We start from the raw sequence: 68,783 nt of genomic DNA on the forward strand, positions 1-68,783 counted from the left end.
CAGACATCCTTGTGGCGCCTCACTACCTCAGTGTATCTAGTTAGGTGGTTGTTAGACATCCTTGGGGCTCCTCACTACCTCGGTGTAACTAGTTAGGTGGTTGTCAGACATCCTTGTGGCTCCTCACTACCTCAGTGTATCTAGTTAGGTGGTTGTAGACATCCTTGGGGCTCCTCACTACCTCGGTGTAACTATTTAGGTGGTTGTCAGACATCCTTGTGGCGCCTCACTACCTCGGTGTAACTAGTTAGGTGGTTGTCAGACATCCTTGTGGCGCCTCACTACCTCGGTATAACTAGTTAAGTGGTTGTCAGACATCCTTGTGGCGCCTCACTACCTCGGTGTAACTAGTTAGGTGGTTGTTAGACATCCTTGGGGCTCCTCACTACCTCGGCGTAATTAGTTAGGTGGTTGTCAGACATCCTTGTGGCTCCTCACTATCTCAGTATAACTAGTCAGTTGGTGGTTAGACATCCTTGGGGCTCCTCACCACCTGGATGTGTTCTTACATTTATGGGATCGAGGTAATGGAGCGGTGTGGGTACTGCCATGAGGGCTCATATTGGGCCGGTCTCATGCATTTATGGTTGTTTTAGTCAGAAATCAGTACAAATTCCTTGCATCCAGGAAATAGAGAGTTTCCTGCAATAGGGCAAGACTCCAGTGAGGCTCTCATATTATAAGTAGGCCCGGCTCATTAAAGAAGGCTCCCGGTACGGCCTATATGTGCATGAGTTAAAGGGACTCAGCTGTGAAGGGGTTAATAAGTAAATTTCAGTTATTTATGATCCTGAGGTAGTTAAATTGCTAAGCACACAGCTGAGGGCAGAGTTGCCGGTCATTTTGATACCCCCTCCCCCTTTTTTTCAATTTGAGGTTGTCCCCTCTAAGGGTGATGCCACAGACGGAGTCTATCTCCTCCCGGTTATTTATCATCTATCTTACCCCAAGCAGTTGTCTCTGAATGCTGAGGGGCTTCTGAGCTGCTGGCAGTAAGATATGCATCATGTGACTATATTGGCTTTATTATGGCCCTTCGGTCATGTGATGCATTATTCGGATAACTTCTTATTGGTTGGGGTGGTAATTCTTTGGGTTTCCGGTTTGGCGTTACTGATGGGATCTAAGGATCCTACTATTATTTAGGACTATCCTCATTTTTAGAGTAGGTGGGAGGAAGGAATCTCCTGATGCGGGTGTAATACACTACTTAGATGATTGTTGTTTATGGGGCATCAGGGTAATGAGGGGTGCACAAGTTTTAGAGGGCATGTGGTCAGGATGGAGGATTTTGGGGTGCCGCTGGCGAACGGAAAAAATGGTATGTCCCTGTACTCGGTTGGAATTTTTAGGTATTCAATTGATAGCATTGCGATGTTTTTTCTAATTTCCAATGTCAGGGGTGTGTAATTTATAAGTTTAATTAGTCAGACATTATGTATGAAGGATGATTACATGGACTGAGTTACAGCAGTTAGCAGGCGGTCCTGTTCGGCTTCACAGGTGATTATTATTGGTCGCAGGTATTCCCGCAGGTTATGTGTGGTGATGTGCGGCTGGAAGGCCCATACATCGCATGCGCAGATGTCAAGGGAGCTAAAGCAGGATCTAGTGCTATGGTTGGTATCTGTGACTTTAATGGTCAGTCAGCTTGGTGATGGGAGTTTGTGGAAGCGGAGGAGTTATCATTAGTGGATAATGGTTATGGAGAGATTGTTGGTCAGAGCCGGGCGGCAGGAGTTAGTTCGTATACTAGTCAGATTATGTCTAACATATAACCTCTTATTGAGGGTTAGGGATGGTCGGTGTGAGATTAATGCAGCTGTTATTTCATAGTCTTATTTGCTGATGCAGCAATTCAGGGAAGAAGAGTCCAACATTTAGGATGCAGCTCATATAGCTCAGTCTGGAAGGTATTGTCGGGTATGGCTTTCTTTCAAAGATGGTATAACCTCGTACCTATTAATTCTGTTTTTCAGGTAGAGCGATTGATCAGGGGCTGTAAGGCAGTAGTGTACGCCGCTGATCAGGGGCTGTAAGGCAGTAGTGTACGCCGCTGATCAGGGGCTGTAAGGCAGTAGTGTATGCCGCTGATCAGGGGCTGTAAGGCAGTAGTGTATGCCGCTGATCAGGGGCTGTAAGGCAGTAGTGTATGCCGCTGATCAGGGGCTGTAAGGTAGTAGTGTATGCCGCTGATCAGGGGCTGTAAAGCAGTAGTGTATGCCGCTGATCAACGCTCTGCTATAGCATTTAGCTTACTAGGGAAGTTGGTAAAAGTATTGCCTGAAGTGTGTAGATCGGCATATGAGGTCCAGCTGTTTAGATGTGACTTAAGGATGTGTCCAACCATGGGAGCTTTATAATAATTAAAGACAAAATGGGTAAAGCGGCGTGGATTCGCTTGTTTGCTCATTTTCATGAGAATATATGCCTGGTTAGGAATTTGCAGGTGTTGATGTGTCTGTGCCCGCAAGCACCAGGTTCTTTGTTGATCCATGTACCCTGTTTCCCTGGAGATAAAACCTGCCCCGGAAATAAACCCTAGCAGGATTTTTCAGGATTTTGAGGATGCTTGAACTTTAAGCCCTATTCCAAAAATAAGCCCCAGTTCCAGTTAATAAAAAAAAAAAGTCAATGTAAATAGTGTCCAGGCAGCTATACATGGCAAAAGTAAGATCTTATGGAGCAATTAGTAGAAGACCCTGTCTTGTTTTCGGGGAGGCAGGGATGATGGCCAGTCATCATCTCGCTTTTAATGTATAATGGTGCTTTAAACTGTTTACAGGTGCGGTTTTATTGAAGAAAAAGGTAGACAGATGGGGCTTATATCGGTTTAAGTTGTACATGCGCCTGAATAATATGGTGTACTAATTCTTCTTTCATTCTAGGAATTAAGAAAAGTATTGTGTGGATTGTTGGACCCTCCTTTGTGTACTGGGTTTGGAGAACGGCAGCGGATCACTGCTATTCCAAAAATTTGGGATTGTACAGATCACGGTTTGACATTTTTGTGCGGTAATAGATGTATGAGGTGGAGTGGATTAATGGCTGAACTGATCTATAAAGAGTCACGTGGGCTTAGAGAGTCATGTGGGCTTGGAAAGTCACGTGGGCATAGAGGGTCACGTGGGCCCGGTCCAGATGTTTTATTTTTACACTTAAGGGTTAATGACATAGAAGAGAACACATTGATGTGTCATGGGACATTGAAAGGGAGATGTGGAGCATTAAACAAGGTTCCGGATACAGTGATAGTTTTTTCAGATATTGTTCCTCGATTCTTATGGTCATTGCCGAGGTCTGTATATAGCGAGAGAATTCAGAGAAGGGTTAACTAGGTGGTAGAGAGCTCCATGCCAGGAGTGGATTTTTATCTTTTTAGCTATGCTAATATGGAAGGTTTTGTTCCAGGCTTCCATAGGAATGATCTGGTAAACTTGGCAGAGATTGAGTTGGATATTTTTAATATGGATTTGTGTAGATGATTGAGGAGGCTGCGGGTGTTGGGGGGGGCATGTCATTAGTGGATGCCATGGCCTGGTGGGGAATTGTTGCCCGCATTAGGCGGGTGGGCAGGTAAACTTGGGGAGAGTTTGGTGGTGGTAAACTCGTGTCTGTAAGAGAGTTTACATGAACTGTTATGGTTATTGATTGGTTAATAAACTTGGGTCTGTAAAACAGGGTTTACAGGAAGTGTTATGGTTATTATTGGTTACATTTCTCCCCAATGTTTGTAACCCCGTTAATAAACACCGCGGCCTTCTTTATCCAATATTGGTGTCTGTGTCGGTTATTTATAAGAGTTTGGTAAGGTTTTAATAAAGCGTAAGATCCCATGTAAGGCTTGAGGGACAGTTAGGAGGGAAAGCCTCATGGGATCTGGGAGCTTTATGTACATGATGGATGGATGATATGTCACCATCTATGGAGCCTCATGGGATCTGGAGCTTTATGTACATGATGGATGGATGATATGTCACCTTCTATGGAGCCTCATGGGATCTGGAGCTTTATGTACATGATGGATGGATGATATGTCACCCTCTATGGAGCCTCATGGGATCTGGGAGCTTTATGTACATGATGGATGGATGATATGTCACCTTCTATGGAGAAGGTTTTCTGGTTAACTATGATATGTTACAAAGGTCATTACTGGGTCAGATGAGATGGCACAGAGTGAGTTCTGCCCAGTGATGGACTGGTTGGCAGCAGCAAATGATTGGCTGTAGAAAAATGGCGGATAATGCCTGTGGTTGTCAGGCAGAATCTGGTGGCCTGACAGTGGCTGGTGATTGGCCCAGAGGAACAAGCTGGAAGGAGCAACAGTGTGATATGGAGGTGCAGAGATGTGAGCCATCATCATCTGGAAAGGAAGCAGCATGTCGCCCTCCCTCCCTTAGGTTTGTCGCGGTGTAGTTAATGGGGGATTGTCGCCCGCATTAGGCGGGTGGGCAGGTAAACTTGGGGAGAGTTTGGTGGTGGTAAACTCATGTCTGTAAGACAGAGTTTACATGAACTGTTATGGTTATTGATTGTTTTACAGGCCCAAGTTAATTAACCAGAGTTTACAGCAAGTGTTATGGTTATTATTGGTTATATTTCTCCCCAATGTTTGTAACCCTGTTAATAAACACCGCGGCCTTCTTTATCCAATATTGGTGTCTGTGTCGGTTATTTATAAGAGTTTGGTAAGGTTTTAATAAAGCGTAAGATCGCATGAGCACCAATGGGCATGTATGTTGTGTTTTTTTTTTCTTCTCTAAACAAGGACCAAGAAGTTACTTGATGTGATCGTTCCTCTCCATAGGCAGACTGTACAACTCCCTGTACACATGGGGAGACTTATTGCCAAACAAAGAAAATATTTTCTGTGCTTGTAGAAACAAGCAAATCAGTTGACGATGGAATCTATTAGTTAATTATAAAGGAATTGTGTCTTTTGTTTGTTTTTTTCCCCTTCTTTCTAGTGGAAAAATGCTCAAATCTATTGCTGTGTGTTTCAGGTGCGCTGTTTGAGAGATTATGGTGAATTTGAAATTGATGATGGCACAACTATCCTTCTAAAGAAAAACAGCCAAGTAAGTAGTCTCAGCTTTCTTGCTTAAAGGGCTTCTGTTAGCAAAACCCCTTCTTTTTAGCTCTACTCTGCATCCCTGTACATTCTAACCTGTTGAAAGAAAACTGTTAAACAAACAAACAAAAAAAAACTAAGTTAACTTACCTAATCCTGTAGTATTTATTCCCTCCCTTGTCTACCTGCCGCGTGAGGGGTCCTCTCCCATTGGCACCTGTGCGCCGACCTGGCCGCGTCTAACCTCTGACGTCCTCGTCAAAAAACAAGTTGCTGTAAGCTAGCTCAATACGTATTAGTTCTGATTACTTTAAATTTAGGGCTTCTTCATATGAGCAGATTTGTGTGCACAATACACGGTGACTAGAACATAATGGATGCGTTCTTTCCCATTTTTGTGTGCAAAAAAATAGAACATGTTCTACTTTGTGCGCATTTGAGCATCAAAGGGCCCCATCGAAGTCTTTGGGGGGATTCACAAAGGAATGTGTGAAATACACCAGAAAGCTGTAGAGAAAGAACACATCTTGACCTCATAAATAGCTTTTTCAATCATATGAATCCTGCGTGCGCAAGAAAGTACAGTACAATGTGCCGACACGTGTGCAAATCAAACTCGTTAATGGCACAGCAAACTTGTTGTGCTGAAGCATGCGCATTTATGTATATGCTTTGTCTGAAGGAGCCCTTAATTTCGAGTTTTGGGCAAGAAGTGTGTCCTTTTGAGTTTGGTTTATGTAATTACAGACTTGGATTCAATACCTGTGAGATATGCAGTTATAGCTTTCCAACAATCAGTTCCATTGGAACGGTCTTCAGTGTAGGTGATCTGATAACTAAGTTACTGCGTGTGATCATCCTGTGCCCCATACATAGAAAGGCATTACCCTGTTGGTTATTTGGTTGCTATGAGCAGCCATGATGTTTGTATATTAGCTTTATGTATGAAGGGCTCTAGTTACAAACTGAAGCCACACTAGCGTGCTGGACTCGTAACTCGACTGATATGGGTGGTGAGAAACGGACCCCTTTGACTTATGTGGGCTGCCATTATGATGGAAAAATAGTGTTGCATGCAGTAGTCTTCCTGAGAATGGTGAATGCTGCAATGGAGGTTTGTGAAGGAACCTCCAGCGTAGCTGTGAACATAGCCGAAACTAACTTCCAACTTTTAACCTTAAACAACATCTTGGTCAGAATGAGGAGACCCCATCATGATTTGTAGCTTTGGGCTCACTGTCTTTGGTATCTGCGGCATAAATATACATGTCACATACAAAACTGTACATATTTTATGAAATAAGATGTATACAGCTGTCCAAGAAAGGAAATGGTCTATGTACAAATGACTTAGATGTTACATATACGGTGTGATATACACAACTTTTCATTATATTGTTACATGGATAAGAAATATAATGCAATCTGTTACTTCCAATGAAGGTTATACAATCTGACTTGGGGTTGGAATTATATACATAGTTTGAGCCTTGTCAGCTGGATAAAGGGAGGGCAGAAGTAAAAATGTGACTACTACACAGGGTGACATCCGCATACAGTATTACCTGTTAGGGACTAGACCAAAATAAATTTTTTATAGTTCGTTTGCAGCATTAACTTTGTAAAGGAGTTCATTATACAGAACATCTTACTGCCATAGGGAGAGGGATAACGAAGGTCACAAAGGATAGAACAATGTCCAAATCATGCCACAGCCTTGTTTTCCCTTACAGCAGACCGTGGCTCTATGAGCTGAACCTGCCTTAGCTTGTGTGATGCCACATTGCAACCCGAGAGACCTGGCTAGAGCCAGATCTTGGCCTATATCCATCCTATTGGAATTTGACATGATTGCTCTTGCCTTAAGGTGAAGCACTTCAACATGCAAAGATGTACCGCACAATTGTACAATGGTTTATGGCACCTGCTGCATATACACCATTGTAATATATACCTTGTATTTACCACACCCTGATCAAGCTGTATTTCAGCTACTACTTGGGGGGCACTCAGCATTATGTGGTTGCTGAATGTGTCTGTTGTGGGATGGCCCTTTGCTTATTAAAGATATAATACAGATTTTTTTATACCTTGGAGGGCTCCCTTATTTAATTGGGTTATTTTCTCTTTGTGCAAGCTACACAACGGGCTGACATCATAGTACTGTTGCTGGTAGAAATCGGGCACTATTTTCCAAATCTTGACAAACCCTTTAATAAAGCAATCTTAACGGAGCATTGTTTTTATACTGACACAGGACAAGATCCAGCTTCTATATACTGTGCGGCTACAACTATATTGTCCCCTATTCTATGCATGCATTGCTTTATCTTCTGTCCAAGCTGGGCTGCTTAGCAGAAACCAAAAGGACCGCATTAGTCAATAGGATCCATTTGGTTCGGCCCTGAGCCATAGGGATTCCCCTTTCCTGCTCCTGGAACAGAGCAGGCAAGCGGGATCCTGAGTGCAGATGTGAAACCACCCTAACAGAATTTTGGTGTGGCTTCTTCAACATTAATGCAATATGTAAACGATGAAGAGTAGCTCGGACCGGGGAGTCTGGTGTTTGTACTTTAAAGTAAGGTTAAAGTAAGGTTACATGCACACGAGTGTAAAGTTTGTGCCAGAGATTCATTTGATAAGTCATCCCATCTGTGTGCTGAATATGGACCATTGACGTGTGCTAATCTTGTCCAAAAATCAGACAGGACATGGTGTGATTTATTTATTTATTTTTAATTACTGCACACACCCTATTCAAATGAATGGGTACCATTTCCCTCTGATTTTTGGTCTGAAAATTGGAAAAATGTTGTGTAAATGCATGTACCCTAAGGCTGAGTTCAAACTATTGTTCAAGGGCTATGACATAAGCACAGTTAACACTTATGTAATAGCGCTAAATGCCAGGCTGCCAGTGCTTGTCTACTAGCAGTCATAGGCCTTCCAACTCCATCAGGGGCACACAAAAACTGAAATCCTTATTGTTCCAATGGTAGAAACAAGCAGCATCAGCAGGACCCTCCTTAACAGGAGATATATTATAGTACACGCACACTGCCTCAGTAAGTGGTTTCAGTGCTCAGTTAGGATTCCTGTATATAAAATACCATAAACCCCCTTTTTACCATTGCTTGGAAACTAGTCAATGTTAGACATTTCTGGGTATATTTAAAAGAAAAAAAGTACAGGCCGCTCCACCTTTGGTCTGTTATGGACAGGAGAATACAGATTTACATTTATGCCATTTCTAACAAGATGTAAAAGAAAGACCTTACACTTTGCTCCAACTACAGTGTTGCACGGGAGATGTACAGGCTCAGGCAGGGGCCATGGGGGGAGGTTGTTCCCATTAAAGCATTTTGTAGATGCAGAATCGGACACCTATTAAAATCCTATTACAACGTAGTGCAAAATAGACCCAGATCAAGGAATCCTTATGAGAAATTCATGACAGAAAATGTGTAAGTATACATCGTGAGACACCAAAATGTGTGGACGAGTCCCTAGAAGTCACAGCAAGAGTAGGATTTTGCTCTACTTGGGTATAAAACAGTGCAGAATAAAATAATCCCAACCCCATCTCAGCAGAGACAAGCCCCTATCTGTCACTACTACCCTTTTATGCAATTTGACCTCCAATGACTAGTAGATGACAGCTATTAAAGTTTCCAGGTGATCAGAAGGTGGCGACTACTACACTTTCCTGACCTCTAATAGTTTTGTGCAGGCCGCCCTTTATCAGACATGTCCTATAAGGCCTCACTCACACAAGCATGTTTATGTGCGTATGGTTTCACATGACAGTACAAACCAAGTATGCTGGGCCTATCTTGCCGTATATGAGCATGTAATACGCACCAAGATAGGACATGCTGTGTTTTTGTGCACATGTGAGCAGAACAATGATGGTATGGGATATTAGTACAGCGTATGATGCACGAGGAATGCACAATAAATATATGCTTGTGTAAGGAAGCCCTACAGTTGAAGGGACCGGCTCTGTATACCATACCTTGTCTTGTATAAGGCTGCACAGCAGCTATTAGGTAATGCACACACTGCCATAGTCCTTCGTTTCCAGTAAGCAACGGCCCAAAATGCAGGGTATTCAAAACTAGAAAAGGGCAGACATTGCCTTCCATATGAGGCCTGCTGGTGATCCAGAAAAGTCTAAGCTCTGGTAATTACCCATGTGATTGTCTCTTGGAATTCCTTTTAGTCTATGATTTATGTCTTTTTTTTTTTTTTTTTTTTACAAAATATCAACGGTGTCCATTGCTTGGTTATTTATTGCTTGAAACCCATGAAAAAAAAATGCTACAATTTTGGGCTCTGCACGCCATGGTGAGGTATAGGCAGCCTGACTAGTATCAGGAGCTCAGCCATGTCAGTCTATTAGTGCACATACAGTATCAGATGGCCAGAGAGGCAGGGCCAATCTTCTTCATGACTTTGTTTAATGCTGCAATCTTCTCCTCTAGGAGGTAGTTTTTCTTCTCTGCACTTTTCTGCCGTTGTTCTGTCACTTGCAGAGCCTTCATCAGCTGGGCGTTCTCCACATAAAGATCCTTCAGAAGTATGTCCGACTTTGCATTCTTCTCCAGCTGTGTAGAGATATAGATGTGCATGGTAAACATGTTTACAATTGGTATGAAGCATTCATTTTTATAGGCTGGTTTCACATCTGTGTTGGAACCTACGGTTGAAGGTTTGACTCCGTACCGGAAGAAAAAGTGCTGCATGCAGCGCTTTTTCTTCCATCCAAAAGCCAAAGCTGGCCAGCTGAGTGGAACCATTCCACCCTAAGGATTCCCCATTCCAGCTCCCCAAACAGAGCAAGAAAGCGGAGACCTGGGTGCAGGTGTGAAACCACCATATCATTTATTTTGCAGAAAGGTGATTTTATTACAGACAACAAAATCAAAAAAGACATCCATATAATGCTACATGTTATCGCTCTACCGTTACTACAGAAATAACGTGCATGTTAAGAAGTGGTCAGCAATCATGGTAAAGCATTTCAGGTGCAGTTTAGGTCCCAGAAACCAAATTATCTAACAAGTTAATCTTATTTAACACCAAGGAATCAACAGGTACAAGGTGCTGGTAGATCCGGTCAAGAACAACTGTTCTGCTAAAATATGACTTCTGGTTAGCTTAACACATCCAGTATGTCAGTTGGCCGAGCAAGCACTCCAATTAGGAAACAGCGAGCTGAGTAATGGATCCCTCCTGTCACCCACATTTAGTGCAATACATTCTACACCTGCATATATCAACTAAAGGCTGTGTCAGGTGCTATTGTACAACATCCCAAACCTATTGAGATATGCAGTGGGGGTTGTAATGTGGGCAGCCTTTTGTGAAGCCCATGACCATCCACAGTGCCCATAGTGTAATCCACCACTAGGGAAGAGAAAGCAGAGACAAGGCAATAACTTTAAAAGCCTCATCATGTAGCCTCTTCCAAATGCTCCCTTATTTCCTTATTCTTACCTTTCACAAAGTTGCAACTCAGCAAAGGGTTCCTTGTCTTCCCCTGATGGTGGGAGAGGAACTCTCTCCTTCAACCCTGCACAGCATCAGATCAGGGCTGTCATGACGCTTTTGCCATGGAAACCAGCACGCTCCCTCGCCAGTATTGCCCATGGGACCTGGCTGTAGTCTGGAGGGGTAAACTGCATGACCCACAATATGGAAGGATGAGGGGACACCAGAAGGTATTCCCTAAGGTTCCCCCACACACACTAGTGTATTTGGCACAGTGTGCCGTCCGTGTTAATTCAGAGCCAGCACACGGCCCCCAATATAGGGCCATAAGGCTATGCACATTGATTGTTTTTCACATAGACCAATGGTCCAATTGCACCAGTGCAATTAATCCAATACATAATGTCTGGTGAGATTTACCTTCCCTGTACCCAGGGCTCCTCTTCTGGTCCAGGTGCTGCTGCACTGGGTCAGACCCACGGCAGCAGTGCCTAGACCTGCTAAGGGAGCCTGGGAGAGAGGATAGTGAGTCTGAATTTGTGTGTTACTAAATAAGCTAGTGATGGCTGCAGATGCACAGGGCCAAATATGTTTCAGCAACCATTAGAAGTCATCATGGTGGTCTGGTTTGGATTGAAAAGGAAACAGAATTGTCTCCAATCAGAGAAGTGGATAGGGGTGCCCAACAAGCCAGAACCCATGGTCTGCCACTGGAGACATGGTGCTTCCATTTTCTTTAAATTCAGTTTCCCCTTTAACTTCCAGACTGGTTGACCACCATTATAGTACATGTAGCTACATGCACTGATGACAAGATATTGTCACACCACACAGAGGACACATAATACTGGTATGTATCCACCTCCGACCATCATACAAGCTACACTAACCTGCTCATTCAACTGGTCAACTTTTTCTTGCAACATTAGCCGGACATTTTTCAGGTTCATTTCCACATCTTGCATTCGTTCCTCCATCCTGCGCAGCAGTTTCTCATGTTCCTCCTGTATAAATATGACAACATTAAAATGGAACATTGTAGATATATGAAAGGGTTATAGAAGTTTTCTGTCCTAGAAAAATTGGAGGACTTTTCTCATTCACCAAAGTCAATGTATGTCCAATGATTTATGTTATGTTCCCTCAGTCATAAGGGCAGATTTAAAGAAACCTTATCAGCACTCATGCCATATAGGTTTTAGTAAATACTTGTATTTCCTCATGAAATAACAATTCTGGAGCTTTTTTTTTTTTTGGAACTCCATGTTGTGCAGTTACTCCATTTTTCCCCATAGACAATTTATGAGTCTTATACTCAACCTGGCCCGCAGCATCTGAGTCCTTCGCGCTGGTTTCCAGTGCTGCAGCAGGCTGCAGTGTAATCCTCAGCGTTGACAAAGCACTCTTTCTGGTGACTGGGCTCTTTGAATACCCCGCCTCCAGCAAGCAAGTGCTGTGATTAGATCATGAGCGCCGTTGCTCAGCCAATCAGAGCCGGCACTTGATGAACCAATCACAGCTATTCAGTGATGTCATTCACTGAATGGCTGTGATGGGATCACTAGCGCCGTTGCTCAGCCAATCACAGCACTCGCTTGCTGGAGGCGGGGTATTCAAAGCCCCATCACCAGAAAAAGAGTGCTTTGTCAACGTTGAGGATTACACTGCAGCCTGCTGCAGCGCTGGAGACCAGTGCGAGGGACTCCAAGGCCGCCGCTAGCTAGGTGAGTATTTATGGGGTTTTTTTTTCCTTCATGTAGTTTAGCTAGGGCTTATTTTAGTGGGCAGGACTTATATTTCAAGCCCCTTTCTCCCGATAATGGGGGTAAGGCTTATTTTCGGTGAAACAGGGTATCGGCATCTGAAAACATTTTAACAGTGGAAATTGCTGAAAGGAGAATGCTAAAAATACTTCAACAGAGGCAAGAATACCCAAAAGTTGTCAGGAAATGTCTTAGTCATGTTCAATAGAGAAAACAAAAAGTAAGCAGCCCACAGATACCTGTTGCATGGCCAGTTGGCGGTTGGTCTGTTCAGTGTGGAACCTCATCCTCTCCTGCAGCTGCTGGACTTTCTGCTGCTCTTCTAAGAGCCGGTTCTGTAACTCCGCGACCTGCTCCCTGGTCACAGAGCTGCTCACCTTCTCCTTCAGTTGTTGGACCTCTCGCATATGCTGAGACTGCACAAGAGTCAGCTTGCTGTTGGCATCTAGTAGCTGTATAGTCACAATTCAATGAGAGAGAAAAGTGAGAGGGGAAGATGTGGGCAGCTCAGCTGCATGACAAAGATTGCAAAGCTTACACTGTTTTTTTGCAGTTCTCTTTGCTGGTCATTTACCACAGTTATTAGTGTTTTATCAAACCAAATGTAAGCCCCATTACATCCGTGATTCCCCTATAAGTGGTTTTTAATTAAAAGTAGGGTCAGAAGGAAATCTTAAAGGAAATTTTCACTCTTTGTCCAAAGACGTACAGAAAACCTTTAAACTCAAGAGATCTAGATCCAGGTATGGAAATACATGCACTGGGAGTATAGTGACTGAAACTTTGGAGACGACTTATGAGGAGGTTCTTGGCAGGCAGAGCCCCTGAAGGTCCCATCTCACATGTTCTGGCTGAAAGAGTCTGGAATATCTATTTCAATCTTAAAACAGCAACAAGCAGACTAGGTCGCTCAGCTATATATAAAACACATAAATATGCACTTTGAACCCGAATACCGCCATACCGGGTCAACACAACTCTGCCATTCAGTGCCCAAATACTACAACTATAGATTTTCCATACAATACAGCCCTTCAGTGACCAAATAATACAGCCATATATTGGTTGAAGTGAAGCATTTAATGGTAAACTTTCTGGTGATCTAAGGCAGTGAACAGGTAAAGACCCTGGTGGTCTAAGGCTATGAAGGAGTAATGGTAAAGTTTAGGGTGGTCCATGGTTTTGAAGGAGTAATGGTAGAGTTCTTGGTGGTCCAGGGTTATGAAGGAGTAATGGTAGTCTTGGGGGTCTAGGGCTATGCAGGATTAACTGTAAAGTTCTTGGTGATTCATGGCAGTGAAGGTTTATATCCTTCACTACTCAGGTTGCTCATAGGAGTACAATCCTTGGAAGGACCTCTAGGAATGGGAGCCCTGGACATTTGCCCAGTTTGCCACCCATATAACCAGGTGTGAACTTTATACATGTGAAAAATTGTATTACATAGTAACATAGTTCGTAAGGCCAAATGAAGACAATGTCCATCTAGTCCAGCCTGTTTATCCTCCTGTGTTGTTGATCTAGAGGAAGGCAAAAAACTTCAAGTTCAGAAGCCAATTAGCCCTTTTGGGGAAAAAATTGCTTCCCGATTCCCTAATGGCAATCAGACTATTTCCTGGATCAACCCCTAATAGTTCCTACTATTCACTGTAGGGTTTCTCGAACCCTACAGTGAATAGTTTGAACTTATCATCAGGTGTTCGTCCTGCTACAGTGATTTTGTTTCCTAATAGTTCCTACCTGCCTGTATACCCGGATTAACAATTAACCTAAGATTTATCTACTAAACCATGACAGACAGTTCTTATCTGCCTGAACCTTTAGAATACTCATTGTATTAGATGCCTGAAACTGGCAATCTATCACACAGGAAACCTATAGCATCTTATCCATCCATGGAGATTCAGGAAGCTAACCATCTGAATTCCACAGAGAACATTATCTCTAGGCATAAGACAAAGAGTCACATTTTCTTTTATATGGTGCTGGAGGAACTTTTATAGAAACTTTCAGAAATTTTGTGCACGCTCACCCTCGTCTGCAACCCTTACAGTCTGCCTCATCCCTTGATATGGAGGGTGCCTCTTGCATTGTATGAATGAAAGATCCATACAAAAATTGAGGGAGAAGGAGACGTTCTGGATCTTTAGGATCAATACGCTGGTTCCCAACGGGCTTCATGAGATTTTAGAAAAATTATGAGTACAGTAATTTTACATGATAAATTCTTAGATAAATTTTTATATCCATAGATGTGTTTTAAAGAAGAATTTTAGGGATTACATATATGTGTCCAATATGATTATTAATGTTATGGAGATATATATATATATATATATACACACATATACACATACATATATATTTTTATTAGAGATGAGCGAACGTACTCGTCCGAGCTTGATATTCGTGCGAATATTAGGGTGTTCGGGATGCTCGTTACTTGTAACGAGTACCACGCGGTGTTCCGGTTACTTTCAGTTTCCTCTCTGAGACGTTAGCGCGCTTTTCTGGCCAATTGAAAGACAGGGAAGGCATTACAACTTCCCCCTGTGACGTTCAAGCCCTATACCACCCCCCTGCTGTGAGTGGCTGGGGAGATCTGATGTCACCCGAGTATAAAAGTCGGCCCCTCCCGCGGCTCGGCTCAGATGCCTTGTGAGTTAGCTGAGGGACAGTGGTATCGTGCTGGAGCTGCTGTAGGGAGAGCGTTAGGAGTTAGTGTAGGCTTCAAGAACCCCAACGTTCCTTCTCAGGGCCACATCTAACAGTGTGCAGTACTGTGTTAGCACAGTTTTTTTTTTTTTTTTTCCAAAATTGGATCTGCAGAGCATTGCGCCCTGCAATAGGGACAGAAGTGGTGGTTAGGCAGGGAGAGTGTTAGCAGTGAGTGTAGGCTTCAAGAACCCCAACGGTCCTTTCTAGGGCCACATCTATCCGTGTGCAGTACTGTCCAGGCTGCTGTTAGCAGTGTTGCATATTTTTTTTTTCTTCTCAAAACCGGCTGTGCAGACCATTGCACCCGGCATTAATACTACAGGGATAGAATTGTGTAGGCAGGGCCAGAAGACATACATTATTCATTGAATAGACGCAGTGTGGCTTGTCCTTTGAAAAACAAGGGAAAAAATTCTATTTCGCCTGCCTCTGACAGTCCTCAGGGCTCTGGGTACGTGTGTGCTGCGTGCAGAACGTTAAAAAAAATCAGACGCAGCCAGCTACGTTTTACTGCAGGCTTGCGCCAATTTTTTTCCTGCATGGGAAATCCCTGATCTGCTGTAGCGAATAACTTTGCATCACTGCAGTTCTCTGACACATTTGCAGGGCCACAACACAGTTATTAAACTTAGTAGTATTCATTGAATACACGCAGTGTGGCTTGTCCTTTGGAAAACAAGGGAAAAAATTCTATTTTGGCTGCAGGCTTGCGCCAATTTCTTTCCTGCATGGGAAATCCCTGATCTGCTGGAGCGAATAACTTTGCATCACTGCAGTTCTCTGACACATTTGCAGGGCCACAACACAGTTATTACACTTAGTAGTATTCATTGAATACACGCAGTGTGGCTTGTCCTTTGAAAAACAAGGGGAAAAAATTCTATTTCGCCTGCTCTGACAGTCCTCAGGGCTCTGGGTACGTGTGTGCTGCGTGCAGAACGTTAAAAAAAATCAGACGCAGCCAGCTACGTTTTACTGCAGGCTTGCGCCAATTTTTTTCCTGCATGGGAAATCCCTGATCTGCTGTAGCGAATAACTTTTCATCACTGCAGTTCTCTGACACATTTGCAGGGCCACAACACAGTTATTAAACTTAGTAGTATTCACTGAATACACGCAGTGTGGCTTGTCCTTTGGAAAACAAGGGAAAAAATTCTATTTTGGCTGCAGGCTTGCGCCAATTTCTTTCCTGCATGGGAAATCCCTGATCTGCTGGAGCGAATAACTTTGCATCACTGCAGTTCTCTGACACATTTGCAGGGCCACAACACAGTTATTACACTTAGTAGTATTCATTGAATACACGCAGTGTGGCTTGTCCTTTGAAAAACAAGGGAAAAAATTCTATTTCGCCTGCCTCTGACAGTCCTCAGGGCTCTGGGTACGTGTGTGCTGCGTGCAGAACGTTAAAAAAAATCAGACGCAGCCAGCTACGTTTTACTGCAGGCTTGCGCCAATTTTTTTCCTGCATGGGAAATCCCTGATCTGCTGTAGCGAATAACTTTGCATCACTGCAGTTCTCTGACACATTTGCAGGGCCACAACACAGTTATTAAACTTAGTAGTATTCATTGAATACACGCAGTGTGGCTTGTCCTTTGGAAAACAAGGGAAAAAATTCTATTTTGGCTGCAGGCTTGCGCCACTTTCTTTCCTGCCTGGGAAATCAAATTACTGGTAATACACCATGCTGAGGGGTAGGGGTAGGCCTATAGGACGTGGACGCGGGCGAGGACGCGGAGGCCCAAGTCAGGGTGTGGGCACAGGCCGAGCCAGTGCGGTGGCCAGGGGTAGAGGCAGGGCCAGACCGAATAATCCACCAACTGTTTCCCAAAGCGCCCCCTCGCGCCATGCCACCCTGCACAGGTCAAGGTGCTCTACGGTGTGGCAGTTTTTCACAGAGACGCCTGACGACCGACGAACTGTGGTGTGCAACCTTTGTCGCGCCAAGATCAGCTGGGGAGGCACCACCAACAGCATGCGCAGGCATATGATGGCCAAGTACCCCACAAGGTGGGACGATGCCCGTTCACCGCCTCCGGTTTGCACCACTGCCTCTCCCCCTGTGCCCCAACCTGCGACTGAGATCCAACCCCCCTCTGAGGACACAGGCACTACCGTCTCCTGGCCTGCACCCACACCCTCACCTCCGCTGTCCTCGGCCCCATCCAGCAATGTCTCTCAGCGTAGCGTCCAGACGTCGCTAGCGCCACAGTTTGAGCGCAAGCGCAAGTACGACGCCACGCACCCGCACGCTCAAGCGTTAAACGTGCACATTGCAAAATTGATCAGCCTAGAGATGCTGCCGTATAGGCTTGTGGAAACGGAGGCTTTCAAAAGCATGATGGCGGCGGCTGCCCCGCGCTACTCGGTTCCGAGTCGCCACTACTTTTCCCGATGTGCCGTCCCAGGCCTGCACGACCACGTCTCCCGCAACATTGTACGCGCCCTCACCAACGCGGTTACTGCCAAGGTCCACTTAACAACAGACACGTGGACAAGCACAGGCGGGCAGGGCCACTATATCTCCCTGACGGCACATTGGGTGAATTTAGTGGAGGCTGGGACAGAGTCAGAGCCTGGGACCGCTCACGTCCTACCCACCCCCAGAATTGCGGGCCACAGCTCGGTGGTGGTATCTGCGGCGGTGCATGCTTCCTCCACTAAAGCACCTTCCTCCTCCTCCTCCAACGCAACCTCTGTCTCGCAATCAAGATGTGTCAGCAGCACGTCGCCAGCAGTCGGTGTCACGCGGCGTGGCAGCACAGCGGTGGCCAAGCGTCAGCAGGCCGTGCTGAAACTACTCAGCTTAGGAGAGAAGAGGCACACGGCCCACGAACTGCTGCAGGGTCTGACAGAGCAGACCGACCGCTGGCTTGCGCCGCTGAGCCTCCAACCGGGCATGGTCGTGTGTGACAACGGCCGTAAGCTGGTGGCGGCTCTGCAGCTCGGCAGCCTCACGCACGTGCCATGCCTGGCCCATGTCTTTAATTTGGTGGTTCAGCGCTTTCTGAAAAGCTACCCCCACTTGTCATATCTGCTCGGAAAGGTGCGCCAGCTCTGCGCACATTTCCGCAAATCCCACACGCACGCTGCCACCCTGCGGACACTGCAACATCGGTTTAATCTGCCAGTGCACCGACTGCTGTGCGACGTGCCCACACAGTGGAACTCTACGCTCCACATGTTGGCCAGACTCTATGAGCAGCGTAGAGCTATAGTGGAATACCAACTCCAACTTGCGCGGCGCAGTGTGAGTCAGCCTCCTCAATTATTTACAGAAGAGTGGCCCTGGTTGGCAGCCATCTGCCAGGTCCTTGGAAAATTTGAGGAGTCTACCCAGGTGGTGAGCGGCGATGCTGCAATCATTAGCGTCACCATTCCTCTGCTATGCATCTTGAGAAGTTCCCTGCAAAGCATAAAGGCAGACGCTTTGCGCTCGGAAACAGAGCCGGGGGAAGACAGTATGTCGCTGGATAGTCAGAGCACCCTCCTGTCTATATCTCAGCGCGTTCAGGAGGAGGAGGAGGAGCATGAGGAGGATGAGGAGGAGGGGGAAGAGACAGCTTGGCCCACTGCTGACGGTACCCATGCTGCTTGCCTGTCATCCTTTCAGCGTGTATGGCCTGAGGAGGAGGAAGGGGAGGAGGAGGAGGAGGATCCTGAAAGTGATCTTCCTAGTGAAGACAGCCATGTGTTGCGTACAGGTACCCTGGCACACATGGCTGACTTCATGTTAGGATGCCTTCATGTTATTCTGGCCACTACGGATTACTGGGTGTACACACTGCTCGACCCACGGTATAAGGAGAGCCTTTGCACTCTCATTCCCGAAGAGGAAAGGGGTTCGAGAATGATGCTATACCACACGGCGCTGGTGGACAAACTGATGGTAAACTTCCCATCCGACAGCGCTAGTGGCAGAAGGCGCAGTTCCGAGGGCCAGGTAGCAGGGGAGGCGCAGAGATCATGCAGCATGTACAGCGCAGGCAGGGGAACATTCTCCAAGGCCTTTGCCAGCTTTATGGCTCCCCAGCAAGACTGTGTCACCGCTCCCCAGTCAAGGCTGAGTCTGCGGGAGCACTGTAAAAGGATGGTGAGGGAGTACATAGCCGATCGCACAACCGTCCTCCGTGACGCCTCTGCCACCTACAACTACTGGGTGTCGAAGCTGAACACGTGGCCTGAACTCGCGTTGTATGCCCTGGAGGTGCTTGCTTGTCCTGCGGCTAGCGTCTTGTCAGAGAGTGTGTTTAGTGTGGCTGGGGGAATCATCACGGATAAGCGTACCCACCTGTCAACCGACAGTGCCGACAGGCTAACACTCATCAAGATGAACAAAGCCTGGATTTCCCCAGACTTCTCTTCTGCACCAGCGGACAGCAGCGATACCTAAGCAATACGTATTATGCACCCGCGGATGGAAGCATCGTTCTCTCTCACCATCCAAAACGGGGACATTTCTGCTTCATCAATCTGTGTATAATATTCCTCCTCCTCCTCCTCCTGCTCCTCCTCCTGAAACCTCACGTAATCACGCCGAATGGGCAATTTTTCTTAGGGCCACAAGGCTCACTCATATAATTTTTCTAAACAATTTTTATACGTTTCAATGCTATTAAAAGCGTTGAAACTTTAACTTGAACCAATTTTTCGTTAAACTGGGCTGCCTCCAGGCCTAGTTACCACTTAAGCCACATTAACCAAAGCGATTAATAGGTTTCACCTGCCCTCTTGGTTGGCCATGGCCAATTTTTTGGATGTACATTAGTACTGTTGATACAGCAATTTTTGTGGCCCCTCGCCTACAGTGTAATCATAGCAATTTCTATGTTCTTCGCCTGCACTCATGGTACAGAAAGGTGTGTGGGGTTGGCCTACACTTTAGCTACATAAATGTAACTTGTGCCTTGTCTATACTGCAGCTACTGAAATGGAACGAAGACTGCGCTCCCACTATACTGCTGCTTCGGAATTGTTACTGGGGCCTGTCTTGAGTGCTACTATTACTGAAATGGAACGCATACTGTGCTCCCCCTATAATGCTGCTAGTGATATGTTAGTGGGGCCTGTCCTAATGCTACGGCTGAAATGTTACTAATTATGGGCTCTGCATATACCGCTGCTAATGGTATGTCTCTGGGGTGTGGAAACAGAGGCTTCCCAAAGACATGATGGCGGCGAGGCCATTTCCCACCAACGCTGTTACTGTTAAGGTGCATATAACCACGGACACGTGGAGAGGACACGTAGTGCCTCAAAAACATCCCCCGCCACAGCCCACTTAATCCTGGCCACATTCCGAAAACCAACAAAATAAAACCGCGCTACTAGGTCCGCAGTCACCAACACATTACCACCAACGCGGTTACTGTTAAGGTACATATTACCAGTCTGACTGGGGCATGCAGTGTGGGCCGAAGCCCACCTGCATTAAGCACGACATTACTACCTCAGCTGTGTTGGGCAATGCAATGGGATATTTCTATGTACCGCCGGTGGCTTCCTGGCACCCACCCATGCTGTGGGTCCACAGGGAATTATAAATGCATCTGTTTCCACTTGTAAAGAACCCCAGTCAGACTGGGGCATGCAGTGTGGGCCGAAGCCCACCTGCATTAAGCACGACATTACTACCTCAGCTGTGTTGGGCAATGCAATGGGATATTTTTGTGTATCGTCGGTGGGTTCCAGGGAGCCACCCATGCTGTAGGTGCACACGGAGTTTAACCTACATGTGTCCACTTGTAAAGAACCCCAGTCTGACTGGGGCATGCAGTGTGGGCCGAAGCCCACCTGCATTAAGCACGACATTACTACCTCAGCTGTGTTGGGCAATGCAATGGGATATTTTTGTGTATCGCCGGTGGGTTCCAGGGAGCCACCCATGCTGTCGGTCGACAGGGACTTCACAATAGGGAGTTGTACCTGCCTGTGTCTATGAATTAAAAAGCCCAGTCTGACTGGGGCATGCAGAGATACCTTGACAGAATGAATAGTGTGTGGCACATAGGTTCCCCATTGCTATGCCCACGTGTGCAGCTCCTGATGGCGGTGGCACAGGATTCTATTTCTCATTGCTTCTGTACAGCATTGTGGGCTATAGCCCCGCCCCTTTTAAAGAGGGTCACTGCCTAGCCGTGCCAACCCTCTGCAGTGTGTGCCTGCGGTTCCTCCTCATGGCAGACGCACTTCTCAATAGACATGAGGGTGGTGTGGCATGAGGGCAGCTGAAGGCTGCGCAGGGACACTTTGGTGTGCGCTGTGGGGGGGAGGGGGGGCGGTTGGGCAGCATGTAACCCAGGAGAAGTGGCAGTGGAGTGTCATGCAGGCAGTGATTGTGCTTTGTTGGAGGTAGTGTGGTGCTTAGCAAAGGTATGCCATGCTAATGAGGGCTTTTCAGAAGTAAAAGTTTTTGGGAGGGGGGGGGCCCACTCTTGCCGCTATTGTGGCTTAATAGTGGGACCTGTGAACTTGAGATGCAGCCCAACATGTAGCCCCTCGCCTGCCCTATCCGTTGCTGTGTCGTTCCCATCACTTTCTTGAATTGCCCAGATTTTCACACAAGGAAACCTTAGCGAGCATCGGCGAAATACAAAAATGCTCGGGTCGCCCATTGACTTCAATGGGGTTCGTTACTCGAAACGAACCCTCAAGCATCGCGAAAAGTTCGTCCCGAGTAACGAGCACCCGAGCATTTTGGTGCTCGCTCATCTCTAATTTTTATCCAATAATTATTTATTTATGGTTATTATATCATTTGATTTATTTATAAATGCAATTTTATGGGTGGGGTTAACAGTATATTAAATTGGACATATGGATATAAAATATGTAACATGGGTATCACATGAATCTAAACTATGCGTTATTTTTTAAACAGTTTTTTAAACATTTAATCTTGTATTTACATATATAGATATATATATTATTTAAATATTTATATATTTATGAATATTATATGGGATTATGTATATATATTTATAATAAGATAAACAATGTGCAATAATGGTATAAGAGTGATTGTTCAGTTGTGTTTTAAGCTAGAAGCACCACTGTTTAGGATTTCATAGTTTGTATATTGTATATTGGTTGCAGGATTCACGAGCCGACGGCTCCTGGCTCCACCCCGCACTAGGGGATGCGTCTAACGGGATGACGTCATCGCGCTGCGTCCTTTGCGTACGCCAGACGCAGACCGCAGGGCGGGACATCACAGGACGCCGGAGGATACGGAGGAAGCCGTGGATACTATCTATGAAAGGTAATACATTTGTTATTTAAAGTTTTATTGCTGTATATGTACTTGATAAAGTCCGATGGAACGAAACACGTTGTACGAATAAAGGGAGGTTGTGGCAAATCATTGGTGACCAGAGAGAGAATATTCCTGAAGGAGCGCGGATTTCCCCTTTTCTTTTACTTGTCTGCTGTTTGTATACGGATCCCCACCGGGATACGGAGGACCCGCTTAGCTCTCCTGATCTCTAGCCTGACAGGATTGTAGGAATCTCTGGAGGAGGATTTATGTTATAAGCTCACTTGGATATGGGGTGTTAGTGGGTCCCGCTATACACCGGGTAAGTTCATACCCCCTTATTTTGCCATTTGGTATTGGCTTTATTGCTGGATCATTTCCTGGGAGCGCTGTCCTTATTTATATATTTTTTATTGTCTTCTTATGGCAGCTCCCTTCTGCCCTTCCCTTATTTATAGTAGATAATAATACTCTACCTTATCATTGGACTCATCCAGCTCCAATCTCAGTTGATCATGGCTTTTCTTCCAATTCTGGAATTCCCCCTGGGCTTGTTTTAATTGACCCTTCAGATCTTCTATTTGACTCACCTGGACAATTTATATAAGACATGTAATGTAAAATAGAGCTGGAAGGTAACATGTTAAAAGGAACTGGTCAGCAGGTATGAGCACCATAAACTACGTTATGGTGCTCATATGGAAGATTCCCGGGAGTCTGGGGAGGTACTCCTTACTACTTACCCAGCTCCCTGATTAAAGACAGTTACCCCTAAAAGTCCAGACAGACCGTGTGCCGGACCACTGGCTGCATGCTATGCGCGAGCAATGACGTTGATTACTATGGGAGTGCACACTCACAGCGTGCAGCCAGCGGTCCAGCTGCATGGTCTGCGATGACTTTTGAGGTGACAGTGCTTGATTGGGGAGCTGGGTAAGTATAAGAAATACCTCCCCAGACTCCAGGGAACCTGTCGTATGAGCAGCATAACTTTATAAAGTTTATGGTGCTCATACCTGGTAACAGGTTCCCTTTATTATTGTTAGCATACTATCTAGCCTTCACTGCATGAGTCCTACTTATTTCGAGGAGATAACTAATCATATGTTACATGTGTTTTGCGGTATTATATAATAAACAAAGTACAGTAAAACTGAGGCCAAAATTTCCTTTGCCCTGATCAGCATGGGCCAGGAAAATAGGGCATCTTGTAGGAAATGTGGCTTGCCTATGTGTAAATATAGCTACACTGAAGTAGTAATGTATGTGATTATTACTGTGGCGTCCGGTATAAGTCCTATGTGGTTCTAACAGAGCATGGCTTCAGAAAAACGGGAAAGGGGGGGGGGGGGCGTGGCTAGCCGTTGATGGAGTAGGACACGGGTCTTTTCGGCTCCCGACCGACACACCGTCCTCAGAGGCAACACAGCCGCCGCAGACCGAAGCATACCTGTCATGGGTAGGAAGAAGGCCATTGACACCCAGGAGCAGCCCCAGAGATCCACCGCTGCCGGCATGGAGCATTTTCTCCGCTCCCCGGGAGGACCGCAGCCTCTGAGGGGAGCTTCCAAGATGGCGCCGCTCCAGGCATCGCGCAGAGGGGAAGGAGAGACAGCCGCCGGACACAGCGCAGGGGAACACTCCAGCCCGCGCCCGAATGAAGCTGTGAGACAGAAGACCTGTCAATCAGAGGCAGTGTCCAAGGGCTCCGGAGCCCAGAAAGTAACGGGCACTGCAGCAGGAGCCGGCAGGAAGCCGGAGGAGAAGGGGGAAGGGAGGCAGCCACACGCGAGGCAGGGAGGGGATCCCCCCCCCCTCCCCTGCAGAAGTCAGTGCAGTTAAGGAGACGATGAGCTCCACACAGCAATCGCCCCTAGGACTGAGGCAACACCAAGAGGGCTACCCAACACACATAAGCCACTGTCCCATAGGCAGCCCTAGTGACGCACACTCCCCCCAACCCCTCTGGGGAACTGCAGAAAAGGGGAACGGGTCACAAGAGGAAGAGGAGCAGTAGGGAGCAAGAAAGAGCCAGGGGGCTTCGCCCCTCCCCCAAAGACCCCCCCGGGGACCCCCAGTATCAACCACTGTACCCCAGGCAGAGTTGGGGAATGCCAATGCAAGCAAAAACAGCAACTTGGTAGTGAAGAAAATGCCTCAGCAGGCTGCAGTCCCGGAAAGGTCAGTAACCCAAGCCCGCAGTATGCACCGCGCGATCCCTCACCAGACAACGGGGATCTTTACCCCCAAGACAAGGAGTGGGATTGGAGGGCACATCTAAGAGCCATTCCCACGAAAATGGAGATGAACTCCCTCTTAAAAAAACTGGACACGGCTCACAAGCAAGATATCGCGGCCCTCCAAAAAGACATCAGACATGTCGGACAAAGAGTCGTAGAAATCGAAGAGACTCAAAGTACGATCCAGAACACCCTAGAGGACCAAACGCAACTCCTTGAGATGCAGGCGCATCAGATTGCTGAACTGACTAACCATCTTGATGACATCGAGAACCGCCATAGGCGGAACAACCTTCGCATCAGAGGTCTCTCCGAAGAGGTGGACAACAGTCAACTGGAAGATTGGATCGTTGCATTCTTTAACCATATCCTGGGCAGACCTCCAGAGACTACCCCGGAACTCGACAGAGTTCACCGCGCATTAGGCCCGAAATCAGCGGATCCAACTAAGCCGAGAGACGTCCTCTGCCGGGTCCATTTTTATAGAGAAAAGGACCAAATCCTGCAAAAGACACGTACAGCCGGTGACCTGACTTACAGGGGACAAACAGTGGCGGTGTACCCTGACCTTTCCAAACATACACTCCAATTGCGACGGGCCTTAAAACCGGTGCTTACGGCCCTACGTGAGAGAGATATCCCATACAGATGGGTCTTTCCGCTCCAACTGCAGGCGAGAAAAGGAGGGAAGACGGCTATATTCGAAAACCTGGGCGACTTGCCCAAGTTCCTGGGGACACTGGAACTGCCACAAATAGCGATACCAGACTGGCCTAAAATCGGAGGTTTCCCAACACCTCCACCGCGGATGGAGTGGCAGGTGGTAGGGAACAGCAGCCATAGAGCGAAAAAGAACGCTGCAAGAGAAGACAACGAAGACTGATACCAAGAAGCCCTGGAGCGGAAAAAGAAAAAGACTTATCCTACATCTTGACCTCCCGTGGTCAGGACAGTCCTGCGGCGGACCTCAGTATTGTCTTCAGAAGCAAACACCTCTTTCCCCTCCCCCCCCCCCTCTTTTTTCTTTTCCCTCCTACCTCCTGTCCATATCCCTTCTTCTCTCTCGCTCCTCTTCCTTTCTTCTTCTATTTTACTATTTTCCTTCCTTCCTCGCTCCCTTCGCTCCGCTATCCCTCTCTTCACACCCCCTTCCCTCCTCCCATTGAAAGTTTATTGGCGGTGGTGGGGTCGGGGGCGGACCTCTGTTTTTGGTCTCCTCTTCCCCCTCTTAGGGTAGGCAGCCCTGAGCTGCAATGATGCTGATTGTTAGGCAGACTACCGGATGCGGTCCGCGGAGGTTTCTCCTCCCATTAAGTTTGAAAACGTTTTGGTTTGTCCCCATCCCCTCCCCCTCCCTGCTTTTCCTAACCACCTACCCTTCCCCCCTCCTCACCCACCACAGACACCTGCTCAGAAATGCATCATGGGTCCCCCTAACTCTTTACCATGAATAACTTGAAGGTCTACACCTATAACGTCAAGGGGCTGAATATCCCATCCAAGAGAGGGAAAATTCTTTACCACATGCAAAAAAAGGGGATGAAAGTACTCTTATTCCAGGAGACGCACTTTCAGAGCGGAGAGATACCGGTGTGCTCCACCAAATTGTACCCTCTATGGTTTCATAGCCCCGACCCCTCCCGTAAAACGGGAGGCGTATCTATTGCTTTCCATAGCTCTCTACAGATTCAGCCCATTGACGTGTTATGAGATCCTGAAGGACGCTTTATATTTATCAAAGTGGAAATCTTAGGCAAAGTGTTCTCTTTTGCTAACTTATACTTCCCAAACCAGAGGCAGACATCCTTCGGAATCTCCGCCCTAGAGAAATTGACGAAGTTCGCAGAAAACACGGGCATCATACTTGGAGGGGACTTCAATCTGGCATTCGGCCCGGAACATGACACTTCCTCAGGTAAGTCCTCTGTCTCGTGGGTCGCAACATGCTCTCTGCTTAGAGAGCTAGGGAAACTTCATTTAGTGGACTTGTGGCATGTTATGCATCCGGGCGTTATGAGCAGACGAGTGGAAGGTGAAGTCCCTAACAGTTACGGCAGATTAGACTATCTCTGGGTTTCCCATACGCTTCTAGACGCACAACCATCTAGCTCCATAGGACCTTTTATCTGGTCCGATCATGCTCCAGTCTACGCAGAATTTGCGGACACCCAAGGCGACAAACGCAATAAAATTTGGATATTAAACGATAACCTGCTAATAGACCCTCTCTGCATCCTAGATGTAAAGACAACCATAACTAATTTCATGAAAGACCACCAAAAAGACGAAACACGAGCCCCACTAAAATGTGTCCTGAGGGGAATATTAATCTCTCATGGATCCAGACTGAAAAAGGAGCGCTCGCGCGAGCTAAGCGACCTCTTGTCATCCCTACACGTTTGGGAGTTGGTAAATAAGAGATCCCCGAGCAACTCACTACAGGCAGACATATCGGCCCTTCGCCAGCGAATCAGATCCATACTAGACCAGAGGTCTTTAGCATACAGAGACAGGATCCGCAGGGAGGCCTTTGAGTCCGGGGATAAATGCGGTAAATGGCTAGCCCGGTCTCTACACCCCAGAACGCCATCGACATTCATCCCAAAACTCCATAAAAACGGGGGAAATTTGGTCTTCTCAACTCGGGACATACTAAAAGAGTTCTATCTGTATTATGAGGGCCTATATAATATAGAGCGAGAGCGCGGGTCAAGCGAGGATATTAAGAAAGAGGAAGAGGAGTACCTAAAAAAATTCGGACCAGGCCCCCTGGACCCAGAGATAACCGAGACCCTGGATCGGGATCTCACTATTGAAGAAGTTCTAGAATGCATCGGGGAGCTAAAAGTAGGCAAAAGCCCAGGCCTAGATGGGTTCTCAGCACGATTTTATAAACTTTTCAAAGAAGAGCTATCTCCGCTCTTAACGCAGTCCTTCAACGAAGTGTCCCGGGGAAGTCCCTTCCCACCCTAGGCTCTTCAAGCCCATATTATAGTGATCCCAAAGGCAGGAAAAGACCCCTCCTACTGCGCAAACTTTAGACCGATCTCCCTGCTCAATATAGATGTCAAATTGTTCGCCAAACTTTTGGCAAATAGACTCAGCAAACTCATCCCCGGCTTAATCCACAAACAGGTGGGCTTTGTCCCTGGAAGAGAAGCCAAGGACAACACCATCAAGTCCATCTCTCTGATAAGCAGATCTAGAGCAAAGGGTGACCCGCTTTGCCTGCTCGCTGTTGACGCAGAGAAGGCGTTTGACAGGGTCAGGTGGAGGTTCATCGAAGGGTCACTCCAGCACCTGGGGCTGAGACGCAGGATGAAGGAGTGGATTATGGCATTGTACAGCTGCCCCTCGGCTAAAATTAGAGTAAATGGGGCCCTCTCAGACACCATAATGATCCGCAATGGTACGCGCCAGGGCTGCCCGTTATCACCCGTACTCTACATCCTATCAATGGAGTCTCTAGCCAATGCCATTAGGGAAAACACATCAATTAGAGGCATAACAGTTGGCCCCTCTGAACACAAAATGGCGCTGTTTGCAGATGACCTCCTCCTGTTCCTGTCGAACCCCAGAATAGGATTGCCAGTGGTGATGAAGGAGTTCACAAGATACGGGCGGGTGAGCAATTTCAGGGTCAACCTACAGAAATCCGAAGTTCTAAATGTAACTCTCCCCCAGAACGAAGCACAGGAACTTTCAGAAGAATTCCCATTTAAGTGGAGATCTGCTTCCATCAAATATCTGGGGGTTCATCTACCCACAGACCCCGCCCAGATTTTTGAACTCAACTTCCGGCCCTTTCTATCTAACCTTAAGACGGACCTAGAAAAATGGAGCCCTCTCTATTTGTCATGGACGGGTAGAGTTAACGCAGTAAAAATGGACTCTTTGCCAAAATTCCTGTATCTCTGCCAGACTCTACCCATCCATCTTAACCGGTATTATCTGAATAGCATTCGATCTCTGATCATTAAGTTCGTGTGGAAGGGCCGAAGACCTCGCCTTAGTTTTGCGCTCCTCACGCCCCCTAAGGAGGAGGGAGGGCTGGGTTTCCCGGATTTCGCCCTGTATTACAGGGTGAGTCTGGCTAACGTCGTGCTGACACTCCTCCAGGGTAGAGGCTCCAAGTTATGGGTCGAAATGGAACATGAGCAGGCCTCAACCACAGTACAGGGGGCCCCCTGGATTCCGAGGCGGTTACAGAAAGAGGTCCGCACCCTCTCGCCCCTACTGATGGGAGTACTTATTAAATGGGGGACATTCGCCCCAAAATTAGGTCTGATATCGGTCCCAGGCCCATTGACTCCGTTAGTGGCCAATCCTCAGTTCCCGGCCTATAGGGACAGAGGTACTGTCCTTTCCCTACCTAGCGACACAATCCCACGTGTAAGAGATGTAGTTACACAAACGGGGGTGAAGTCTTTAAGAGAGTACTACACGGGCACTAGGCTCCCCCAGGGGGCGTGGCTGAATTATTTTCAGGTGAGGGGTTTTGCGAGGTCCCTGATGCCCGAAGGATGCTGCACCGTACCACTGACACGCTTTGAAACCTTATGCATGAGGTCATCCCCTGTGGATCACGGGATCTCAATAATTTACAAACTGTTGATAACCCGCGGGACAGAGGACAGCCGTCCCGACTTCACGGGACAGTGGGAGCGTGAGTTGGGGATGGAGTGTACCAGTCTTGATTGGAAGAAGGCCTTTAGCATGTGTCACAAGAGCACCAGGTTTGGTACAATTCAGGAGCAGAATTTCAAAATCTTACCGCGCTGGTATAGGACACTGTCGAAATTGCACCAGATGGACGCCCAGAGCTCTCCAGTATGCTGGAGATGTCTGGCCAGCCCGGGGACAATGACTCACATATGGTGGGACTGTCCCCCAGTCAGAGAGCTGTAGAAAAACGTAGAACTTGTCCATAACAGCTAAGATGGTCCTCCTGCTCATGTTACCAGGGTCCTTGGCAAAGATCAAGTCAGAACTGCTTCGACTGGTGATTCTGGCGGTCAGGATGTCTGTCCCTGGTCTGTGGCACACCACGTCCCCTCCCACAAGAATTTTGTGGACGGAAAAACTTAATATGCTCATGAGATATGAAGTAGAAGGGCCACGGGAGGAGGGCGAGAGGACTAACTCTTATGAACTATGGAGACCATGGGTTGCCATGAGATCTTCAGACGCCTTCGAGAACTGGCTAAACACGGGCAGGCTCGACCCATAGGAGCTTGGAGATTTCAGAGAGCAGGGTCCCCCCCCCTCCCTCCCCTCAGTTAGGTTTGTTTTCCCTTTTTGTTGGTAATGGAAATTTATCATATTCTGCCACAATTGGTTTAGCATTGCGCAGAGACGTGATGTAGTTATGTTGCGACCGAAAAATATGGGCGGATCAATGTTGTGAATCATCACTTTGTCTTAATTGAAAAGGTTTAATAAAAACTGATTGAAACTAAAAAAGCAGGAAAGGTATTTAATAGCGTGCCCAGGTTTACCTGCTCAGTGCTTTCTTGCAGAAGTCTAGAAACAGACTGGCACTGACCCTCCAAAGATTCCTTCACTTGCTTTAATGATGATATTTCTTCTTGAAGGCTCGCCATAACTAAAAGCTGTAAATTTATAAGTCAGACAGTCACCACTAAGGTCACCAGCGCTCGTGCAGAGAGTTTAAACAGAAAGACTTGCCGCCGGCTCGCTGGCTTCTCGTCTGCTTCTCGCTCAGTTCTTCGCCTCCTGTGGGAAGTGCTGAGCAGGGAGCCAACAGGTTTTTTTTTTAAGCAAGCAACAAGTCAGCAATTTTTTCACATTCACAGTGAACAATTTTGCTCAAATTCGTTCATTTGACTGAATTTTGAGTGATAATCATTACGTGTAAAATAGCCTTTACATCTCTGGCAGATATGCAAATAATTAGGGTTGTGGTGTGATGAGATGCATGGTCTTGTCACTTGGGGCCCTAAAAGTGGTTCCCCACTTGGCCTATAAAAGGCTCTCAGTCTGTTTGTGTGTAGTGAACTCTTCTTCCACTTGTGTAGACCTTGTTGACCACTAGACGCCTCCACAGCACAGAGAAGAGACTTCACCCCGTTAACAGAGTTTGAGAGGGTGCAATATTGGAATGCGAGATAGTCTATCAACGAATTACCCACCACCAGGGCCATTCTGACCAGACTCTTAGGAGGTGTTGGGACCAGTGGATGTGTGAGGGTATGCACACAAGGTGACAGGGATCTGGGCGCCCTCGACAAACCACCAGTGGAGAAGATTGTCTGATCATCTGACAAGCACGAGCAGCTCCAACTGTTTCATTGTCCGCTATCCAAAGACCGGTGGCGCCATCGTTACACCCCTGTGTCTGTCAGAACCATTTCCAGTCGCTTGGCTGAAGTACATTTGGTCTCACAGCACCTAATACATGTACTGTCTTTGACACCCACCAATTGTTGCCTCAGTTTGCAGTGGTGTCATGAATTATTAAACTGGCCTGCTATGCAGTGGCCCCTTTGGTTTTTTTTTAGCATCAAATTTAGTTTGGGCACTGCCGGCCATGTTTGTGTTTGGAGACGTAGGCGTTAGCGCCTCATTTCACTTTTTATTCCCGACATCAAAATGGCTAGAAGCATACTTGATAACACAGAGTCATTATTTGAAGTCACATACCTTGTTTTTAGAGAACTGTAGGTCATCTTTCAGCCTCTCTCTGTCCTGTTGCCAGTTAGCTTCCTTTTGGGCCTTCTCTTGCTCTACAGAGCTGAGTTGGTTCTGGAGCTTCTCTACATTTGCTGTGACCTCTTCTATCTGTTGGGTCTTTTCCCTCAGCCGGCCTTCTAACTGATGGACAAGCTCCTGGTAGGCATTGTTCTGTGCCTTTAGATCTGATATAGTACAGTTCAGTTGCAGTAATTCATTATGGGTTTTGTCAGTCTGGAAGGAAAAACATATATACTTATTAAGTTGGATGTACAAAGCTTGACTGACTTGACATCACAAGACGCCATTTCACCAAACACTTCTGATCATAGTGGGTTGGTTCCTCATGATTTGCTCTGTCAATCACTAAAGGTCGTTTTACCCAGGATAACTGTCGGGTGCGTAAGCGCCCAACAGTTCCAATGACTATTGCCCCTGTACATTTACACAGGAGCGATAATCATTTACTACTTGAAGGCACAGCGCACCATAGATGAACGAATGCTGTTGTGCCTGCACAAACTAAACAACGAATGTAAAGCAAATAAATTCACTGTGTTATAATGGTAGATTTTCTTGTGTAAAAAATCAGTGTTCTTACCAATATTAAGGGTGCTGAATCCAAACACATCAACCAAAACTGTTCGCAAGGTAAGACAATAGAGGTATAAACATCATAAGAAGGTAGGACATTCAATATTGTACCATTTTGTTACAATATATTGACCATTAAAACCATGGGCCTCATTTATCAAAACTGTCTACCAGGACTTTCCTGAGCGACTTTCCTGTCATTCATTCGGCGAGAGTTGCCTGTGATTGGCTGAGCACCTCAGCCAATCACAATCAGCTCTTTCAGCAAGCGGAGATTTTAAATCCCCGTCTGCTCAAAGAACAGCACTACAGAGCCGGGGACAGTGTGGAGAACATGCGGCTGAGCCCCGGCAGCTGAAGGAAGGGGAGTATTTTTTTTTATTTTTTTACACTACATATAAGCCCTTCCCTGAAAAACAAGAATTTTAAAGCCTTTCCATGAAAAACAATTCAGGAGTTCCGGCAGACCACTGTCTGCAATGGAGCCGCCGGCGGCAGCCGCGGCTCCCTTGAAAACAATGCGTGCATTCACTGTGGTGCACGCATGTCCTATCTTTGCAGGCACACACCTGTAAAAAACGGACATGTGAACACACCATAGGGAATGCATTGGGGCTAATAGACACGTGTTTTTGTGCGCGAGTATGCACGCACAAAAACACGCTCGTGTGAAGCCACCCTAAGTCTGAAACGTTTGAAGCAGCACAGACCTGACTGAGCTATTCTTTTTAGTGAGGCATAGTGGGGGATATTTAGTCATTGTATCTGTATTCTTTCAGTCTTATTAGTGAAAATGATATAAGCAACACTTCACATAATTTACTAATTCTTAAAGGGGTTTGGCCATAAGAAAAAAAAAATGCAATACTTACCTATTCCTTCCCCATTAGTCTTCTTACCGCATCTTCTCCTCGCTCCTCCAGTTCCCTGGGTCACCTAACCCCCAGTCAGCCAGGATCCTCTTCTTCCTGTTTTGGAGAGTCTATTAGCTGTGGTTCACTTCCTGCAGGGCAATGAACACTACGAGTGACATAGCATTGACTGCCCAGCAGCGAATGCCAAAACATCGTCAGTCTGCTTTAGCGAGCAAGTGCTATATCTAGCCACTAGTGTTTCATATAGTATATGAAACACTAGCAGCAAGGCATGGCATATGCGCAGTTGCGCTAAAGCAGGCTGCTGAGCATTCGGCATTCTCTTCTAGGCAGTAAACACTATGTCACTAGCGACGCACCATACATTGCTCTACAGGAAGCAATATGCCGGCAATGTATGCTTCATCACAGGAAGAAAGAGGATCTGGCCGGCTGGAGGGGAGGTGATCCAGGGAACTGGGGGAGCCAAGAGAAGATCATAGAGGTGAAGATCTGGTAAGAAGGCTGCCTGGGGAGGAATAGGTAAGTATAGAAATGTTTTTTTTAATGACAGAACCCCCTTTAAATGTTAGACTTTTGTAGGATTTAACACTTTTTACAGCAATAAGGTGTAACTTAGGGTGTTGGTCAACCATGACTGGGGACTATACTTTCTTTTGCACTATTTTATACGATAAAGCTCAATGGGCTAGGCTCGTTAGAAAGAGCACAACAGTGACTTTGCACAGTTGATGTCTGTTCTTTATCTGATGATCAGCGCTAATTTGGACATATTATTATATTGCAGATTCTAAATTTAACGAAGTGCTCCAACAGTTTCTTGGTGGAAAATGTGGGCAGACTAAGAAATCTAGTGCATTGCCAAATATGTATGGAGCCGTAGCACCAATAAATTGAAAGCTGCGGTAAGAACGGTGTCACACGGACGTAAGCGCATTTATGTGTACATCTGTTCTGCCTATTTGTACAATGGATGTTGCGTATTTGCATGTGCGTGTTTTAGTATATTGAATGGGTAATTAAGTTAATTAGTTGAATATATGCTATTTTCATGCACAAATGCGCAGTAAAATAGAGGATGCTGCATACTTTTTTGCACAAAGGAAATCCATCCCATTATTTATTTTTACAGCAATGAGATGTAACTTAGGGTGTTGGTCAACCACGACTGGACACTACACTTTCTTTTGTTCTGCTTTGCACAATAAATAACGCTCAATGGGCTAGGCTCATCAGAAAGAGCACAGTGGTGACTTCACACAGTTGATGTCTCTTGTTCTTTCTTCGATGATCATCGTTAGTTTTATTTGGACATGTGAGAGAGCTCAGATCCCGGTAGCCTTTTTGCTGTTTCTAAATTTAAAGAAGTACTCCAACATTTGTTTCATGTAAAAAAAAGCCTTTACCCATCAATGCTATCTTGAAAACATGAGCAAAGGAGTCATATATCATCAAGCAAAAAAATCTAAGGGAATGATCTAGGATTCTGTGGAGATAACCTGCCTGACCAAAACACCTGGGCTTAGCTGCAATACCTGACAGAGCACATGGATAAATGTCACTATTATTGGGGGGAGGGGGGACACTGTGCATCCCTTTTAAGAGGCAGCCTATAGGATGCTTAAACAGTCTATTTCTTATACTCAGCTGGTGGTGTAGAATCATGAATAAGAGGTTTGCAATCCGCAAACAGAGTACAGATGCAAACGGCATACAATTAATGTGAAGCATCACCATGCATCTGCTAATTTGGCACATTTGCACCGTTTCCTGTCCCTACTAATTTTCCATCTGCAGTTTTGGCTGTTGGAGAGCCGGGGCAATCTGCTAAATCTGCCAATGTCCCAGATAAGATTATTCTAATAGTTGGAGAGCTGTGTCTAAACATCTACAGATAAAATAGATGGAGCAAATATCAGCTAAAAGTCAACTAGCATAAAATAGAATGCAAGACATCTTCAACTATGTTTCTTGTATACGATTCCTTCATAAACTTTGGTACATATTGTTTAATATGTAACAAACGATTTCAATTAAAATATACATGCAGTACCTCCTGGCAGAATAACTGCAGCTCACTTTGAAGCTTTTCTCTTTCTCTCTGCCATTCAGACCAGCTATGAAGTCTTTCGCCATCCATGACAGCAAACTTTGCCTCTAGTTGTTCTATATGAGTGGCTGATTCATGCTTTTCATCCGTGAGCTCCCTCAGTCTAGCATTCAGTCCTTGAATGGCCTCATAACTCACTTCTCTCTGAGCACTGAGATCGGACACTGTGCTTGTTAGTTGGAGGCTCTGAGCATTCAGCTGGCACAGCTCATCCCAGTATTTTTCATTCTAAGTATAAAAAATTTATAAAACATTATCAATCACAAAACATATTCCACAGTAATGTTTCATTTCTAGTCATTCTTCTACCCCCCCCCATCCCCGAGCGCGCATGCACGCGCATGCACGCGCATGCAAACGCATGCACACGCATGCACACGCACACACCCTGTACCCGTACCCATACCTAAACCGTGCTGCAGACAGCTGCAAAACGAATATATATACATGATCTAGCCCCTTAACATAAGACCACATGAAAAGTTGTTTGGAACCCCTTAGGCCAATTTCACACAGGCGAGTGGGATATTGGGCCACGAATCACGGCCCGATATTGCACTTGCCAATAGCTGAATTTGCCATGGATGTGAAGCATTTTTATATCAAAAATGTCTCGCATAACTCTGGGGAAGTAGCAATCCTCTGCCGCGGCTGATAGCAGAGTTTCCCCCATTGTTTTAAATAGGGAAACCTCGCACCGCACCGCATACACCTAGCACGTGGCACGATGCTGCCGCCAGCCACATTTATATCAATAGGAGATACGATGCAAGGGCATGCCAAAAGATAGGGCTGCAGAGACCTTATATCTCCTGTATAGAATTAGATATGTATAGCTGGTATAAGCTATATAGCTCCTGTATATTTTCCAGCAGGATAGTGCTCAGCCGCGCACACAAGGAGGTCGCAAAAATGCCTCCACAATATTGCCACCCTTTCGTGGCTGCCGGGTCACCAGATTAATATATGGGACTATCTGGGACGCCAGCTTCGACAGCCAACGGGTCTAGATGATCTAGAGGCTCAGTAACAGCAAATTTGGAGCGATATGCCGTACAAGATGGAACTTGTATACCTCCATGCCCAACTGTATCACATATTGTAGAGGCAGTACAACAGGGTCCTAAAGCCTCCATGCCGCCCGTATCACATCTCATATCCAAGCTAGAGGTGGTACAACAGGGTTCTAGATCCTCAATACCTACCTCCATCACATCTTGTATCCAACCTAGAGGCAGTAAAGCAGGGTACTGGAGCCCCCATGCCCTCCTATATCATATCTTGTATCCAAGCTACAGACGGAAATGCGGGGTTACTGGAGCCTCCATGCCCGCATGTATCACACCTTGCATCCAAGCTAGAGGTGGTACAGCAGGGTACTGGAACATCCACGCCTATCTGTATCACATCTTGAATCCAATCTAGAGGCACTACAACAGGGTACTGGAGTCTCCATGCCCAACTGTATCACATCTTGTATTCAAGCTGGAGGCGGTACACCAGAGTACTAGAGCCTCTATGGCACCTGTAACTCATCTTGAATCCAAGCTAGAGGCGGTACAGCAGAGTACTAGAGCCTTCATACCCACCTGTATCACATCTTGTATCGAAGCTGGAGGTGGTTCAACAGGGTACTAGAGCCTCCATACCTGCCCGTATCACATCTTGTATCCAAGCTAGAGCAGGTACAACAGAATGCTAGACCCTCTATGGCACCCGTATCTCATCTTGAATCCAAGCTAGAGGTGGTACAACAGGGTACTAGTGCCTCCATGCCTGTCATATCACATCTTGTATCCAAGCTTGAGGCGGTACAACAGGGTACTAGAGCCTCCATGCCTGCCCATTTCACATCTTGTATCCAAGCTACAGGCAGTACAAACAGGGTGCTAGAGCCTCAATGCCCGCCCGTATCACATCTTGTATCCAAGTTAGAGGAGGTACAATAGGGTACTAGATCCTCCATGCTGCCTGTATCACATCTTATATCAAAGCTTGAGGCGGTACAACAGGGTACTCGAGCATCCATGCCTGCCCATACCACATCTTATATCCAAGCTACAGGCAGTACAAACAGGGTACTAAATCCTCCATGCCTGCCCGTAACATATCTTGTATCCAAGCTAGAGGCGTGGGGTCTTAGAGTTTCCATTCAAGGGTCAGTTTTCCACAATAAATTCTCCTTTTGCTCTAATATTGTAATCACTTATTTATATCAACGTTACAATCACACAGAGAAAGTTTCATCCGATTCCAACAACTTCTTCTAGGGGAGGGATATTTTTACAATGAGTATTTATACAGCCATGTAGGAGTCATTCCTCTACGCCGGTAGCAAGTCCCGATAAATGGGGAGGGTTAGATAAAGACCTGGTGACCTACCCTGTGAAAACCTCGCCTTCGAAACCCTATGAAAGAGCTCTCAAATAATTCAAATATGGTTTCCGATGGCAGGACCCCTAGGCCAAAGGATTCTCTAAATGCGACTGGGGAAGAGTGAGGTGTGAGTACAAGTAGTCAGGGTTTTCCTCATGACGCAACTGTGGGAAAGCCCTCGGGAAGCCCAGCTGCTGATGCATTTCATGATGAAAGGAAAGGACTGCGCTGTACCAAAGCTCACATACTAGCAACATGGAATGTGCGTGGCATGAGTCTAGGTGATTGGACATTGTGAAATGTGAAATGACAAGGCTTGACAATGATATTCTTGGAATTAGCGAATTGCACTGGATAGGTAATGGATATTTTTAGTTCTATGACTTCACAAGAATGCCAAGAGGAATGGAGTAGCCTTTATTACAAACAAGTGGACCTCAAAGGCAATAGAAAGTTTTAGAACAATCAGCGACTGTATCATTGCTATCCGGATACGTGGTAAGCCAGTGACCATCTCAATCTTACAGGTCTATGGTCCAACGATGGATGCTAATGAGGAAACCATTTAAGATTTTTATGCCGACTGTACACGTGGACATCTCCCAATGGCCTCCATCAAAATCAGATTGACTACATCCTGCGTAATCATCGTTGGCGAAGTTCAGTCATTGCAATAAAAACCTCTCCTGGCTCTGACTGTGGCTCTGATCATGAACCCCTTGCATCTAAGATCAGGATTAAATTATGTAGCATTAAGAAAGTTGCTCCACTGAGAAAATTTGACGCCTCTAAAATCCCCCAATCATACACTATTGAGGTAGCAAACAGATTTGAACTGCTTGACACATCAGAAAAGCATCCAGAGGAACTATGGCACGATATACAGTCCACAGTTATGGAAACAGACAGTTAGCATCTAACCTACAAGCAGGAAAAATGTCGCTATTGGTTGTCCAAGCAAAACCTCAGAATAGTCGATGAAAAAAAGAACAGCAAAGGCGGCCGGCAACAAAGATGGAGTTCGGCAACTAAAAGCCAATTCTCAGCGAGCGGCAAGGAAAGACAAGGAAATTAACTGGAATGAGCATTACGAAGCAGAAGCCATGAAAGGCCATATGCGAGGCCTATTCTCAGAGGTCAAGATGGCCCGAAAACCTATCTTGGCAAGCAACAGCACAATCAAAGACAAAAATAGGAAGGAACTGAATGACCAACAGAGTAGCAAGGATAGGCGGAGGGAATACTCAGAGGAACTATATGCCTGCAACCACCTACCTGGACCATTGTATGAGGTGGAGCCTGTGGACTTGGAGCCCTCCATTATTGAGTCAGAGGTAGTTATGGCAATGAAACAACTAGCCAAAAATAAAGCACCCGGCATAGATAATATACCGGCAGAGCTATTGCTGCCAGTACCAGTAAAACCATCCCAGAGCTGTGCCAGGGAGTCTGGGTATCCGCACAATGACCACAGGACTGGAAAAGATCTGTCTTCATCCCTCTGCCAAAAGAGGCAACTCCCAGATTTTCTCCAACTACCGAACAATAGCCCTCATTTTAATGCAAGCAAGACCTTCTCAAAATAATACAGGAAAGACTGAGATCAGTAGTTGAAGCGGCACTTCCTGATGTGCAGCCAGGACTCCGTCGAGGACGCAGCACCCGCGACCATATTGTAAACCTGTGATGGACCATGGAAAAAGCTCAAGAATACCTAAAGAATATCTATATGTGCTTCATCGCTACATCACGGCCTTTAACTGCGTCGACCATGGCAAGCTATGGCATGCCCTACAAGAGCTGGCATATCAGCGCATCTAGTTAAGCTAATAAAATCACTTTATACCAATCAAGAAGCCACTGTGAGAACACAATATGGCGACACAGATTAGTTTGGAGTCCGACAGGGCTGCATCCTCTCACCCTTCTTGTTTAACCTATATGCGGAAGCGATCATGCGTAAAATGGACCAAGACGAATTGGAAATTGGGGTGAAAATAGGTGGCAAAAACCTCAACAATCTCTGTTATGCGGATGACACAACTCTGCTTGCAGAAACAGAAGCAGGTCTGAAGCAGCTGATATGAAAGATTAATACTGAAAGTGAAAACATGGGCCTCTACCTGAATTTAAGGAAGACTGAAATTATTAGAACTGCAGAAAATGGGCAAATTTAAATGAAAATCGACAACAAGGCCAAAGATTGTGTGCAAGGCTTCATCTTCCTTGGTTCGAAAATTGACTAGGCTGGAGAATCTATGCCAGAGATAAAACATAGGATAGCATTGGGCAAAGCGTGATGCTAAACATGGACAACATCTGGAAAAGCAGGGATATCGGCGTAGCAACTAAATGCAGGATAGTGCAAACCATCGTATTCCCCATAGCCATGTATGGATGTGAAAGATGGACTGCGAAAAAAGCTGATAGCAGGATTGATATGTTTGAGCTGCGGTGCTGGCGAATGCTGCTGCGTATGCCCTGAATGGCCAGAGTAACAAACAGAGAAGTCCTAAACCATATAAGACCCGATATATCACTGGAAGACAAGATGACCCGGCACAGACTCACGGACTTTGGGCATGTAATGTGAGCAGAGTCGTTAGAAAAATCTATAATGCTTGGACAGATCAGTGGCAAAAGAAGACCTGGTGCCAAAGAACATGATGGCTGATGCTGCCATAGCTGATACGGGCATGGATATCATACAACTGAAAGAAGCAGTGCAAAACCGAAAACCATGGTGAGAGAGAGCCTTAAGGGTCGCCGAGGGTCGTGAACGACTAAACGGCTAACAACAACATTTATACACAGGGGTTTTCTTTGCCACCCCTCAGCTGTCTCATTGTTTTTTATTCTGAAGTAAATGATTCCAGTTTTGATAACCTCTCTGGGTATTGTAGTTCACCCATTCCATTTATTACTTTAGATGCCCATCTTTTTACCTGCTCAAGCACTGATATGTCCTTCTTGAGTACCGCTGCCAAAACTCTCTCCAATATCCGCTGTATGGTCTGAGTGTGTGCAGGCCTCTGCTATGGATTGTGTTGGTGTGACTTACACTACTAGATTGACCTGTCGCTACGCCAACACAAAAAGCTTGGAAAAACGGTTGCAAGCGTTTTAAGAACTGTTAGGCCTCATGTCCACGTGGAAAATCAGGCCCGCTACGGATTCTCCATGGAGAATCTGCAGCGGGTCCCTCCTGCCCTGCGGACATGAGCGCTGAAAAGAAGAAATAACTCACCTCTCGCACGCTCTGGATCTTCCATTCGTCATGGCTTCATCTTCTCTCCGTCGCGGCCAGATTTTCTTTCTTCGGCCCGGCGGATGCGCACGGCATGCCGGTTGCGTGCCGCGCGCATGCGCCGGCCCAAAGAAAAAAGATCCGGCCGCGACGGAGAGAAGATGAAGCCGCGAAGAAGGGAAGATCCGGAGCAGGTGAGTATATTCTGTTTTTGGTCTCCCGCGGATCCGGACGGCTTCCATATGCTTCAATAGAAGCCTGCGGGAGCCGTCCCCGCGGGAGACCCGCACGAAAATGGAGCATGGTCCGGATTTTTTCATGCTCCATTTTTTTTATTCCCTTTTATTGACCATCCACAGGTATTTATCTACCCGCGGGTGGTCAATGCATCCCTATGGGATGTGGATCCGCATGCGGGTGATCCGCTGCGGATTCTAAATCCTATTTTGCCCGTGCACATGAGGCCTTAAGCCGAGGATTCAGCTCAAACTGCTCGCCATCCGTGGTTTGGTCTTCCACATTTTGGGGACTTGGCAACAGTCAATTAGTGTATGTTACATGTCGGTATATTACACCACTTAGTAGAATAAATGTTACTGTGGAGCCCTCAGTATATTCGGTGTATCCTGTATATATCTTGTATCTCTGGTATACTCTACAGAGAGATAAAACAGTCACTGAGCTACAGACCACTATATACATGTGTGTAGCAGAGCAGAGTGTGTGTGCCTGCGTGTAGCAGAGCCGAGTGTGCGAACCTGCGTGTAGCAAAGCAGATTGCGTGCAGCAACGTGCAGCAAAGCAGAGTACGTGCAGCAGTGTGTAGGTTTTGCTACATGCACCCTGCTTTGCTACACGCACTCTGCTCATCCAGAGACAGGTGGCGCCATCATTGCATCCCTGTGTCTTTTGGAACAAAGCCGAAGGTGTGTAGCAAAGCCGAGTGCGTGCAGCCGCGTGTAGCAAAGCCAAGCGCGCACAGCCGCGCGTAGCAAAGCCAAGCGCACGGAGCCGCGCATAGCAAAGCCAAGCGTGCGCAGCCGCGTGTAGCAAAGCCAAGCGCGCGCAGCCGCGTGTAGTAAAGCCAAGTGCATGCAACAGCGTGCCTGCAGCAAAACAGAGTGCGTGCAGCAGTGCTGAATGTGCGTTGCTCTATGGGGAGAAGAGCTGAGTGTGTGCCTGCGTGTAGCAGAGCCGAGTGTGCGAACCTGCGTGTAGCAAAGCAGATTGCGTGCAGCAACGTGCAGCAAAGCAGAGTACGTGCAGCAGTGTGTAGGTTTTGCTACATGCACCCTGCTTTGCTACACGCACTCTGCTCATCCAGAGACAGGTGGCGCCATCATTGCATCCCTGTGTCTTTTGGAACAAAGCCGAAGGTGTGTAGCAAAGCCGAGTGCGTGCAGCCGCGTGTAGCAAAGCCAAGCGCGCACAGCCGCGCGTAGCAAAGCCAAGCGCACGGAGCCGCGCATAGCAAAGCCAAGCGTGCGCAGCTGCGTGTAGCAAAGCCAAGCGCGCGCAGCCGCGTGTAGTAAAGCCAAGTGCATGCAACAGCGTGCCTGCAGCAAAACAGAGTGCGTGCAGCAGTGCTGAATGTGCGTTGCTCTATGGGGAGAAGAGCTGAGTGTGTGCCTGCGTGTAGCAGAGCCGAGTGTGCGAACCTGCGTGTAGCAAAGCAGATTGCGTTCAGCAACGTGCAGCAAAGCAGAATGCGTGCAGCAGTGTGTAGGTTTTGCTACATGCACTCGGCTTTGCTACACGCACTCTGCTTTGCTACACGCACTCTAGGTGGCGCCAACATTACATCCCTGTGTCTGTTGGAACAAAGCCAAAGGAGTGTAGCAAAGCCGAATGTGCGTGCAGCCAAGCCGAATGTGCGCGCAGCCAAGCCTAATGTGCCTGCAGCCGCGTGCAGCAAAGCCGAATGTGCGTGCAGCCGCGTGTAGCAAAGCCGAATGTGCGTGCAGCCACGTTCAGCAAAGCAGAGTGTGTGCAGCCGCGTGCGGCAAAGCCGAGTGTTTTGCTACATGCACTCTGCTTTGCTACACGCGGCTACACGCACTCTGCTTTGCTACATGCACTCTGCTCATCCAGAGACAGGTGGCGCCATCATTACATCCCTGTGTCTGTTGGAACAAAGCCAAAGGCGTGTAGCAAAGCCGAATGTGCGTGCAGCCGCGTGCGGCAAAGCCAAATGCGTGCAGCCACGTGCGGCAAAGCCAAATGCGTCCAGGTGCGTGCAGCAAAACAGAGTGCGTGCAGCAGTGCGCGTTGCTCTGTGGGGAGAAGAGCTGAGTGTGTGCAGCAATGTGTAGCAGAGCTGAGTGTGTGCAGCAAAGCTATATGTGTAACGGCATGTAGCAGAGCTGAGTGTGCGCAGCAGCGTGTAGTAGAGCTGACTTTGTGGATAGGAGATAACCTGCAGTAAAACTACAACTCTCTGAATATTAGCCATGGGGAAGGGATGACTTTTTTTTCTGCACAACATAAACATAGGACAGTCAGACTAGGACAGTCATTGGACCACCACACCTGAAATAGTACCTGTGATCCCGGAACCAGACTGCTGCTCTGTAATTGTCCAGCAGACAGCAGCAGTGTGAGGGGAGCAAGGAGTACAGACCCAGGAGCAGAAGGATGAGGACGTCATCACCTGGTTCCACTCCATACACTGCATTGGTCTCCCCTCTCCACTCCGTACACTGCATTGGTCTCCAGCGCCGATCGCATTGCCGGGGGGGGGGGGGGTTCCGTGCAGCTCGGGATGACAGCTCCACGCTGTCGGCTACCTGCGGACACCGGCAGCATAGAGCTGTCACATCCAGAGTCCGAGGGGCTTTATTCTCTGCAGGACACATGTTTTTACGTCCTCAGAGAATAAAGCCCACTTTGGGAGGACGTAAAAACACTATGGGCTGGTCGTTAAGGGGTTAATAGTTGGAGCTGTACAATGAGCGGGTACTGCAACACACAAAAGAAACACCCAAAAGGGTGAGGTGGATAAACTGCAAGCCACAAGGAGAGTCCGAACCACATGACTCCAATAGCAATTTGAATATAGTTGGATATAGTGGCAAAAGAGATTTCTCTTTTACCAAAGTGTAAAAGGGGCAAATTATTGGAATGTGATAAGCGGGATGGTTGTATTGACAAACTCCCTGCCACTTAGACCGTTCTCACCAGGCTGTTAGGAGGTATTGAGACCAGTGGATGCGTGAGGACACACAAGGTGACCGAGCTCAGGACGCTCTCAACAGATTACCAGTAGAGAGGGTCGTTTGATCATCCGACAAGGACAACCAGCTCCAACTATTAATGTGAATATAGCTGGATATAGTGGCAGCATGAGCAGAAAATCAACTTCTTGATAAAAAAAAATGCAAAAAGCTTTATTAATCCATGGTCAGAATAAAAAGTAAGCAAGCTACGTTTCGGCCATATTGGGCCTTCTTCAGGGCTTGAAATATAAAATGATGTATACGGATTGATACTGTACCATGCTAAATATACATATATCATATATACTGTATATACACACACACACACACACACATTATATATATATATATATATATACACACACACACACACACATTATATATATATATATATATATATATATATATATACACACACACACACATTATATATATATATATATATATATATATATACACACACACACACACACATATATATATATATATATATATACATACACACACACTATACTATACTGATATATGCTGCAGCATATTAATACTGTATATACATGCTGATATATCATGATATGTATACTGGACCATACAGATATATAATGTACCATGCAAACTGAAATAGAAGAGTCAGTTAGTCAGTCAGTTTGCAAATTTTGCGACTTCGTGTAAACCCACCTGGAAGTTCGCCAAAACCCCTAAAACTGGTGTATAACACGGTCTGATAACCATAAAAGCCCCGTATAATACTCAGTGTCACAGCCGGCTCCTGCTGTGAGATAGCGCAGGCTCACTTCTGAGCCCCCGCCATCCACAGAACGTATGTTTAAGTCCTGTTGCGTTAAGTCCCCCTCAGTTGTATACATATATCTGGTGGCAGTAAGGGGTTAAAATATCACACTATTTATTCCACACGATGAACATCATAACAGAAAAGGTACAGAATGTCAGAATTGTGAGGGTTTTTTGTTACCCTGTTTTCCAAAATAATTGAATAAAAAGTCATTAAAAAGATGTGTGTACCCCAAAATTGTGATGGTAAAAACCACAACTTGTGCCACAAATAAGCCTTCTGACAGCGCAAGCGACAAAAACATAAAAGTTGTGGGAGTACGGCTCCGGTCACATCATCTCACATCACTTCTCTTCCGTGGCTGTGACTTCATATAATTCACATGACCCTTATCCTGGATTGTCACAGCGCCAAAGTATGCCACACCATTACTCCACCAACACTAAGGCCTCATGTCCACGGGCAAAAGAAGAATTAAAATCCGCAGCGGATTTTAACTCTTCTCCTGCCCGCGGATCTGCACCCCATAGGGATGCATTGACCACCCGCGGGTAGATAAATACCCGCGGATGGTCAATAAAAGTGATTTTAAAAAAAATGGAGCATGAAAAAATCTGGACCATGCTCCATTTTCATGCGGGTCTCCTGCGGGGACGGCTCCCGCAGGCTTCTATTGAAGCCTATGGAAGCCGTCCGGATCCGCGGGAGACCTAAAATAGGAATTTAAAAGAATTTACCCATCTGGAGCGGACCGGGAAGGTCTTCTCTGCCTCACGGCCGCATCTCCCTTGCTTCGGCTCGGCGGATGTGCCCGGCGCATGCGCGCGGCACGTCGGCGACGTGCCGGCAACGTGCCGCAGCCGTGACGAGTTCATCCGCCGGCCGAAAATAAGATCCGGCCGTGAGGAAGAGAAGACTTTCCTGAACCGCTCCGGATGGGTAAATTCTTTTAAATTCCTATTTTCAGCGCTCATGTCCGCGGGGCAGGAGGGACCCGCTGCAGATTCTCCATGGAGAATCCGTAGCGGGCCTGATTTTCCCCGTGGACATGAGGCCTAAGACTTGTCATGATCATGACCGGGCGGCGGCAGCAGGAACAGCGAGCAAGTGTTTTCATCATTGGGCTCAAGGGGAATCGCCAGGGGGTCTCATTTATCCAAACTGTCTTAACAGTAAAACGGTTTTTGTTGCCCATAGCAGCCAATCAGAGCTCAGCTGTCATTTCTTATACTGCTGTGGTAAAATAGAAGCCGATTGGCTGCTATGGGCAATAAAGACAGTTTTACTGTTTGACAGTCTTGATAAATCTTCCCCATAATATTCTTATCTATGGAAAAGTCTGGACAAACTTCTTAATGGGCAATTATCATGACATCACAAGGTGTATTACATCACAGACATCACAATAGCTTCAGAATGTCCAGAGTTCTAAACCTGAAGCTTCTTGTGGCAGTTGAGCGCGACGGCTTGAAGAGGACGAGTCTAGGTAAGAAGCTCTTCACTCAGGGTACTTTTACACCGGACGACTGTCGGGGGCAGAAGCGTCCAACCGTAGTCCCAACGACTATTACTCCTGTGCTTTCTCATCGCAGTAATGGTAGTGCAGTGAATGGAGGCGGAGCGTGACGGAGATCTCTTCTGGCCACCGACCTCCATTCACTGTGAACAGGCAGTCGCTCAAAGATGACACTGAGAGAGGTCGCTGACTAGTCGTTTAGTTTCAGTGAGGTGAAACGAAGCGGCTGGCAACTGTCATATGCTACGTTTACATGAGACAACTATCACTTAATATCGCTTGATCTGTCGGTGATAGTTGGCCTATGTAAAAGTAACTTTAGCGCTGAGACCTTGTTCACGCATCGTGGAACTCTGAGTACTTGGACTTGTGGGCGCTCTGGGGCAGATTTCTTCGAATCCTTAGGCCAGTTTTCTAGCATAGAAAAGTCACACAATTTGGCGCACAGCATCCTTTATGTCAAAATGCACAATTTTATTTTGACTTTATTTTGGATGAGAAAATGCTGCAGTGTTTTCTGCTGCCTTTCTGCCCCGGGTGAATGCACCCTTAATGCAGTAATATCCGCTCTCTTGTCCGGCTGTATAGACACTCAGCAGATTATTAGGTAGTGTAGCTGGCTCTCCACAAAGCGGCCATCTCTTGATCAAGTCATCCGCTCGGCCTATACACATCAGAAGCAGCTTAACTGAGGAAGAGGCTTCTCTTGCGCTGCAGATTGCTCCGACCGCCTTCGGTCACAGTAAAGAGGCAGTCGTTCATCCATGTTTATACGGACAGATCATCGCTCATCTTTTATACCTGCAGATATTATGTCTATGCCCGGCTGCGTGTCAAGCCCGTCTATGCCCGGCTGCGTGTCAAGCCCGTCTATGCCCGGCTGCGTGTCAAGCCCATCTATGCCCGGCTACGTGTCAAGCACATCTATGCCCGGCTGCGTGTCAAGCCCGTCTATGTCCACCTTTATGTCAATCACGTCTATGCCCGGGTGCGTGTCAAGCACGTCTATGCCCGGCTGCGTGTCAAGCATGTCTATGCCCGGCTGCGTGTCAAGCACGTCTATGCCGGGCTGCGTGTCAAGCCCGTCTATGTCCACCTTTATGTCAATCACGTCTATGCCCGGCTGCGTGTCAAGCATGTCTATGCCCGGCTGCGTGTCAAGCATGTCTATGCCCGGCTGCGTGTCAAGCACGTCTATGCCGGGCTGCGTGTCAAGCCCGTCTATGTCCACCTTTATGTCAATCACGTCTATGCCTGGCTGTGTGTCAAGCATGTCTATGCCCGGCTGCGTGTCAAGCACGTCTATGCCCGGCTGCGTGTCAAGCACGTCTATGCCAGGCTGCGTGTCAAGCCCGTCTATGTCCACCTTTATGTCAATCACGTCTATGCTCGGCTGCGTGTCAAGCACGTCTATGCCCGGCTGCGTGTCAAGCACGTCTATGCCCGGCTGCGTGTCAAGCACGTCTATGCCGGGCTGCGTGTCAAGCCCGTCTATGTCCACCTTTATGTCAATCACGTCTATGCCCGGCTGCGTGTCAAGCACGTCTATACCCGGCTGCGTGTCAAGCATGTCTATGCCCGGCTGCGTGTCAAGCACGTCTATGCCCGGCTGCGTGTCAAGCCCGTCTATGTCCACCTTTATGTCAATCACGTCTATGCCTGGCTGTGTGTCAAGCACGTCTATGCCCGGCTGCGTGTCAAGCACGTCTATGCCCGGCTGCGTGTCAAGCACGTCTATGCCCGGCTGCGTGTCAAGCACGTCTATGCCCGGCTGCGTGTCAAGCACGTCTATGCCAGGCTGCGTGTCAAGCCCGTCTATGTCCACCTTTATGTCAATCACGTCTATGCTCGGCTGCGTGTCAAGCACGTCTATGCCCGGCTGCGTGTCAAGCACGTCTATGCCCGGCTGCGTGTCAAGCACGTCTATGCCAGGCTGCGTGTCTAGCCCGTCTATGTCCACCTTTATGTCAATCACGTCTATGCTCGGCTGCGTGTCAAGCACGTCTATGCCCGGCTGCGTGTCAAGCACGTCTATGCCCGGCTGCGTGTCAAGCACGTCTATGCCGGGCTGCGTGTCAAGCCCGTCTATGTCCACCTTTATGTCAATCACGTCTATGCCTGGCTGTGTGTCAAGCATGTCTATGCCCGGCTGCGTGTCAAGCACGTCTATGCCCGGCTGCGTGTCAAGCACGTCTATGCCAGGCTGCGTGTCAAGCCCGTCTATGTCCACCTTTATGTCAATCACGTCTATGCTCGGCTGCGTGTCAAGCACGTCTATGCCCGGCTGCGTGTCAAGCACGTTTATGCCCGGCTGCGTGTCAAGCACGTCTATGCCGGGCTGCGTGTCAAGCCCGTCTATGTCCACCTTTATGTCAATCACGTCTATGCCCGGCTGCGTGTCAAGCACGTCTATGCCCGGCTGCGTGTCAAGCATGTCTATGCCCGGCTGCGTGTCAAGCACGTCTATGCCGGGCTGCGTGTCAAGCCCGTCTATGTCCACCTTTATGTCAATCACGTCTATGCCTGGCTGTGTGTCAAGCACGTCTATGCCCGGCTGCGTGTCAAGCACGTCTATGCCCGGCTGCGTGTCAAGCACGTCTATGCCCGGCTTTATGTCAATCACGTCTATGTCAATCAGTAACTATATATATAGCAATATGCAGCAGGTTAGATTAGATCCAGGGTGATATCCGATCGCCACATTTGGGGTCAAGAAGGAATTTTTTGCCCTCCGAGGTGTAACTCTCTGGGGGGTTTTTCGCCTTCTTCTGGATCTTTGGGTCCGGTGGCTCTCACTTCAGGACAATGGTGGACTGTTCATAATGACCGCAGCAAGGTCTGTGATCTCCACCGGCCTGACCTGAGAGTAATTGTGACTGTTGCTTATTCTATAAAAGGACCGGTAATATTTAATTACAATGTTGCTTATTGCTTCTCCAATAAAGAAAAATTCCTAAAAAAATCCATTGCAGTGTTGGTCTTTTGTCTGGATTTCTTCTGTACAGTCACCATGATGAGAACGATCACTGCCACTTAATACTTCAGAGCTAGAGCTGGGCTGAGCTACTGATTCTGTATATAATAAAGTGTATCAGCCGCCACATACATGACGACAGCAGTTGGGAGACAGGAACTATAGGGGGTCCATATATCGAGAACATATGACTCCACCTATAGCGACATCAGCTCCTGTCTCAGGGTACATTACAAGTGTTATGGGGTTCAGGTCTCTGTAATGGGGCTCAAACATTGTCTGTGCCCCCACTTCTACCCAACATACTGCCTGAAGAACGACTGAAGATCGAGTCACCAAGAGCAGCCGAGTACAGAAGACACAACAGGGGTCTTGTATAAAGATAGGTCACAGACTAAAGAGATGTTGGTCATTGGTAGTGCAACAAGTAGCTATGGGGAACTTAGAACTTGTAAGGGAATGCTGCTAAGCAATGAGCAGTATTAGCAGACAGCGGATCGTAGTTACTAAGGGGATATCTTATGCCAGTCTAAGGAAAGGAGATTGTTAGAGAGGACTCATTAGTTTTCTTATTATGGAACCCCTTTATGTACATCCCTGGCTGTAGCCCAGTCCCCTCCGCCCCCTACCACATTACCTCTTGCTTCGATATTTGCAGTTCGCGTGTCACTCGTCACACATTGAGTCAGTAGTCAAGTTCCTGACATACACGTTGTAGCGTATCACGACTGACTGATGCAATGGCTTCGGTGATGTGTACTCGCAGATCATGTATGGTGGGTGGTAAGAGGGATAATATAGACTAACACTCCTCTAGGGAGAAAAACATCACAAGGCATGAGGTCCGGGGAACATGGAAGCCACGGAAGAAGTTCACTATATTGTCACCTCTACACATTCCATCCGTTTGGTAGTTGTCTATTGAGCTCCCTTCTGACATCATTGTAAAAATGGAGGAGTGCCCCATCTTCTTGGAAGATGAATCCGGGGATTTCCTGTTCCGGCTGCAGCAGAAGCCATATCTGTAGCGTCCAGGTACGAAATCCCCTGGATTGTTTCCTTATGGAAAAAGAAGGGTCCATACACTTTCCTACAGGGTATAGAATAAAACACATTCACCTTGGGGGAGTAGCGCATATACTCCACATAGGCAGGTGGGTTTTCCCTTCTTCACATTTTGACATTACGTTTGTTGCCTGAAAGGTGGAAGACGGCTTCATCACTAAACACTCCATGAAACCATCGCTTTCCATTACAGTTGACATACTCTCACAGGAAGAAGGTCGTCTCGCCTTGCCGTCCGTCTTCAGGGCCGGTGATAACTGCAGTTGGTAGGGATAACATCACAAAAGATTGTGCAGAATCTTCCACACAATCGGCTGCGGGACGTCCAATTCTGTGCTCGCTCTAACGGTGGATTTCTGAGGACTTCGTGTGAAACTCGCAGACACGCTCCACTGTTTCCACGTTTATTGGTGGACGGACGATTTTCACTTACAGATGCAACCTTTTTTTCCTTAAAACTGGAGTACCGCTTATGAACAGTGTTCCCACTGGGGGGAACTTCACCAAACTTTGTTCAAAAATGACATTGCACATTAATAATAGACTGGTGGACGTCAAAATCAAGGACACAAAACAATCTCCTGATCTCATTGGCAGCCATTTTCTCTCACATCCTCCTAGCGACGGCCACGGACGGCTGAATAACAAAACTTTTTAAGCCCCACTTAGCAAAACTGTCTTACAGTAAGTCGGTCCTTGCTCAAAGCAACCAATCACAGCCCAGCTTTTATTTTACCTCAGCAGCTTGCGAAAGAAGAGCCGCGCTGAGATTGGTTGCTATGGGCAACAAGGACCGTCTCATTTTAGACAGTTTCTGTTTTAATGGATAATAAATTTATGTATCCAAGTGTCATTAGACATGAGTTATGGGGGCTTCAAATTAAGATCATCTGTAATAGGCCTGTTGTAGTACACACAATGGGGTTGTTACATGGATGTGTAAATTCTGTATAGACAGAAAATGGGGATTGTTTATCCATTTTCTGTCATTTGAAAGTCGAGCTCCAATCTAATCCGAGGGCTACTTGCATCTGTACATTAAAAAATAATGGCATCTTGTTAGGATGGGCCATCGCGTTATGGGGGCACAGTCCCCTGCACAACCAGATACCAAACAGGGTTGCTGTGCCGGGACAACTTAGGAGATGCGGCACACTATGCCAGTGCTGCCCCTTGATTCTCAGGATGGGTGCGGGTCTCAGAGGTTGGAACCCCACTAATCCCACAGAGCCTAGCCTTATGCCATCACTTTGTAAGAAGGAAAAAACCCTTTAACTTCACGTTTTATAAAAGAGGACCCACATGAAAAGTTGTTTGGAACCCCTTAGGCTAACTTCACACAGGCGAGTGCGATATTGGCCCACGAATCACGGCCCAATATTGCGCTCACCAATAGGTAAATTTGCCATGGATGTGAAGCATTTTTATATCAGAAACGTCTCGCATAACTCGGGGGAAGTAGCAATCCCCTGCCGCGGCTGATAGCAGAGTTTCCCCCATTGTTTTAATTAAGGAAACCTCGCATCACACTGCATACACCTAGCACGTGGTACGATGCTGCCGCCAGCCACATTGAAATCAATAGGATACACGATGCAAGGGCATGCCAAAAGATAGGGCTGCAGAGACCTTATATCTCCTGTATAGAATTAGATATGTATAGCTGGTATAAGCTATATAGCTCCTGTATATTTTCCAGCAGGATAGTGCTCAGCCGCGCACACAAGGAGGTCACAAAAATGCCTCCACAATATTGCCACCCTTCCATGGCTGCCCGGTCACCAGATTAATATATGGGACTATCTGGGATGCCAACTTCGACAGCCAACGGGTTTAGATGATCTAGAGACTCAGTAACAGCAAATCTGGAGTGATATGCCGCAGGATCCCAGATGGAACTTGTATACCTCCATGCCCACCTGTATCACATATTGTAGAGGCGGTACAACGGGGTAGTAGAGCCACCATGCCTGCCCGTATCACATCTCATATTCAAGCTAGAGGTGGTACAACCGGGTACTAGAGCCTCAATACCCACCTGCATCACATCTTGTATGCAACCTAGAGGCAGTACAGATACTGGAGCCCCCATGCCCTACTATATCATATCTTGTATCCAAGCTAGAGGTGGTAATGCAGGGTTACTGGAGCCTTCATGCCCGCATGAATCACACCTTGCATTCAAGCTGGAGGTGGTACTGCAGGGTACTGGAGCATCCACGCCTATCTGTATCACATCTTGAATCCAATCTAGAGGCAGTACAACAGGATACTGGAGTCTCCATGCCCAACTGTATCACATCTTGTATCCAAGGTAGAGGCGGTACAGCAGAGTACTAGAGCCTCTATGGCACCCGTAACTCATCTTGAATCCAAGCTAGAGGTGATACAACATGGTACTAGTGCCTCCATGCCTGTCATATCTCATCTTGTATCCAAGCTAGAGGCAGTACAACAGGGTACTAGAGCTTCCATGCCCACTTGTATCACATCTTGTATCCAAGCTAGAGCCGGTACAACAGGGTACTAGAACCTCCATGCTGCCTGTATCACATATTGTATCCAAGCTAAAGGTGATACAACAGGATACTGGAGCCTGTATGACTGGCCGTATCAAATCTTGTATCCAAGCTACAGGCGGTACAACAGGGTACTAGAGCCTCTATGGCAACCGTATCTCATCTTGAATTCAAGCTAGAGCTGGTACAACAAGGTACTAGAGCCTCTATGGCACCCGTATCTCATCTTGAATCCAAGCTAGCGGTGGTACAACAGGGTACTAGTGCCTCCATGCCTGTCATATCACATCTTGTATCCAAGCTAGAGGTAGTACAACAGGGTACTAGAGCTTCCATGCCCACTTGTATCACATCTTGTATCCAAGCTAGAGCCAGTACAACAGGGTACTAGAACCTCCATGCTGCCTGTATCACATATTGTATCCAAGCTAAAGGTGATACAACAGGATACTGGAGCCTCTATGACTGGCCGTATCAAATCTTGTATCCAAGCTACAGGCGGTACAACAGGGTACTAGAACTTCTATGGCAACCGTATCCCATCTTGAATTCAAGTTAGAAGAGGTACAACAGGGTACTAGAGGCGCCATGCCCGTCATATCACATCTTATATCAAAGCTTGAGGCGGTACAACAGGGTACTAGAGCCTTCATGCTGCCCATATCACATCTTATATCCAAGCTAGAGGCAGTACAAACAGGGTACTAGAGCCTCAATGCCCACCTGTATCACATCTTGTATCCAAGTTAGAGGACGTACAACAGGGTACTAGATCCTCCATGCCTGCCCGTAACATATCTTGTATCCAAGCTAGAGGCGTCAGGTACTAGAGTCTCCATTAAGTCAGTTTTCCACAATAAATTCTCCTTTTGCTCTGATATTGTAATCACTTATTTATATCAATGTTACAATTACACAGAGAAATTTTCATCCGATTCCAACAACTTCTTCTAGGGGAGGGATATTTTTACAATGAGTATTTATACAGCCATGTAGGAGTCATTCCTCTATGTCGGTAGCAAGTCCCGATAAATGGGGAGGGTTAGGTAAAGACCTGGTGACCTACCCTGTAAAAACCTCGCCTTGGAAACTCTATGAAAGAGCTCTCAAATAATTCAAATATGGTATCCGATGGCAGGCCCCCCAGGCCAAAGGATTCTCTAAATGCGACTGGGTAAGAGTGAGGTGTGAGTACAAGTAGTCAGGGTTTTCCTCATGACACGACTGTGGGAAAGCCCTCGGGTAGCCCGGCTGCTGATGCATTTCATGACGAAAGGAAAGGACTGCGCTGTACCAAAGCTCACATACTAGCAACATGGAATGTAAGGCTTGAGGGACAGTGAGGAGGGAAAGCCTCATGCGATCTGGAGCTTTATGTACATGATGGATGGATGATATGTCACTCTCTATGGAGCCTCATGGGATCTGAGAGCTTTATGTACATGATGGATGGATGATATGTCACTCTCTATGGAGCCTCATGGGATCTGGGAGCTTTATGTACATGATGGATGGATGATATGTCACTCTCTATGGAGCCTCATGGGATCTGGGAGCTTTATGTACATGATGGATGGATGATATGTCACTCTGTATGGAGCCTCATGGGATCTGGAGCTTTATGTACATGATGGATGATATGTCACCCTCTATGGAGCCTCATGGGATCTGGGAGCTTTATGTACATGATGGATGGATGATATGTCACCTTCTATGGAGCCTCATGGGATCTGGGAGCTTTATGTACATGATGGATGGATGATATGTCACTCTCTATGGAGCCTCATGGGATCTGAAGCTTTATGTACATGATGGATGGATGATATGTCACCCTCTATGGAGCCTCATGGGATCTGGGAGCTTTATGTACATGATGGATGGATGATATGTCACCCTCTATGGAGGAGGTTTTCTGGTTAACCGTGATATGTTACAAAGGTCATTACTGGGTCAGATGAGATGGCACAGAGTGAGTTCTGCCCATTGATGGACTGGTTGGTAGCAGCAAATGATTGGCTGTAGAAAAATGGCGGGAAATGCCTGTGGTTGTCAGGCAGAATCTGGTGGCCTGACAGTGGCTGGTGATTGGTCCAGAGGAACAAGCTGGAAGGAGCAACAGTGTGATATGGAGGTGCAGAGATGTGGGCCATCATCATCTGGAAAGGAAGTAGCATGCAGCATCCAGGTGACCGCTCCCTGTTCCTGTCAGCTCCCCTCACAATTCCTGTCAGCTCCCCTCACAATTCCTGTCAGCTCCCCTCATAATTCCTGTCAGCTCCCCTCACAATTCCTGTCAGCTCCCCTCACAATTCCTGTCACAGCTTCAGATCATCTGTGAAGATGGAGGACTTTCTACAGCAGCTGATTGTCAGCAAGGATTAAGTGGACAGTGAGGAATAGCTGAGGACATGTCTGGAATCCCCTGTGCTGCAGCTTAGGACTTGTCAGCAGCGCCGGCCAGGAGGAGCTGCAGAGGACATTGTGTGAACACTTGTATCAGAGGAGGACTTCTCAGTAGAGAACCACCAGTGAAGCGAACACAGGGGCTGCCTTTACCTTCATCCGTTCGGAGGCGATTGAAACCTGGCAGCGGGAACAGTGCCCAGCAGATGCCAACACCAGCAGGAACAGTGCCTCCAGATGCCAATACCAGCAGGAACAGTGCCACCAGATGACAACACCAAGTCCTGTACTGCTGTGCGTGCAGGGTACGGGTAAAGCTCTACAAGATGGCGACGGCCCCTCTGCCAAGTCCTGTGCTGCTGTAATGGCAGGGTACAGGTGAAGCTCTACAAGTGGTGAGACCCCCGGTAACTGGGTGGTACCCCTGGTTACTGGCACCTGTGTATAGAAGGATTTAGCTTGTGTACCAGTTGGGAGCGATTTCGCACTGCGGTTTTTGTGTTCGTTTTTTTGGCGGGCCGGAGCCAGGAGCGGGTCCATTATGGGGAAGACATGTGAATCTTTCCATTGTACTTTCTGCTCCTGGCTTTGGCTCACAGGGTGCTGGGCATGGGGGCCGTCGTGTGAGCACCCCCTAAGGTAGATTTGTCAGTTTTAAATGTGTTAGTGTTAACCCTTACTAGGCTGTAAAGAAAGGGCTAGTCAGGGGATGGGGGGGAAGGTATGTCTGCTTAACAATTGTGTTTTATTAATGGTATCATCTCTGACCTGAAACTGAGCTCTGGGGTGACTGGGCGCTGCGCTGAGGTGACTGGGCGCTGAGGTGACTGAGCTCTGCGGTGACTGGCCGCTGCGCTGAGGTGACTGAGCGCTGAGGTGACTGAGCGCTGAGGTGACTGAGCGCTGAGGTGACTGAGCGCTGGGGTGACTGAGCGCTGGGGTGACTGAGCTCTGGGGTGACTGAGCTCTGGGGTGACTGAGCGCTGAGGTGACTGAGCGCTGGGGTGACTGAGCTCTGGGGTGACTGTGCTCTGGGGTGACTGTGCTCTGAGGTGACTGTGCTCTGGGGTGACTGTGCGCTGAGGTAGCTGAGCTCTGAGGTGACTGAGCGCTGCAGGAGACTGTTCTAAGGTAACTGTCCACTGTTAGCTCTGAGGTAACCACCGCTTGGTATCTGTCAGCTGTGAGATAACTGGCCACTGTATGCAGACTGTCAGCTCTGAGATAACCACTGTATGCAGTCTGTGGTTGAGGCGGCTGCTGCTGTTAATCAGATTTGGTTTATAGTTGTTATTTTATAACTGTTAGTTTCATATAAAGAATCAGAATCTAATGATGACCGGAGGAACAGAGATGGTTAATAATGGTTACCGGGATTTTGGTGTTGCCTCGGTGTAACTAGTTAGGTGGTTGTTAGATATCCTTGTGGCGCCTCACTACCTCGGTGTAACTAGTTAGGTGGTTGTAGACATCCTTGGGGCGCCTCACTACCTCGGTATAACTAGTTAGGTGGTTGTCAGTCATCCTTGGGGCGCCTCACTACCTCGGTATAACTAGTTAGGTGGTTGTCAGTCATCCTTGTGGTGCCTCACTACCTCGGTGTAACTAGTTAGGTGGTTGTAGACATCCTTGGGGTGCCTCACTACCTCGGTGTAACTAGTTAGGTGGTTGTCAGTCATCCTTGGGGCGCCTCACTACCTCGGTATAACTAGTTAGGTGGTTGTTAGACATCCTTGTGGCACCTCACTACCTCAGTGTAACTAGTTAGATGGTTGTTAGACATCCTTGTGGCACCTCACTACCTCGATGTAACTAGTTAGGTGGTTGTCAGACATCCTTGTGGCGCCTCACTACCTCAGTGTATCTAGTTAGGTGGTTGTCAGACATCCTTGTGGTGCCTCACTACCTCGGTGTAACTAGTTAGGTGGTTGTTAGACATCCTTGGGGCTCCTCACTACCTCGGTGTAACTAGTTAGAGGGTTGTCAGACATCCTTGTGGCGCCTCACTACCTCGGTATAACTAGTTAGGTGGTTGTCAGACATCCTTGTGGCGCCTCACTACCTCGGTGTAACTAGTTAGGTGGTTGTTAGACATCCTTGGGGCTCCTCACTATCTCAGTATAACTAGTCAGTTGGTTGTTAGACATCCTTGGGGCTCCTCACTACCTGGATGTGTTCTTACATTTATGGGATCGAGGTAATGGAGCCGTGTGGGTACTGCCATGAGGGCTCATATTGGGCCGGTCTCATGCATTTATGGTTGTTTTAGTCAGAAATCAGTACAAATTCCTTGCATCCAGGAAATAGAGAGTTTCCTGCAATAGGGCAAGACTCCAGTGAGGCTCTCATATTGGAAGTAGGCCCGGCTCATTAAAGAAGGCTCCCGGTACGGCCTATATGTGCATGAGTTAAAGGGACTCAGCTGTGAAGGGGTTAATAAGTAAATTTCAGTTATTTATGATCCTGAGGTAGTTAAATTGCTAAGCACACAGCTGAGGGCAGAGTTGCCGGTCATTTTGATACCCGCCTTTTTTCTATTTGAGGTTGTCCCCTCTAAGGGTGATGCCACAGACGGAGTCTATCTCCTCCCGGTTATTTATCATCTATCTTACCCCAAGCAGTGGTCTCTGAATGCTGAGGGGCTTCTGAGCTGCTGGCAGTAAGATATGCATCATGTGACTATATTGGCTTTATTATGGCCCTTCGGTCATGTGATGCATTATTCGGATAACTTCTTATTGGTTGGGGTGTTAATTCTTTGGGTTTCCGGTTTGGCGTTACCGATGGGATCTAAGGATCCTACTATTATTTAGGACTATCCTCATTTTTAGAGTAGGTGGGAGGAAGGAATCTCCTGATGCGGGTGTAATACACTACTTAGATGATTGTTGTTTATGGGGCATCAGGGTAATGAGGGGTGCACAAGTTGTAGAGGGCATGTGGTCAGGATGGAGGATTTTGGGGTGCCGCTGGCGAACGGAAAAAATGGTATGTCCCTGTACTCGGTTGGAATTTTTAGGTATTCAATTGATAGCATTGCGATGTTTTTTTCTAATTTCCAATGTCAGGGGTGTGTAATTTATAAGTTTAATTACTCAGACATTATGTATGAAGGTCGATTACATGGACTGAGTTACAGCAGTTAGCAGGCGGTCCTGTTCGGCTTCACAGGTGATTATTATTGGTCGCAGGTATTCCCGCAGGTTATGTGTGGTGATGTGCGGCTGGAAGGCCCATACATCGCATGCGCAGATGTCAAGGGAGCTAAAGCAGGATCTAGTGCTATGGTTGGTATCTGTGACTTTAATGGTCAGTCAGCTTGGTGATGGGAGTTTGTGGAAGCGGAGGAGTTATCATTAGTGGATAATGGTTATGGAGTGATTGTTGGTCAGAGCCGGGCGGCAGGAGTTAGTTCGTATACTAGTCAGATTATGTCTAACATATAACCTCTTATTGAGGGTTAGGGATGGTCGGTGTGAGATTAATGCAGCTGTTATTTCATAGTCTTATTTGCTGATGCAGCAATTCAGGGAAGAAGAGCCCAACATTTAGGATGCAGCTCATATAGCTCAGTCTGGAAGGTATTGTCGGGTATAGCTTTCTTTCAAAGATGGTATAACCTCGTACCTATTAATTCTGTTTTTCAGGTAGAGCGATTGATCAGGGGCTGTAAAGGCAGTAGTGTATGCCGCTGATCAGGGGCTGTAAGGCAGTAGTGTACGCCGCTGATCAGGGGCTGTAAGGCAGTAGTGTATGCCGCTGATCAGGGGCTGTAAAGCAGTAGTGTATGCCGCTGATCAACGCTCTGCTATAGCATTTAGCTTACTAGGGAAGTTGGTAAAAGTATTGCCTGAAGTGTGTAGATCGGCATATGAGGTCCAGCTGTTTAGATGTGACTTTGGGGCCTTAAGGATGTGTCCAACCATGGGAGCTTTATAATAATTAAAGACAAAATGGGTAAAGCGGCGTGGATTCGCTTGTTTGCTCATTTTCATGAGAATATATGCCTGGTTAGGAATTTGCAGGCGTTGATGTGTCTGTGCCCGCAAGCACCAGGTTCTTTGTTGATCCATGTACCCTGTTTCCCTGGAGATAAAACCTACCCCGGAAATAAGCCCTAGCAGGATTTTTCAGGATTTTGAGGATGCTTGAACTTTAAGCCCTATTCCAAAAATAAGCCCTAGTTCCAGTTAATAAAAAAAAAAAGTCAATGTAAATAGTGTCCAGGCAGCTATACATGGCAAAAGTAAGATCTTATGGAGCAATTAGTAGAAGACCCTGTCTTGTTTTCGGGGAGGCAGGGATGATGGCCAGTCATCATCTCGCTTTTAATGTATAATGGTGCTTAAAACTGTTTACAGGTGCGGTTTTATTGAAGAAAAAGGTAGACAGATGGGGCTTATATCGGTTTAAGTTGTACATGCGCCTGAATAATATGGTGTACTAATTCTTCTTTCATTCTAGGAATTAAGAAAAGTATTGTGTGGATTGTTGGACCCTCCTTTGTGTACTGGGCTTGGAGAACGGCAGCGGATCACTGCTATTCAGAAAATTTGGGATTGTACAGATCACGGTTTAACATTTTTGTGCGGTAATAGATGTATGAGGTGGAGTGGATTAATGGCTGAACTGATCTATAAAGAGTCACGTGGGCTTAGAGGGTCACGTGGGCTTGGAAAGTCACGTGGGCATAGAGGGTCACGTGGGCCCGGTCCAGATGTTTTATTTTTACACTTAAGGGTTAATGACATAGAAGAGAACACATTGATGTGTCATGGGACATTAAAAAGGGAGATGTGGAGCATTAAACAAGGTTCCGGATACAGTGATAGTTTTTTCAGATATTGTTCCTCGATTCTTATGGTCATTGCCGAGGTCTGTATATAGCGAGAGAATTCAGAGAAGGATTAACTAGGTGGTAGAGAGCTCCATGCCAGGAGTGGATTTTTATCATTTTAGCTATGCTAATATGGAAGGTTTTGTTTCAGGCTTCCATAGGAATGATCTAGTAGACTTGGCAGAGATTGAGTTGGATATTTTTAATATGGATTTGTGTAGATGATTGAGGAGGCTGCGGGTGTTTGGGGGGGCATGTTATTAGTGGATGCCATGGCCTGGTGGGGGATTGTTGCCCGCATTAGGCGGGTGGGCAGGTAAACTTGGGGAGAGTTTGGTGGTGGTAAACTCGTGTCTGTAAGAGAGTTTACATGAACTGTTATGGTTATTGATTGGTTAATAAACTTGGGTCTGTAAAACAGGGTTTACAGGAAGTGTTATGGTTATTATTGGTTACATTTCTCCCCAATGTTTGTAATCCCGTTAATAAACACCGCGGCCTTCTTTATCCAATATTGGTGTCTGTGTCGGTTATTTATAAGAGTTTGGTAAGGTTTTAATAAAGCGTAAGATCCCATGTAAGGCTTGAGGGACAGTTAGGAGGGAAAGCCTCATGGGATCTAGGAGCTTTATGTACATGATGCATGGATGATATGTCACCTTCTATGGAGCCTCATGGGATCTGGGAGCTTTATGTACATGATGGATGGATGAGATGTCACCCTCTATGGAGCCTCATGGGATCTGGGAGCTTTATGTACATGATGGATGGATGATATGTCACCCTCTATGGAGCCTCATGGGATCTGGGAGCTTTATGTACATGATGGATGGATGATATGTCACCTTCTATGGAGCCTCATGGGATCTGGGAGCTTTATGTACATGATGGATGGATGATATGTCACCTTCTATGGAGAAGGTTTTCTGGTTAACTATGATATGTTACAAAGGTCATTACTGGGTCAGATGAGATGGCACAGAGTGAGTTCTGCCCATTGATGGACTGGTAGGTAGCAGCAAATGATTGGCTGTAGAAAAATGGCGGGAAATGCCTGTGGTTGTCAGGCAGAATCTGGTGGCCTGACAGTGGTTGGTGATTGGCCCAGAGGAACAAGCTGGAAGGAGCAACAGTGTGATATGGAGGTGCAGAGATGTGAGCCATCATCATCTGGAAAGGAAGCAGCATGCCGCCCTCCCTCCCTTAGGTTTGTCGCGGTGTAGTTAATGGGGGATTGTCGCCCGCATTAGGCGGGTGGGCAGGTAAACTTGGGGAGAGTTTGGTGGTGGTAAACTCATGTCTGTAAGACAGAGTTTACATGAACTGTTATGGTTATTGATTGTTTTACAGGCCCAAGTTAATTAACCAGAGTTTACAGCAAGTGTTATGGTTATTATTGGTTACATTTCTCCCCAATGTTTGTAACCCTGTTAATAAACACCGCGGCCTTCTTTATCCAATATTGGTGTCTGTGTCGGTTATTTTTTTTAACTTCTCTTTATTTATCACACATAATATACGATACAGAAGAAAGAAATATAGGATATCAAAATACAATTCAATGCTGTACTTAGGATTTCCCGTCTGGAGTTTAGTTTAGTTGTATCTTCATGTTTTATTCACATGTTTATTATTTTTTATTTAACAAAATAAACTTGTGTTACATATGTCTAAAGTCTGAGATAACTGAATAACTATAAACAATTGAACTGAAGCAATCCGTGCTGGTCTTGTTTTTATTTCTGTTTATATGCTGTTTAGTCTGTAGATAGCGTGGAGTAGGACTCCAGCCATGTGCCCCAGATCTTGTGGTATTTGTTTGGGCACCCTCTCTTTTTATATATAATTTTTTCGTATGGGATTATCGAGTTTACCAATTGAATCCATTGTGTGGTCGAGGGTGGGTCAGTGGCCATCCAGTGCATGGCTATCTCTTTGCGTGCTAGGAAAAGCACTTCTTTAAGAAATATAGAGGTGTATTTGGGCCAGTGCTCCTCCTCCAGCATGCCAAACAGAATTATCTTGGGGTCAGCGTTTATGATGTAGGGAGGTTCTAATAGTTGGTTTATTCGGACTATTACATTGGACCAGTAGGTCTTGATGGCTGGGCAGTTCCATATTAGATGCCAGAAGTCCGCGTTTGGTTGGTTGCACCTATGGCAGGAGTTTGACTGGGTGTTTCCCATTTTAAATAGACGACTGGGGGTTATATATGCTTGATGGACAATGTATAGTTGAATCAATTTGTTGTTTATAGCAGGGGATACTGTTAAGTGGGATTCCTCTATTTCTGTCCATTCTTCCGGTGTTAGGGAAGGAATACAAGTTTTCCATTTATCGAAGGCGGGAAGTGGATTAGAGTTTAGCTTTGCAGAGAGTAGGTGTGTGTAAAGGGTTGAGATCAGACCCTTGGGGCCTTGTGATTTTAATATGCCGATCGTGGGGAATTTTGATATTTGGGTAGAGGTCGGAGGGAACTGAGTGTTCAGCGCATGTCTCAGCTGAAAAAACCTGAATAGTTGCAGTTGGGGGGTCTGGAGTTGTTCACATATCTGGGTAAATGTAGGGAATACTCCTTCCTTATATATGTCGCCTATCGTGGTAATTCCCAAGTTGGTCCAATAGTGGGTATCTGGTATGGAAAGTAAGGCGGTCAGACCGGGGTTATCCCAGAGAGGGAGATCCGACATCACGTCGTGGAAATTTTGTAGTTTTTTAACTTCTCTCCAGACACTGAGTGCTAGCTTATGTAGGGGTAATACTTCGGCTGAGTTTGAGCATTCCGGGAATTCTAAGTAATTTAGTAGGTTGTTGCCTTTTACTTGTTCCGCCAAGTAACTGTCTGCCGTGGGCATATTTTTAGAGCGGAACTATGGTTGGATATTCCTCAGCTGTCCTGCTAGATAGTATAATCGGAGATCTGGGAGGGCCATCCCCGCTCGGTCCTTTGGCCTTTGTAGTGTCGTAAGGCTTAGTTTGGGGCGGGTGGAATTCCACACAAATGACGTGATGAGGGAGTTGAAGGATTGAAAGAGCCGTTTAGGGATCTGTAGTGGCATGTGTTGAAATATATATAAACATTTAGGTTGAATCGCCATTTTGATTAGGTTTATACGGCCTGCTACTGATAATGGTAATTTGGCCCATTTCTTAAATTTGTGTCTTAGAGTTTCTTGCAAGGGAGTAATATTATCTTCTATGGCATTATGGTGTTCACGCGCCATGATTATCCCTAGATATCTAAATCTGGAGACTATTGCCAGGTTATATTTGGTAACATAGGGATCAGTTTTGGGATTAAGGTCAGTGTATAGAATTGTGGATTTAGTCCAGTTCACAAATAGTCCGGAGAATTGGGAGAATTGGTCTATGTAGGTCATGGCTTGGGAGAAGGAGATATCCGGGTTTGAAAGAAAAAGAATGGTATCGTCTGCATATAGGCTCACTTTACTTTCTACTCCCCCCCAACTGACACCCGTCACATTATCGGAAGATCGCAACCGGATTGCCAAAGCCTCTATAGCTATGGCGAACAGAGCTGGGGATAATGGGCACCCTTGACGGGTGCCTTTCGTAAGTGGGAATTCTGCCGAGGGGACCCCATTTACTATTACGTTAGCCTTTGGGAATTTGTATATGATGTTGATCCATTGTCTGAACTTGGGACCGAACCCGAAACGCGTTAGGCAGGCTTCCAGAAAATTCCACTCCAGGGAGTCGAATGCTTTTTTCATGTCTAGTGAGACGAGGGCCCATGGCATGTTGTATTTCCTGCCAAGCTGGATCACTGTTTGTACTTTTCGAATATTAATCGTGGTGGATTTACCTGGCATGAAACCGGTTTGGTCAGGATGTATAATGGATAGTATTACTTGGTTCAGCCTGGTAGCTAGGATTTTGGTGAGGATTTTATAGTCTACATTTACCAATGAGATGGGCCGGTATGAGTTACAGTCCACTGGGTCCTTGTCAGGTTTTAAAAGGACTATAATAGACGCTTCATATAGAGAAGGAGGGAGGGAAGTTCCTAGTTGGGCCTGATGAAGAGTTTCGTGTAGAAGTGGGACTATTTGCTCGCTGTATTTCCGATATATTTCTATTGGGAGGCCGTCAGGTCCAGGGGATTTATTGGGTGCCATATCTTTAATTGTTTGTTGAATTTCCTCTATTGTTATTGGGGCTTCCAGCTGTTCTATTTGTTCGGTTGATAGTGTTGGAAATTTTAGGTCTTGTAGATAATTAAGAGTGTCCAGGAGTGATTTATCCGAGGATGACTTATAAAGGTCTGCATAGTATTCTTGGAAGCGAGCTGTTATAGATTGTGCATCTGTTAGTTCTGTGCCCTGTGTGTTTTGAATTTTTAAGATCGTATTTGTTTGATTTTCCTGTTTGATGAGATTCGCCAGTAAATGACTTGATTGGTTACCCAATTCAAAGTAGTGTTGTTTCGTAAAGAATAATTTACGTTTGGTTTTTTCATGTATTTGGATTTTGTATAAGCGGGCTAGGCCGAGCCAATTTGTTCTGTTAAAGTCCGTGGGGTTGGCAACATAGATTTTTTCGGCTTCTGATGTTTGAGTCTCAAGGTCTTTATCGGCCTGGGATGTTGATTTTTTAATATAGGAGATGGCTGATTTGAGGCTTCCCCTAAGGTATGCCTTGAAGGTATCCCACTTCAAGGCGTAGTGGGTGTTATTCTCATGGGCCTCTAGAAACATTGAAATATGTATTGGGGTTTGGTCATTAGTTTTTAGGAGTTTGAGCCAAAAGGGATGTATTTTCCAGGTGGGGGCGAGTCTACAGCTGGGGAATTTAAGGGTTAATAGTATTGGACTATGGTCAGATGTGCCTCGTGGGCAGTGTGTTACATCTGTTGCATAAAGTGCTAATGTCGGGGAAGATAATATGTAATCTATTCTTGACAGTGTGTTTTGGCCTGTAGAGTGACATGTAAATTCAAGGGTGTCTGGATGTTTTGATCGCCAGAGGTCTATCCATCCTATACTTTCCACAAGTTGTTGCATTGGGGAGTTAATTGGGACATGTGGTCTGGGAGACAAGTGGAATCTATCTTTATTTGGGTTCATTACCCGATTGAAATCTCCCATGCAGATAACATATGCCGAGGGGAACTGATGGGCGAACGTTATTGCCGCCTGTAAAAGGTGGAGGCTATCGTGGGGCGGGTTGTAGATGCACATAATAACATATGGTTTAGAATCGATTTCGGCGTATACGAATACAAATCTGCCGTCAGGGTCTCTTTTAACATTTATGGGGTTCCATCTTAGTGATTTGTGTATAAGTATAGAAACCCCTCTGGAGAGAGAGGTGTGGAAGGAATGGCTCGTCCATTGCACCCAGGGTTTTTTGAGGGAGTCTGCTTTATCTGCGGTGAGATGAGTTTCCTGCAGGCCCACAATATGGGGGTTAAATTGTTTGATGTGTGAGAAGACTGCCTTGCGTTTGTTAGTAGCGCCTAGCCCTCTCACATTCCAGCTAAGACATATCAGAGACATTAAAAAGTATTGTGATATATGGCTTATTCGGATGTTTCGGATAGTTGGGATGCATTTCTTTGTGCATTAAGGAGGAAATGTTATACCAGCACAGATTGGCTTGTACCTCAACTAGTACACATTTATAACAGTTTGAACAATTAACAATTAACATTCTGCTTGACCTAAATATGTCGCAGATATCTGAATTTAGAAAAAGAAATAAGCTACAATCTGGTTGAGAGTAGCTGTTGTTGTGAGTGGGGGAAATTCTTCTGGCCTATAGGGGATTAGTTCCGGACTCTAGATCATAGGCTATTACCGCTATGGCGGTAGTCGGACTGCCGGCCGGTGCCTCGGAGCCGATCTGTAATTAAAGGAGATCTGCTGCTCCTTGACATGTTCTTTTTCTCTCTGCTATCACCTATATGCCAGTGAATTATAAATCTAGATCTACTTTAAAGAAAATCCACATTATCTTTGGGTTGCTGCACAAGTTATTTCGTCTCAGGTGACACCGGATGCATGTGGAGCCATTCCGTGGCCTCGGCTGGGGACTGCAGAAAGATCACTTTGTCGTTCGCCACGATCCGCAGGCGAGCTGGATATGCCATTGAGTATTGGATGCCTCTATCTCGGAGTTTCTTTTTGATGTCCATGAAGGAGGCTCTTTGTTTTTGTAAGTCCGCTGAAAAGTCAGGGAAGATGGAAATTGCCGCATTATTATATTTGAGGGGGCCTTTCAGCCTGGCCTGGCGTAGTATTATGTCCCGGTCTCTACAGTTCAGAATTCTTGCCAGAAATGGCAGTGGTGGGGCGCCCGGAATTGGTGGTTTGGTCGGGACTCGGTGGGCTCTTTCTACCGTGAAGGAGGCTGAAAAGATGTCTTCGCCCAGCATAGTTTTGAGCCAGTTTTCTGCAAAGGATTCTGGTTGGGAGCCTTCGACTCTCTCTGGGAGGCCTATTATGCGTACGTTATTACGTCGAAGCCGGTTCTCAAGATCATCCGTTTTGGATTGGCAGAATTCTGCTTGCCTCACGGCTTTTTGGACTGCTTTAGGGAGCGGATGCAGGGTGTCTTCTACTTTCGAGATTCGGTCTTCCATTTCGTGCATCCTGCCCCGTATGTTTTGTAAATCTTGACGCAATAAAGTAACATCTGATTTAACTTCATCTATTTTCCCAGTAAGGGAGGACTTGCAGGTATTTATGGCGTCTAATAGTTGGCGCAGTGTAGGTTCTGTATTTTGTCCCGAGTCGGTTTCGTTATCTCTGGCTCGTTCGGCTCGGGACGGACGTGGTGACTGTTCTGTTCCCTCGGTGCGGGAGAATTCTTTAAGTCGTTCTGCGGCGGCGCCGCCTTTAGTGCGGGTGCTCATGGTGAGTAGCTATGTAATCTATATTATTGGTAGGATCCTTGCTCGTACCGTATCGTTGTCTTGTTTAATTTAATGGGGCCGGTCGTGTTTCTCCTTTATGGGTCTTAGAGGTTACTCTCTAGTTCTGGATGAGATCCCAGGTGGTCGTTTAGTTTCAGTGACGTTGGGCTAGTGTAGCTGTATAGTGCCTGGTAAGTAAGGAGTATAACTGTATTGTTTGCTGATGTCGATCAAATTAATTTGTAGTTATCGCAGACTGCATAGTCTTTTTACTGAAAGGCCTATGATAGTCCTCTGTGTTTTCGGCTATAGTTGCCGGCTGATTACCAGACAGTGTCTTCTGGGGGGGGGGGTTCTCTGTGACTATGTGGTTGGTAAAACTTCCCAGGATGTCCCCCCTTCCCCCGTCGTCTACTCACTTTTTTTGGGTGGCTCCTCCCGGAGCTGGGGTCCAGCCTCGATCGGTCTTCCCCGTTCCTTAGGTGCGGGGGTCTTCCCAGACGTGCACCAGGTAGTCTCTAGGTCGTGGGTTTCTGCGTCCGAGAGCTCTGCGCGGCCGAATATTCGATGCGGATGCTGCGGTCTCCCTCCGGATTTCCTGGTCTATGGTCTCAGGATGTAGATGAGGGGTAGGGCGATCTCTTCGTGTCGGCAGGGGCAAAGTGCTGCGCGGCGCGTGTGATGCGCCTAGGGCCGGCAGCGGGGGGTGGAGGCGCGTGTTGCAGTCTTTTCCCGCAAGGCGGATGTTACGGCTGGGAGCGGGAGAATCCCCCTATCGGCAGAAAGTGGGGGGGTGGAGGTGGTAGCCTTCTAATGGGGTCTGTCTAGCGCCGTTTGCCCACTAGCTCTCGCAGGGGTTGAGAGCGGTCCAATCTGTCACTTGTGCTCAGAGTCGGCAGTGAAGGGGTGCCGATGTGCCGCTCTGCCACCCCCCCACACACCAGTTCCCCCAGGTGCGGACCGTCCTCCGATGTTGAGCGGAGGTAGAGGGAGACTAGCTGTGGAGGTTCGGCAGGGATCTCCGGCGGCTTTGCGGAGATAGAAGGAGGCGGGCTGTGGAGGCTCGGTGGGGGGTCTCCGGCGCCGGCCGCGGGGCGAAGGCAGCGGCGGCTTGTGGAGGTAGAGGGGAGCGAGCTGTGGATGCTCGGCGGGGATCTCCGGCGCCGGCCGCAGGGCAAAGGCAGCGGCGGCTTTGCGGAGGTAAGAGGCAGGCTGTGGAGGCTCGGCGGGGATCTCCGGCACCAGCTGCGGGGCGAAGGCAGCGGCGGCTTTGCGGAGGTAGGAGGCAGGCTTTGGAGGCTCGGTGGGGGTCTCCGGCGCCGGCCGCGAGGCGGGGGCAGCGGCGGCTTTGCGGAGGTAGGAGGCTGGCTGTAGAAGCTCGGCGGGAGTCACCGGCGCCGGCCGCGGAGCAAGGGCAGCGGCGGCGCGTTGCGGGAATGGACGCAGGTCCGTTCTAGCGCCGTACTCATCCGACGCTGGGCGCTCCGGGGGTCGAGTGGTAAAGGGCACACTCACCCGGTGATGACAAAGTCCCGCTACGGAGCGCCGCGTCGGGTATGTCCGGGTCCGGCGGTGAGGGGGTGTCAGGCGCTTGGTCTCTCCCGGTGTCGCTGCGGTGTCTTTCCCCTGGAGGATAGGCAAGGTGCTCGCCTGTCGTCAGCGGAGATAGGGGAGTGCAGGTGCCTACCGGGTGCCGACTGCAGGCCTGGAGGTAATGGCGGCGGTTGGCGCGCTGGTCGTTCCCGCCAGTTCCCGCTCCGTGCAGGGGAGTTCAGGAGATAGGTGGGCCCCTTGGCTCAAGCCAGCAGTCGCAGCTGGGTTAAGGCAGTGTTCGGGTCCGGTCCGGTAATTAAATTAAGAGAGAGCGGCCAGGATATTTACAGGATTATGTGATCCCCTGGGGAGCCTCACTCAGTTGCGACCGTCCATCTTGGTCGCTGGCCACGCCCCCCCTGTGTCGGTTATTTATAAGAGTTTGGTAAGGTTTTAATAAAGTGTAGATCCCATGAGCACCAATGGGCATGTATGTTGTGTTTTTTTTTTCTTCTCTAAACAAGGACCAAGAAGTTACTTGATGTGATCGTTCCTCCCCATAGGCAGACTGTACAACTCCCTGTACACATGGGGAGACTTATTGCCAAACAAA

The 68,783-nt window shown here is 47.0% G+C and overlaps 2 protein-coding genes across 2 annotated transcripts; both read right to left on the bottom strand.

Annotated features, from left to right (window-relative positions):
• Positions 1-9,328: 9,328 nt before the first annotated feature.
• On the bottom strand, positions 9,329-30,155 carry LOC136620806 (ninein-like protein). The gene is made up of 5 exons (XM_066595800.1): positions 30,045-30,155; positions 22,783-22,896; positions 12,570-12,782; positions 11,458-11,571; positions 9,329-9,681 (listed from the first exon to the last, which is right to left on the bottom strand). The coding sequence occupies exons 1-5, from the start codon at positions 30,147-30,149 to the stop codon at positions 9,490-9,492; spliced, it is 738 nt and encodes a 245-aa protein (XP_066451897.1). The 5' UTR covers positions 30,150-30,155; the 3' UTR covers positions 9,329-9,489.
• A 1,036-nt stretch (positions 30,156-31,191) lies between these two features.
• Positions 31,192-49,595, bottom strand: LOC136620143 (ankycorbin-like). Its single transcript, XM_066594859.1, has 3 exons — positions 49,574-49,595; positions 34,762-35,046; positions 31,192-31,473 (listed from the first exon to the last, which is right to left on the bottom strand). The coding sequence occupies exons 2-3, from the start codon at positions 34,846-34,848 to the stop codon at positions 31,192-31,194; spliced, it is 369 nt and encodes a 122-aa protein (XP_066450956.1). The 5' UTR covers positions 34,849-35,046; positions 49,574-49,595.
• Positions 49,596-68,783: the final 19,188 nt, after the last annotated feature.

This window comes from Eleutherodactylus coqui, chromosome 3 (genome assembly GCF_035609145.1).
Source record: "Eleutherodactylus coqui strain aEleCoq1 chromosome 3, aEleCoq1.hap1, whole genome shotgun sequence".
NCBI lineage: Eukaryota > Metazoa > Chordata > Amphibia > Anura > Eleutherodactylidae > Eleutherodactylus > Eleutherodactylus coqui.

What these genes read in the sequence shown, in the direction of transcription:
- LOC136620143 (XM_066594859.1), bottom strand. Translation starts at nt 34,848, where the DNA reads ATGGATGGCGAAAGACTTCATAGCTGGTCTGAATGGCAGAGAGAAAGA. An exon ending in TGCAGTTATTCTGCCAGGAG is followed by an intron (nt 31,474 to 34,761) that starts GTACTGCATGTA and finishes TTTTCCTTCCAG; the next exon opens with ACTGACAAAACCCATAATGA.
- LOC136620806 (XM_066595800.1), bottom strand. Translation starts at nt 30,149, where the DNA reads ATGGCGAGCCTTCAAGAAGAAATATCATCATTAAAGCAAGTGAAGGAA. An exon ending in TGGATGAGTCCAATGATAAG is followed by an intron (nt 12,783 to 22,782) that starts GTAGAGTATTAT and finishes GTGACTATACAG; the next exon opens with CTACTAGATGCCAACAGCAA. An exon ending in TTGACCAGTTGAATGAGCAG is followed by an intron (nt 9,682 to 11,457) that starts GTTAGTGTAGCT and finishes ATCTCTACACAG; the next exon opens with CTGGAGAAGAATGCAAAGTC.